This window comes from Balearica regulorum, chromosome 4 (assembly GCF_011004875.1).
Source record: "Balearica regulorum gibbericeps isolate bBalReg1 chromosome 4, bBalReg1.pri, whole genome shotgun sequence".
In the NCBI taxonomy this organism is placed as follows: domain Eukaryota; kingdom Metazoa; phylum Chordata; class Aves; order Gruiformes; family Gruidae; genus Balearica; species Balearica regulorum.
Window position 1 is genome coordinate 66,454,594 of NC_046187.1, and position 71,183 is coordinate 66,525,776.

At 39.2% G+C, this 71,183-nt stretch overlaps 1 protein-coding gene across 2 annotated transcripts; it reads left to right on the forward strand.

Annotated features, from left to right (window-relative positions):
- Window positions 1-21,229: 21,229 nt before the first annotated feature.
- Window positions 21,230-60,262, forward strand: BOD1L1 (biorientation of chromosomes in cell division 1 like 1). 2 transcript variants are annotated; one of them, XM_075752468.1, is made up of 25 exons: window positions 21,230-21,573; window positions 22,055-22,179; window positions 23,461-23,651; window positions 24,907-25,539; window positions 25,986-26,135; window positions 27,459-27,628; window positions 28,665-28,788; window positions 29,139-29,283; window positions 30,109-30,184; window positions 31,079-37,211; window positions 39,317-39,384; window positions 40,792-40,861; window positions 44,963-45,006; window positions 45,934-46,021; window positions 47,125-47,204; window positions 47,821-47,905; window positions 48,904-48,977; window positions 50,042-50,117; window positions 50,198-50,232; window positions 52,154-52,199; window positions 55,144-55,178; window positions 55,293-55,377; window positions 55,824-55,977; window positions 57,567-57,710; window positions 58,856-60,262. In XM_075752468.1, exons 1-25 carry the CDS (start codon window positions 21,367-21,369, stop codon window positions 58,965-58,967), a joined length of 9,150 nt encoding a protein of 3,049 aa, XP_075608583.1. In that variant the 5' UTR covers window positions 21,230-21,366; the 3' UTR covers window positions 58,968-60,262. The 2 variants fall into 2 exon arrangements, with proteins under 2 accessions (XP_075608583.1, XP_075608584.1); XM_075752469.1 differs by lacking the exons at window positions 57,567-57,710; window positions 58,856-60,262 and having other exon boundaries at window positions 55,778-55,977.
- Window positions 60,263-71,183: the final 10,921 nt, after the last annotated feature.

The following is a 71,183-nucleotide window of genomic DNA, read 5'->3' on the forward strand; positions in this document are numbered from 1 at the left end:
TCTTCAGTATAACAAGAAACATGCTTGCGAAGGAGATAGTGGAAGCTGCTAGCTCCCCTCTGTAAGGCTGCTAACACTTTGTAACCAATTCAACCAAAAATGTTCCTAGGAGAGTAGCAAGTCAGGGAAAATTTTATAAAATGGCCAATTATCACTGCATAACCCATTCTAAAATTAATTCAAGTTACAGATAAACCCCAGAAATGCTCTGGTCACAAAAGATGACACTTGCAATGCTTCTTAGCAATTTTACCCACAAAAACACTCAGAAAAAGTAAACCAAACAAACAAATATGAAAGCTAGGATAGCTCACTGGGATCTTCATAATCCATTTTCCTCTCTCCCCCATCTTAAATGCATTGTTTTCATGCTTAAAAACATCTGTTGAGGAGGCTGATCCACAGAGCTTCAGCCGCCATTCTCTCGAGAGGTCAGGGACAATGGCTCAGCCACACCTCTGATTATTGGCTATATATTTTAGCATTTAGATATTGGCTATGTATTTGAGACTAACTTTTAAAAGCAGAAATATCAGTATTATGATGGTAGCCATTTGAATGATTATAATCAGGCTGTTGGAGTTTCATTTTACGGTAATGGAAACACTAAGTTTCTGTTATGAAAATTCTGTGGAATTTAGAGAGAAAGGTCCATCCCCAAAGGACCTGTGTATTTCTCCACCGAATGTTAGAGCAGACCTCTGAACTCTGCAGGACAACCTGAAACCCACAAAGCCTTCACACTTACTTACGATGCCTTTAGCGGAATTTCACTGATGGAAGATAGCTCTTCAAAGCTTCTTGTTATAGGACTAGAGGATGACAAATGTATTTCTTTGCCTAAATTCCCAAGAAGCTGTACACAAAAATGTTCATGAGTCAGACTGGAATTTCTCAGCCCTTTCCCAGTCCCATTGCAAACAAAAAATAGATTGGAGGTCTCACTTTTTCTACTTGTAATAACCATTCTACTTAAAAACAGTGACACTAAAAAAATACACTTTGTATCAGATTTGGTGTATTTTAATGATTTCTAGTTCATTTGGACTCAGATGCAAAGTGCAACTTTGCTGATGGTACTGATGCATGTAGCTGATCACACAAACTAACAGAAATTCCTTTGGATTTGTAAGTTTTGGACAAAACTAACCATTGGAGTGCACTGCTAGACAGATATCATGAAGCCCTACCAAAAGATGAGATCTCTGAAGCTCTTCCCAAAGACAACATAATCAGATGTGCCATAGCACTGCACACTCAGTTCCTGTGCTCCTGTAATCCCAGTTTACTCGATATGTCATCTCACCTCCTACTTACAACCAAGTGCTCCCACTAAAAAGAATATACACATCCACAAGCACCCCCACCCTTCTGCAGGCACCTGCCTTGCCTTTTCTGCTTGCAGTTACAGCGCATTTTCTGGAGGGGGAAGAAAGGGTTAAAAGGAAAGCAGCCTAATCTCCACTCACACATTTGTCACCTTCCCCAAAATAGCCACAGAATTTGAGCGTAGTATGCCATTTTCCTCCCTGACAGGTTAATCCGTTTATTATTCATCCATTTAATGAAAATACTGTGTCTCCATGCTAAGAACAAAACAAAACCTCCAACAACACTTGTTGTCCTTAAATTATATTCATAATGTTGCACAATTTGATTTGTCTTTAAATTCAGGTTTATTTTTTAACTATAAATTAGTAGCAGGAAACCTATTTCTTCGGATTTTGCATTGTTGCCTCTAGCCACATTTATGGAATGTTTTGCAAAATTATCAGCATTTCATTACCCGCTTCTGCAATGGCCATGTATCTGCTGTGAAAAGGTCACCCAAAAGTTAATGAACCTCATGCTTAGCCAAACTGCTCTTCTCCTGTGGGACAGAAATTTTCATGAAACTCTGCAAGGCTTATCTTGCGAAGTTTCCTGAACATGCTCCAAAAAAAAGAATAGTTAGTAAAGTCGTGGAGCAAATCTGTCCCCTTTTCATAGACAAGTGAATCTATAAAGCTTTCTGCAAAAACATGGGGCTCAAGTTCTCAGCGGCATCCTTTCTAAAGGAAAATTACAGCAGTGTTTTGAACCAGTCACAGAAGTATTAACGACCATGTAGCTATACAGAACAATCATATTCCCTTCTAGGCTTTAATTCTTCTAGAGGATTCCCTATCTCCACTGGAAGCACCTCTTTTGAGGCACCACATATGGTGGGGTTTTTTCGCAGATTTGTCATATTAGAAGACTGGATCAATGATCCATTCAGGTAGTAGGCCTAGACCTTTCTCTTCCTCAGGCATTTCCTCATGATAACTACCTTGGGTACAGAAGAATTATATAATATTGCATTTTGAACTACTGAATTTCATCCCACTCCTCTTGCTCCAGACCTCATTTCCATCTTATATCCCAGCCTTTTTCTGGATGAACAATGTCTCCGAACTCCGGCAGGCCAGCACGCTCCCCTATGTTTCAAATAAAGTATTAATGAAGGTATGCAATAGGAAAAGCCCCACAAACAGTATTTGATTCTTTCATAGTTCCTTTCCCGGCACTGATGACTGTTGCCATGTTCTCTGCCTTCCAGTTCCCTCAGGTAGCCTCTACCCCACCAGCTTCCACTTTGGGACCATACCAAAAGTTTGCTCTTATCAAGGAGTGACATCAGAGAAGTCCAGTGGGATCTATTCTTCATGACCCTGTTTCACTATACCCCACTTTGCCTTTCTTAGGTCTGAGTATCAGAGAAAAATCTGTGGCCGTTTATTGCACATTTAGTTGAAGCTCACAAGCTTCTGAAACACCTTCATGGAACCTGACGCTGCCTCAAAAGTGAAACACTGGCGTCAGTCGATTTTGAGTCTGATCTACTACTTAGAATAACTGCATGAACAAATTGCTGGAAAAAAAAGATGACCGGATGATTATAGTTATTTTATTTAATTTTTGGAGAAAATGTTCTTACACCAAGGAGTACATTCAAAAAAAAATATTTTAAAAAAACCCAAACAACCAAACCAACCAAAAAAAAGCCCCACGTGTAAAAGACAAGGGCAGTTGTTTTGGGGTTGTTCTGCTTTGCATTACAAGCAAATCATTCCAACAAGAAAATGAATGTTTTGTCTTTTTCCTCTTAGAGGAAATTATTACAGCATTATATGTCTGTAGGCGAACTAGAAATAGAGCAAGACTTGAGTTTAAGGGATGTTAATTCAACTGAATGCAAACTCTGCTAGACTCTGTGGTGTCTGGATTTCATTCACTGATAACCAGAGTTGCTAGTTCAAGTGAACTGTGATTTCCACCCACATAAGCCACTCAGTTCAGACAATGCCATTCCCAAAAGAGAGACTATGTTGTCTAATGCTTTCAGTTCATGATTAGGAACTGGTGTTTCCTAACTAGATAAGGTTATGAAATTTACTAAAAGGCATATTCTGATAAAAATCCAGATTAACAACAAGGGGAAAATTTAATAGGACTAAATTGGTTTGGGGAGAGAAACGCAAAGAAGTTTGTAGAAGCTGTAAAAACCTCAGGTCACCACTAGAAAAAGACTAGGTAAACCCAGAATACCCAACAGTTAAAAGATCTGTGGTGTGCCTCATTGGTCCAGAGATGATAACCTTACCTCTTATACGTCTCATCAGTTAGTTATTGGTTATGATTGACTCTGAAAAAAAGGTCTTTATCTTCCATTTGAAATGTCCTGGTTTCACCCTAGTACAAAACAGGAGACTAATTTGGGGTGGGAAAACAGTTCCTTCTCCAGCTGCATTACCAAACCCTGATCTCAGCCCTCATGGAGGCCTTCCTGGGGCTTCAGCCAGGGTCACCTTTTCCATGGTTTCTCCAACAGTAATACGAGATAACAGCTCACGGAACTACTGAAGGTTAACTGTTGTTTGAAGCACACCATGGAAATGAATAGTACTTGCAGAGGTGTAACTCTTAGGGCCAGGACTTGTAGAGGCACAACAGGGCTTGACCAGGTTCAAGCGTCAAGGCAAGGCAGCAGTCCACATGCACGATCACAACCACTGAGGCTGGAAGGGACCTCCAAAGGGCTCCAGTCCAACCTCCTCATCAAAGCTGGGTCAGCTGTGAGATCAGACCAGGTTGCTCAGGGTTTTAGATGGTCTGAGGATGGAAACTGCAGAACCTCCCCAGCCAAAATGTGTATTTTAAAACATCTGTTGTTCAAGTGCTGCCTCAGAACAGCAGTTTTTCCAGCTCTGAATATCCCACTGGTTTTAAGTCAGCGACCGTTCCTACTTATCTGTCTTGACAGAAGTCGTCACCATGGCATCCAAGCACCTGGAACAATTACCTAAGGGACAATATGGAAATTGCAAGGCAGCTCCCAGCACAGCTAAGAGGACTCAAGGGCAACGCGATGCCCAGTGTGTCTGCAGGCTGCCAGGGGCTAACGACACGCTCTTATTTCACCCTAAACCTGGGTGACTCCGCTCCGGCGTGAAACCTCCAGCTGCCTGCCTGCGGTGAAAGCAGACGGCGCTTCCTAAGCTGTCAGCGGATGCTCGGGTATCGTCACGAGCAGCGCAGAAATACACCCGGGCATAGGCAGAGCGACCAGGCAGGTCATAAACAAAGTAGATGAGGTTCTTAAAAATAGCAACTCTCTTTGAGAGGTTACACTTGAAAATGTAATGACATGCACATTTTTCTTTATCTGTTACTGTAACTACACAAACTCCACAAAACCATCACTGTACTTCTTTAACTGAGCAAAACTAATGTTTCATACTCTGCTTTCGACCAACAGACATAATGAATCCGTGCAGGTTCATTTGTTCTGGTGGACTGCATACCCTTAGTGTAATTGTTTAACTTAGCTGTAACTTAACTTAATTTCCTAATAATCCTCATCAAATTTCCTCAAACTGTCAGAATACAGATCATAGTTAAGCAGCAGATTGTAGGTATTAATAGTGCAGAGCAAATGACAGTTAAACAATGAAAAACACCTTTTTTTTCTTGCCACTGCCAGTAGGCAAGCAATCAACAAGGTATTTTAGCTTGCTTGTGTCCCTCAGACAGCAAGGTTAAAATCAAATTACCAGTTGTGAAAAGACTTACATATGTCTGCACTGATTTCAAAGAGAAATTCAAATTTCCCACAAAACTTAGGTAAAAAAAAAAAAAAAAAATCAGTATTCATTCATTTTCCTATGAAACCATGCACTGCTGTACGTTTTGGTATGCAAAAGAGGTCTCAGAATGAGGCAGGGCGCAGGGATGTCAATACTGAAATAGCCTTCGGTAGGGCTGCTTTGCAAGACTGGCTGACACTTACACAGCAGAGAGCTCAAGGACTTGCTGACCTTGGGTATGTTACTGGCCAATTGTTCCACAAGGAAAGGACATTAGATTGCTTGGACCTAGTAAGTGAGGCAAACACTTACCAACAGGCATGGAGATACCTGCATTTTTTTCTCATTCTATCATCTGTTTACAAGATTCATTTGAAATATTAGTAAGTGACATTAAGTCCGGATGCTAGAACATGCAAGTTTATGAGGTCTGAGTACTGGCATATTAATTAATGTCTAGGGTTCAGAGTAAAAAAAATGTGATACACACAACTTAAATGGCTCAGTTTTGAGTTGTGGGAGTTTCTCTCTGAAAATGAGAGCCGGGAATGGGAAAGGAACAACTATGACTTGTAAAGCAATAGGCTTTCTAAGTTCTGCTTTTAAAAATACTTTGATGACTAAGTAAGCGCTTAAATGTTAAGAGAGATTTGGAATGGGATCTCGCCCAGCTCCCAGTCAGAATACCCAATGCAAAGCAGAAAGAGCTATTTGAGTAAAAAGACGAGTTTGTGTTGTGCACACAGAAGTTTTCCGAAGTTCAGACGAAAAGTAGATATTGCCACCTGCTGACAAAACGGAGGGTAGCAACGGGGATGAGAAAAAGCACTTGCAGGGAAATCCAGGCTCTGCCAAAATCAACGGGGATTTTGCCACTGACTTCAGCAGAGTCCAGATCCCACCCTTGCTCTTTATTAGCCTCACCGGCCCAATCAAGACTTGTACTCATAAAACCCCAAAGCTGTCTACTTTGTCTGGAGACGAAAATAGCTGACAGAACAAGAAATATACTTAGGCAGCAGGTCTCCTGTTCTGCTGGCTTCAGCTCATATTATCATACTCATAGTATCATAACATCATAGAATCATAGAATGGTTTGGGTTGGAAGGGACCTCAAAAATCATCTAGTTCCAACCCCCCTGCCATGGGCAGGGACACCCTCTACTAGACCAGGTTGCCCAAAGCCCCATCCAACCTGGCCTTGAACACTTCCAGGGAGGTGGCATCCACAGCTTCCCTGGGCAACCTCTTCCAGTGCCTCACCACCCTCACAGTAAAGAATTTCTTCCTAATATCTCATCTAAATCTACTCTCTTTCAGTTTAAGGCCATTACCCCTTGTCCTATCATTACATGTCCATGTAAACAGTCCCTCTCCAGCTTTCCTGTAGGCCCCTTCAGGTACTGGGAGGCTGCTATAATGTCTCCCTGGAGCCTTCTCTTCTCCAGGCTGAACAACCCCAACTCTCTCAGCCTGTCTTCATAGGAGAGGTGCTCCAGCCCTCTGATCATCTTTGTGGCCCTTCTCTGGACGTCTGTAACAGGTCTATGACTTTCTTATGCTAGGGACCCCAGAGCTGGACACAGTACTCCAGTTGGTGTCTCACAAGAGCAAAGTAGAGGGAGAGAACCTGCTCCCTCAGCCCGCTGCCCATGCTTCTTTTGATGCAGCCCAAGATACATGGCTTTCTGGGCTGCATGTGCACGTTGTCAGCTCATGTCCAATTTTTCATCCACCAACTGAAGTGTGGGGGAACATCTGATCAATGGGGTCCCGCAGCAGTGTGAAGACCCCATACAAGGTGGCTGGTGGAGACAGGAGGCAGCACTGGACCACAGCCGGGGGCACACCACTGATCCATCTAGCACAAGCACGGAGGCTCCCCTCCACACCAGCAAGAGGGCTGCAAATGCACTCAGCATGGCCACAGCCACCAGGAAACGCAAGACCTGGACTGCTCTGCGTTTCCCAAGGAATAGAGGACAAGAGAGGGGAGATTAATGCTCTTCATGCTCTGAGAGTGGCTGCAGCTTGTCACCCCTCATGAGCTACCAGAGGATCCACATAGAATGGGGACCTTAGAAATGCCTCAATCACAGAAGGAGCTTCAAACCAGAGTTCACATCTTCTTAAACACTAAAGCTAATCATTTCTGTTTAAATCTATAGGAAATCAGACCATTTCCGAGCAGTGTGTGAAAACCACCTCTTACTTTACCAGAGACATCAGGCATAATTATGTTATGCTGCTAATTCCTTTCCATACTGACAAGAGAGAAGAAATAATCAAGGAAATATTTGCTTTTGTTTTTTATGTGACTGCAGGTAAAACAATGATGCAGATGTAGGAATGAGCAACCTGCATTGGCAGGAACTCCTTAAATTCCTGAAGTCAGATTCAGTGCCAAAGTCAAAATACCATGGAACTACAGAATCAAAAAGTTATGGCTGGTGTCCAATAATCTGGAGCCACACCAACAGATTTGCCCTGCACTTCAATCAGGACTGCAGAGACAAAGAGGCTACTAACAAATTCGTTCAGCAAAATACTTTTAGACTACATATAAAGTAAATATAAAGTAAATTGGATGAAGTTTGTATCAGTTACATTAAAAGACACATCTCAAATCCAAAGGGAAGTGAGCTAGGCATTGCAATCCCATGAGCTTCACACACATGTTAAGCAAAACCAGGAGTTCTCAAATTGTTAGAAAACAATTTATCCTTGTGAAAAGAAAAAAAAATGTTGCTGCAATAATGCTGCAAGTGAACTTTTCTGTGCTGCAGGCGCAAGTGTGTGTACTGAACCTGCAGGTCTCCCACCGCCAACTTGTGTTCATGACTTTTAAGCAAGTTCTTTATTTTGGATAGATACCTATTAGTCATTCATTCATCTACTCTCTCGCTTCTTTCTGCCCCCCCCAGCCAATAGACTTACCACCCACTAAACAAGCTGTTGGTGCCTGTCTCGGAATTGCCAGTTTGCAGTAAGTGGCACACGAATCCCAAATTGGCTATTATCCGTGGGTTTGATGAGGGCCTAAAAATTCTGCCCACTTCAGAGAGTCTAGCCAAAACCTGTAAGGCACACCACAAACAGAGCGCTTTGTCGTGGAGGTGAATTTGGGGCTGAGGAAGGTTGGATGAGCTCTGTGAATTACTGTCTGCCTCTTGTTATAGGGAATGTGGGAACCCTACCCTCAACAACAAATTAAAGTTTTCTGGCTCAAATATTTCTGGCTATGGGAAGGAATGTGCCCTTTTATATAAATACTGGAGAGCTGCTTCTTCTGAAGACCTAAGAAATTAGGCTCAAATATACTTAGCTATTGAGTCACACAAGTGTCCCCAAGGGAAGACTTTGACACAGCATCTTGGAGAAGACATAAGGAGAAAAAGCATAAGGGAACTGTCATCCAGGGAAAAAAGTGAAGACCATTGCTATGGACAAGAAGAAAATTATATGGTCCCTGTTTAGAAAATTAAGATGTTAGATTGAAAAAATATATATACACATCAGATCTAAGCCTGTATGTTGGCAGAAGAAATAAATAGGTTTATAATAAATAGATACATAAATACTATCAGTATAGACAGTAATATCTAAACCGTTTAAAGTTTGTTACTTTATGTCAAACTGAAGGAACTGCAAAAGGAAGGTTAAATGAGAAAGTACAAGGAAACAAATAATTGCAAAGTTTTAATGAGTTCTGCAGTCCTTTAAAAAACATGAAAGACCACTGGAGATTTAACAACGAGCAAAGGCAAGATAGAAAAGGAAATCAGGTGCATGTTAGCGGAGATAAGAGCAGCATGCAGCCAAATAGCACATACTTAACGAAAATTTTCACTTCATTATATTTAAACCTTGAAGAGAAACTTTGCTCTTTTACACTATCACAATATGAAGCCTAAAAGTAAAATTGTGCTTTGAGACTTTAAATACATCACGTCTCCCTGGCAATTTTAATTAGCATGCTTCTGTTTATACAAATGTGTCTGTGGGGAGCTGGTTTGAAGAATGGAAGAATAAGCCTAGATGAGTATATGGAATAATTTTAGCATCCATAATTTAAGTTTCCTTTGTCTGCCTATGAGCAAAAGGATCCATAAAAGCATAAAATTAATATTTTAAAATTATTCAAAATCCTTGTCCATTCAATGCACTATTTACATTTTCCTAGCTTGCTCATATGCTAGTGCAAATAGCAGTCTCAAATAGCGTTGCAATTACACAGAGCACCATTTCCATCATATGTAATTGTGAGAGGCAAGTTCTAACTGCAGTTAAACTGGAGTTGAAAAATATAGAGGGAGGGAGAGAGAGGGAAAAAATGAGAGAAGGAGAGGAAGAGGAGGAGGAAGATAGGAAGATGGAAGGAAGGAAGGAAGGAAGGAAGGAAGGAAGGAAGGAAGGAAGGAAGGAAGGAAGGAAGGAAGGAAGGAAGGAAGGAAGGAAGTAAGGAAGTAAATATCTTTGAAATACTTAAAGGACTCTTTTCTATTTTGTTATTGTGCTGGGTTCAGCTGAGAGAGAGTTAATGTTCTTCATAGTAGCTGGTATGGGGCTGTGGTTTGGATTTGTGCTAGAAACAGTGTTGGTAACACAGGGATGTTTTAGCCATTGCTGAGCAGTGCTTACACAGAGCCAAGACCTTTTCTACTTCTCACCCCACCCCACCAGTGAGTAGCTGGGGGTGCACAAGGAGTTGGGAGGGGACACAGACAGGACAGCTGACTCCTACTGACCACAGGGATATTCCATACCATATGATGTCATGCTCAGCATGTAAAGCTGGGGGAAGAAGAAGGAAGTGGGGGACACACGTTTGGAGTGATGGCGTTTGTCTTCCCAAGTCACCATTATGCACAATGGAGCCCTGCTTTCCTGGGGATGGCTGAACGCCTGCCTGCCCGTGGGAAGTGGGGAATGAATTCCTTGGTTTGCTTTGCTTGCATGCATGGCTTTTGCTTTACCTGTTAAACTGTCTTTATCTCAGCCCACAAGTTTTCTCCCTTTTACTCCTCCGATTCTCTCCCCCATCCCATAGTGGGGGGACTGAGCGAGCGGCTGCGTGGGGCTGAGCCGCCGGCTGGGGTTAAACCACAACAGACAGCAAGAGAATTTAAGAACAGCTCTACAGAGGAAACAGATGTGGGAGGCCCCCCTCCCTCATTTACTCTCAGTATTTTAATATCAGAGGAGTAATCTATAATATACATCCCAGGAGAACCTAGAAATACTTTCACCTGCCCTGGAGGTTTGGATTAGTTGTCTAATAAGTTATTTTAATCCGTCCTCCAGGCAAAGTGAGAAATTTGGCATATGGTGACTCTGTCCTTCCCTCCTCTGCTATATATAAGGTAAAATACCAATTTACATGCAGTATTCCACCACTACAATTAATGGAACTGCAGCAGGAAAAGTCGGGGCATAATCTAGTGCTATAGATATTTTTCGGGGATGGTTGATTTCACAAACTTTCACTATTAACAGCCTATATTGAGTTCTGAAAGTTCATATATCTTTCTCCTGACTCCCTTGCTCTCTTGAGATATTTTATTGCAGGCTTGTAAAGAAAGTTCTGTTATGCTGTATAGGATTTTAGTTTATGGGGAGTATGTGTACATCGTATTTGTGATAATCTTGTCTCTTCAGGCTCTTTTCAACAAGCAGTAAATCATGAATTTGGCTGAAACAAGCAAGTACAGAAGGATATTTCAAATGACAAAAAAAATATTCCAGATCTTGCCAAGGAGATCTTTGTATTAGCTTTCAAATAAAGCTGATTTTAACAATCACTCAGAAATCAAATCTGAAAAAAATACCTCCCAAGCTCATGCCAGGAGAGACACACAGACCAGGATACAGAGTGGACAGACAGTGGGGCAGTCTAAGAGACAGGCTTGGAGGCAGGACTTTGTAGCACCAGTCCTGAGAAGCTCCTTTCCCCTTTAGCACTCTCAACAGCTACACTGCTTCATGGCCTCCCTCCTTTTCACTTTAGAAAGCAAGAAAAAGGAGACTAAAGTATCCTTGTCCAATGTGGGCAATTATTCATTCTGTCTCAGTGGAGGGAGAGTTGGAAGCTGGTGCTTTTTTCATTAATGGACAGGAGTAGATACAATCAAAACTCTGGAAAACTTCAGACTCAGTTTTCTCACAAGAGAAATCAAACAGTCCTGGGAAAGGACTTCACGCTTACGGAGAGTCAAAGAAATAAATTTCGATCTATACTTGATATTCAGACTGAAAAAACCATAACCAATTTAGATCACTTCCTTTGATGCCCGCAGCCTTGGCAGGACTGGAATTTTTGTTATCAGTAATAAACACTGCAAAACATCCCACTACATGTATCACTTGAGGGCAGCAGAGAGGTCCGAGGAGAGTTATCCTAGTTTCTCAGGCTAGGTGCCCCAGCTACCAGCCTCTGAACCTGACACACATGTTCTCAGCCGGCCAGAAAACAATTTGACCCCCTGTTGCATGCAGAAGCATTTCCTTCCCTCTACAAAAACATCTCCTGACACTAGCTGGAAACACTGGTGTCACTGCAATGGCAAAAGACAGAGGTGGAGAGCGGGTTCTTGCTCAAGAGTCCTTAGGACAGAAGAGCAAGTACAGCTTTGGCTGCAGAGGAGACCAGAGGGTTACTGGCATACAGTTCGTATTTTAATTCTCTAAGCCTTTCATTGTTTTTCTAAAACTGCCTTTCTTGACGTTTGAACTGCTAAGACATTTTGGGGAACCCTGAGCAAGCAGGTACTTTGGATGATCAGGTTTCCTTTCGCTGATCCGCCATCTCACAACAACATATGGGAGAGAGGGGCATTGCCCAAAATTTTCCCAGTACTTTACTGATAAAAGTGAAAAATATGCTTTTTAAGTCAGTGCATAAGGAGAAAGAAATTAAAACTGTCTTTATGTAAAGCATACCATACAGCTGGTTAAAAAAGCCTGCGGCAAATGGAGATAGCTTTAAGACATTTCTAACTACAAAATAAATCCGCTGAACTGCAACGCTGCTCTCTTAAGCATTACTGTTACAAAACAAGCTGTACGACATTAACAAAGCCAGTCAGGTGATGATCATTAATACACAGCAACAAAGACCATGGGGTAAAATAAAAAAAAGGGCAGGTTAGTGATACCTGAGGCAACGTCTGGAGGAGATGCTGCAGACAAAGCAGTCTTGTCCTCCATGCTTGGACAGGGCTGCAGACGAGCCCGCTGGATCCAGCAGCTGTGTGCCAGTGGTGCTGTGCTTCAGCCGCCCATCACCTTCCAGCCAGCATACTCTTAAAATAGGAGAAAAAGGCTCTTGCAAAGTTGTTTTCCTCTTTTACAGCTTCAATAGCTCCTTTTTACTGGGTACAAAAAATGTTCATTTTTTTTTTTTTTTTTAAGAAATCCCATTGCTGGAGTAAACATCACACTGCTCCATTTCAGGAAGGTTTCAAACCTTGCTAGGAGAACATAAAAGCTAAAATTACCAATACATTCAAATTTCTTATTCTTGTACACATTTTAAAATACTTTCTTCCTACTGTAGGATCAAATTCAAATGTTTGGGATTGGCATTGGTAATACTGTTAATATTTTTCCCTGACTTTCCATTTTCCTCTGGTTAAACAAATGAAATAGAAAACCTTGCATTTCTCATGCTCCCCAGCATGAGCAAGCGGGCGCACTAGTTTGGGATTGTTTCCCCTTGTCTGACTCCTACATCAGTTCCTATTCAGAAAGCAGCTGGTCTCTGAATATATTCAGAGCTGGTTATCTCCATATACAATATATCCTAGCGGATCCAGCCTTCTAATTCTCTTTTTTTCCCCAGGAAACAATTATTTCGCTATTTGTCAGTCTTTCTCCAACCCCTGCCCCATAACTTTTAAAAGAGTTGGCCAATTTGAATGAAATCTGGCAGAAACGCACAAATCTTAAAGACATTAAATTCCTATCATCTTTGTGCAAATCAATAGGTGAGGAGGAAAGATTTTGAACAAGCATTATTATTTCTGCTGTTTCACCAAAGATTTTTTTCCCCCATGTCCCACCTTCTTCCGAAGGAGTCCTGAGGGCTGCCCTTGGCCTTGAAGTGCAATAGTTTGGGGCACTCCTCTGGGTAAGTAGGAGATCTCCGGGCTCCCATTTAGACATGCCACCTGGATTTACAGTGGGACCAGCCTCAGGTGGGAAACACCGTCCTCCTCTCTCCCCACTTGATGGACAGCCAGGCAAGGATGCCAAGCACGCTGCTGGGGTATCCAGGGGGATCTGCAGTAGACTGGGAACAGGGGAGCACCCTTGACTGCACCCCACCCACAGCCTTGATTGGCAGCTGGACGCAGGAGGGCGGCGTGTTCCACCTACGCCTCCTTCACACCAGCCCTTCCTCTGCACAATCCCGCCTTACCAATGACTTCGGATGGAGCTCTCCTAATTGCCCAGCCGTACGGGGAACCAAGCACGGAAAGTAGGTCAACAGCAACAAAATGACCCATCTCGCTCCCTCCTTCCACCCCACCTCTCCTAATAGAACATTGTTGGAAGGTGACTCACTGTCCCTTTTCCTCTGAATGTGTGGCACCCCCAACACAAAAGAGCAAGTCAAAAGCCCAAAATAATTTTTTCCCCTTTTTTAAACTTTATTTTCCTAAACAACATTTTCAAATTTTTTCCATGGAAAATGCTAATTTTGTACTAGATACAATAACTCTAATTTTTACTTGAGATTTAAAACCAAGGTTGCAAAAATGACGGCATGAGCAATTTTGAACACCCTATTATTTAGCAGCAAAGTCCTGCTTTGATCCATCTCCCTGCTGACTTCAATGGAACTACAGTAGGTATAAATTAAAGCAAAACTCAGTCCATCAGCTCTACTTTAGGCTTCATGCATCCCATTTAAGCAATGCCTCCACCTTGATTTCACCTTGCTGCAGTCAGCAAAGAATGCTGATATAAAAGGTGTCGTGTTTTCGTGTATCCACTCGCTCTGCTTTCATGTTTAAGCTGTACCATTTTACCTTACCATTAAAAATACATTTAGGCAAAAGTGAAAGAGTGTATAATCTCTCGTGCTCTCTCTGGAAAACAAGCTTCCATTAGGTTTTTCTCCATCTGCCTGTACACGAATAGCAAACCCGTGTATTTTCCAGTCAAAAACAAACAGCAAAGTAAAAAGTCTATTAAAGGGAGTGCAATCATTGACTCTAACATTTTCATCTGAATGGAGAAATAAAGTGGTATTTCTCCAGCAGGCAAGAACCTACATTTCAAAAAAAAAAAGAAAAAAAATATTCTGAGATCATCAATCATGTTAACAGGAATTACATATCCAATCCATTAGATGCCAATGACAATCCCAACCATATTGCATCAATTAGTCATTGATTGCTTGTGAAGAGGCAAGAAAGCTTTAGTGCTTCTCTCCATTCCCTCATTACCATGGGAGAGTGCAGGACAAAGAGCCGTACCACGAGTCGAAGCCATGGCCACACGGATGGGCTTTCCTCTCACGGCAGGTCAAGTCTCCATCTGCCATTGAAGATTTCTTTCTGGTTACAGAAAAAAAAACCAAACACCAAATAAGTCTGTGTATTAAAGCTATTTGTGACAGTAATCTTCTTTTCCTCTCAAATGTCACCAGCTAAGCAGGCTCTACTCATCTTCTTGCAAAACTTGGTGGTCCAGGAACATCAAAATAATGTGCTTTAAAAGCATCATCTGCAAACTGGGTGTCACATTGAAGTTCTGAAACTGGAAAAAATAATCCTAACCTTTCAGATAAAGTTACACTCAGAAGTGTAACTTTAAATTGCTTTTATATGTTAAAGTTAGATAAATAAAGGTACGTTCATTTCTCTGCACATCAATGAAAAAGTATTAGAAAATGCAGTTTGCTGAAATGTGACTTAGAAGACTTTACAAGTGGGTGGGGTTTTTTTCAAACTTTAACCAGCCAGTCTTGCCAGCAAATAAAACCAAAAGCATTAGCCACTGAACATGAAAAACTTAGTATTTTTAAAGAACACTTTAGTCTGTCTATTTGACTAACCACTTTGAGGAGCCACCACATGCTGTCTCCATCGCACTAAAGCGTCACTGACAACCACCACCCTGCTCAGCTCCAGTGGGAGACCCAGGATCTCACAGTACTTCTATTTCGCTCAAGGAATCTCTTTAGAAGTGACCAATAAGTGTTAGAGGTGTCAGCACGAGGCCATGACAGGCTATTTTAAACAGCAGCTTTCCTTTCATCACTTTAAAATGTGTTGTCCAGTCACTGTTTTCATTCCTGCCAAGTCTTTTTCTTGTCAAAGGCTTGCCTGTGGAAAACACTCAGGACAGGCAGCCTCCTACTGAATCAAAATACATTTGCTGTTCCACTGGATAATACACTTAAACCATCGAGCATCACCTTTTACATACTTGCCACTGCAAAATGAAAAAAAAATACATGTATGTATATAGGTGCTTGAACAAGTAACACTAGTAACACCTGGAAAGAAACATGGTTGTAAAGCCAGAAAGAGCACTTCAAGCAGGCTTTATTAAACAGCAAACAGTTGATCCAAATGTTCTTCATTTATCCAGAACAGATTACAAAATCATATCCATCAGTCTTGGAAGTCCAAGAGCATTCACCCCCCAAGACTACTGCCATGTAAGGAGATGGGCATCGCTCTGAGCACATCACAGCTGAAGGTATAGTCTGTCTTGGCTACATTTTAGTTTGCAGCTAGAGCATTTCATGCTGCAGCTCAGCTGAAGCCACATTTGCCATTATCGACGAAGCATAAAACCTCAGCGATGCTGGCATCATTTCTCTGCTGTTTCAAAACAGGATGGACTAGATTGTGGCTACTGGTGTTGCTCCTAGGCATAATAATTTTGCCTTTTTGGGGGGGGGGGGGGGAATCTCATAGCAGCAAGCATCAGAAAATTTGAGACTTTATCTACAGATGATCCTAAAATATACTGTTTACGTGCAGGGAGAAGCAAATGGGAAATATGCATCAGGAGATGCACATTTACACAACAAATCAATTCATCACTGACGGTTCTGGGGTTTATTGTACCACAATAAACAATACATAAGATGCACACTGATAGAAAATAAGCCTCAGAGAACAGAGCAACAGCAGTAACACAGATGGTGCAAGGCACAGACATGTTACCACATATGTAGAGGAAGAAGTGAGCAATTCATCCGGGGCAGATCTCTATCTGGTGTCGGGCAGCTTTAGAGCTTTTACTATCCAAGAATCTGCTCAGGCATTTCAGTCATTCCTGGTGAAAAGAAGTCTTTACTTTTTCTAGAAAACTCGAATTGTTTCTAAACAGCTCCCTTTTCTGTATACCCTCGCTTGTAAAAGACTACAGAGATTTAAGAGGAATATTACCCTTGTAAGCTCAACGGTGCTGGCACCACTTTATCTTTAGAGAGCGCAGAACTTTGCAGCGCAGAGTTCATCATGGAGCAAGAGTGTCTCTTGTCAAAACCAAACTTGTTCAGATCAGTACTTCGCTCCTAGGCAAAGTGAAGGATTTTTTACCTTCTTGCCTTCTTTTTACCTTCTTAATCCAGCAGTTACCTGGATTTCACATACTTCATAAATTTAGATTCATTATCAGCATACACTGCATAAAGTTTTTGAGACAGAGGAACAAAATGTACACAAAAAAAATAGTTTTATTGAAAAGAAAAAGAAATAGAGGGGGGAAAAAAACCAAAACAAAACCAGAAAACATCAGATAGCCTGCCAAGTTCTGTTACCACTTTTCTCAGCTATGGTATGAACTAACTTCAAGAGAGTTTAATTTTATTAACACTCATGGAATCAGTTGGGGACGTTGGCTGCTGCATTTGACACTTGTAGCAAGCATTCAGAGAATGAGATTTCTGCAACATTGTCTAAAAAAGAAAGAGCTATTGCAGGTGCTTTATTTTGTCTTACAGTACTACCAGTATTTCCAAATTCAACATATTATTTTATTATTATTTAGGAGCAGATTTTCTGCTTCTGAAGTGGCATAATTATTCCATTTATGTCCCAAATTACTCCACCATAACCTCAGACAAAAGGATGTTAATCTGCCATCACAAGCTGCATGCCTTGCTGCCACAACAGCAATGACTGAAATGGGTCTGTCCAGCCTTACAGTCCGGCATCTGATTCAGAGACCAAAATCAAGCCTAGAGCTAGAAAGAGAATTAAATACTCTCCCAGCCCTGAGCAGCACACAGAGCAGGTACATTCTGAGCCAGAAGTATTTTCCCTGAATTTCAGGACTTGTCGCACTTTCATGTCCTTGTCCAGTCTCCTCTTGCAGCCACATAAACTTTTTGCTCCCACAATATCATATGCAACTCCTTTTTGCTTGTCTTGTGTCTTAGTATTTCTTCAGAAATGTAAATGTTGCCTGAACTTTAAGGACTGCAGCTGGAACTCAGAAATATCTGTCATCTACTTGATTAAGTAAGAAGATATTAAGAAATTTGCTGGAATTTTCATCTTAATATATGTCAGAAATATTTTAAACTGAGACTGTTCCCCTAAAAGAGAATGCAAAAGCAACTGTAGTCATTACCAGTTTGTAAATACCCATAGCAGGGGCTGCAGGTTGCAGGGTATGAAAAAATGAACAAACAACATTTGTTATGATATTTTTAAAAAACATGATATTTTTAAAACAAAAACATTTCACTAAAAGTTCCAGATAAAGTAAAATGCACTACAGAGTATAAAATGAAGATTCTCATACTGTGATTAGGGATCACAGATGTTAACACCAGAAATGTTCCAAATTACTTCACGAAAAGTGTCATTCAATGTACAGAAAAATTTGCAGTGTGAGACATAAGCCAAACAGACACTATATGTAATTCAACTGTTTATGTAAGTGAAAATGTAAAGAATGAGGTGAATATGGAAAAAGCAAAAGTTAAGGAGAGGTACTCTTAGGACAGTCCCAAAAAAGAACTGTTCCAAGCCTAAGCGAAGACATGAAGCATGTGCAAATTCAAGTGATAACAGAAATATAGATTAAGTAAATTAACTGGTACTACGAAGGTAAACAAGATTACTCAGAACGACAAAATACTAAAAAAACCAAATCCTTCGTATTCTGTTTCTATTAATTATCTGACAAGTCTTTTTCAATCTATTTTCTCACAAATAAAAACATTTTACTAGCACTGGGTATCAGGCACCACTAAGTGACTATACCAAATGACATAGTAATTACAGTAAACTGCAAGGATAAATACCAAGTACAAAATAAACAACCACAAGTACTGAACAGTACTAGAACAACTGAAACAGTTACACTTAAACATATTTAACTTCCTTTGTGAGCTCACTGAATACAGCAAAATGGCATAACATTTAGTTGTACATTCATAAGTCTTCGTATAGCCATATATTATTTTTGAGGTTGGACTAGGTGATCTTTAAAGGTCCCTTCCAACCAAAGCCATTCTATGATTCTATGATTATAGTGCAACCAACAAATAATGTACCTTTTTATTAGCATACAAGACTTCACGTAACCATATCTTAGCTAATATAAGACTGCAAAGCATCTTTAAAACGAGGAGACAACAAAAGGCTGACTTGAATTTAATTCAAATTCATGTTTGTTTATTTTCAGGAGGCTTACAGTTTCCTTTACAGCATCTTCCTGTAGGATAATGTACAGTTGGACCCAGACAACAGAAGGGCCATTTTCTGTCAGTATTTAGGATAAAGGTATTTTATTTGATAAATAAGATATCCGATGAGCCTGCAACACTCAGTAAGTTGCATGAAACATAGGTTAGTACATAATTCAGACCACAGAACAACCTTTCACTCAATTAGAGTATGGACTGCTTGTTGCAATACTTTCAGACCACTGGGTCTAAATGATCCCTGATAGCCCTTAAATTCCCCAATCTCATTAATGGATTCCTGCTCCTTAGTATGTTCCCTTCACAGCACATTCATTGGCATAGCCTGAGAGCAAGGCCACAGATATTCCAGGCTGTCCGTGGTATCTTGTGCGTGAATGGTATGCCATTCTGTGAGGCAGGCATCTTGCTTGTGGTGTTAAAGATTTTTTTTCTCATTTTCTGCATCACCCTTGTCTGGGGGAATGGGGTGTGTGGCAAAACAAACCAACCAAACAAAAAACACTAGAAAAAACAAACCAGGAAATTGCAGTGTCTTTTCCTAACACAAAATTCTGAAAATGTTAACTTCCTAGTAAAGTCTGAAATTTTAATTCACTGTCACAGTAAATCACACACTATTTGTAAAATTAGTAGATGCATTTACTAAAATGACCCTCTTCACCTCTGCCCTTTCTTGCTTACTGCTACATGATCTTTAGTCAGCAGTGAAGAAACCTTTCTTTATTGAGATGTTAACAGAGTCACGTATTTGGATATAGCAGCACGGGCTGTACTAAGCTCTGAGCCACAAGTTCCTCACTGCTCTGAAACTTGGGTGCTTTAATCCTTCTAGACATCTGCATAGAAAATACAAAACTACACAAACAGAGGCCAGATTTTTTAAATTACTCTGATATCCAGAGATAAAAATCTCACAATACTCTTAAATACTTGTCAGATTTGTTTCCTTCTGTGGAGTTCTAAATATTCTAGGAATACTTTGCTTACAGTAGGAAAACTAAAGGCAAGCTTTACACTTCTAACCTGCTTTTAAGTCTGCAATAACAATCTCAATGCTCATGCCTTTACAATCAAACCAATTTTTAATTATTACTGCAGAGGGCAATTTCTAACATTTGTAGCTGGACAAGATCTCCACTCATTACACCCCAAAATTTGTGTAACCAAAACACTATGATTGCCAAGTCCCATGTCTTTTTTGCTGCAAGTCAGTCACTGTTGATATTTTTAAGTACCTAGACAGGAAGAGACCGGAGAGCCAAACCATACCCAGTGAGACAGCACTCTCCCTCAGTAATTGTCCCACCTATAACAAAATTAGCTTATTTCCAAATCTTTTGTTCGCTTACTGCCTCTGGGGTCCTGTTTTAGTCATAACAGGAGAGCCTGGCAATTACCAGCCAGCAGTCTGCACTGAATTCAGCTTCAGAGACCAAGGAAACAGGAGATAGAGGAGTGACAAGTGCAGCAGAGCCGCTGACGAAGACCTACGGACAGCATGCTGAACAGTTGTGACCATCACACCGAACACATGTCGAAAGGTGTAACAAAGTAAGTTGCAAACAAGAAACACCTTGTTGAAAACACTTGTATTCAAAAAGCACGTGGGAATCTAAAGGAAACAAGCTGAAATTCAAGTATTGTAAATGTCATGCCCCCGTCACCTCACCCAGGCCTCCCGCGGCCCCGCAGAGCCTACGCAAAGGTAAGATGCAGGATCCCACGCAAAGCCTTCAGTTACCCTTGGGGTGCCGGCAGGAGCGTGCCCTGAAGCAGAGGGAGGACCGGGGGAAGGCTCCGTTAGCAGCCAGTAACAGCCGCCGAACACCCTGAGGGACGACCACCCGCCCCCGCCGCAGCGCGCCCCCCCCGCAGCGCCCTCACAGCCCGGGCCCCGCTGACAGGCCGCTGCCTCGGCCCCGCGCCCGGCCCCGCCCTCCGGCCAGAGGCCCCGCCCCGCCCTCCCGCCACCGACCGTCGCAGCGCCCCGGCCCCGCCCCGTGCCTCGGGGAGGAAGCGCGCGGCGTTGCCCCCACCATGATGGCGGCCAGCGCAGGAAGGGGCGGTGCGCGGGGCGGAGCTGCGGGGGCACCGCCGGGGAGGGCGGCAGCGGCGCGGCGCCGGGCGTCGGGCGGCCGGGGCAGCGGGTGCCCCGGCGCTGCCCGCAGCGCCCAGCCGCGGCCGCACGGCGCGGGGGGGGGGGGGGCTGCCGGCGAGGCGGGCGGGGGCTGAGGGCCGCCGCGGCCGCCTCCGCTTCTTCCTGCCCCCCCCCCGCCGCCGGATCGGGGCCACACTGGAGCGGGCCGCGAGCGGCTCCGCCCCCCTCCGTCCCCTTAAAGGGCCCGCGGCTCCTGCGCGCGGCTCCGCCAGTGCTCGCTTCGCGCCGATGGCGCCGCTCTTGGCGGCGTCGTCCCTGCTTCCCTTCTCGTCGCCCGCCGCTTCCTCCCTCCGTTCCCTTTCGCTTCCGGGGTCAGCGCTGCCGCGGCCGCTGCTCGGTAACAAGCCCCTTCCCGGGGTCCGGCCGGGAGAGCCGGCAGCCGCGCCTAGCGCAGGCCGCGCCGCCCCGCCGCCCCCATGGCCAGCAACTCCCAGCCGCAGCCCCCGCCGCCGCCGCCCCCGCCGCCGCCCCCTCAGCAGCCGCCGCCGCTGCCGGGGGCCGGAGCCGCCGTGGGGAGCGGCGCGGCCGAGCCCGAGCTGGTCTCCATGATCGTCAACCACCTCAAGAGCCAGGGGCTCTTCGACCAGTTCCGCCGCGACTGCCTGGCCGACGTGGACACCAAGGTGGGGGCGGGCGGGCCCGGCGGCCGGCGCCTCGGAGGAGCGTCCTTGCGCCACGCCGGTGGCTCTGCCCGGGCTCCGGCACGTCGGGGGCAGGCTGGGCCTGTCCGAGAGCGGCGGGGCCCGGCCCGGGGGTGGCGGGGGAGTGCGCCCCGCGCTCGGCGGTGGGGAGCGGCCGCCTGGGCCCGCGCGGGGCTCCGGCTCGGCCCCGGGGGCAATGCTGGAGCCCCTGTTGTCGGGGGGGGAGCGTGGGCTGGCCGGTGGAACAAACACGCCAGGTTTTGTGGGGTGTTTCTAGCGATACGGGCGTGTTCAACACGCTGCGAGTGCAGTAAAGGAGAGGGAGCGCCTGCACCTTCGGGGGGGGGGGGGGGGGGGGAGTGGGGGGGGAATCCGACAGGGCTGCCGGCTCTTCCAGCCCGGCCCCCAGGAGGATATCTGCTTATCAAACCCCTCCTGTCCAACCTCTGTTGTTGCTTTCTAGCCTGCCTACCAGAATTTGAGACAGCGTGTTGACAACTTTGTTTCCAATCATTTGGCAACTCATACCTGGAGTCCTCATCTCAACAAGAACCAGCTGAGAAATAACATTAGGCAGCAGGTTCTCAAGTAAGTGACAGCTCTGGACTTTCTGTGTTTGGACATGCTCATGTACCATGAGAGATGACAGAGGCTCTAGGTCAATTGTAAACTGTGTGCTTTCTTCAAAGAAACTTCTTAAGAAGTGGTTTTTTAGCGTTTAAAACGTGGTATTGTTCCAGATAGCAACTCACCATCAGCATTAGTCAGAGTTAGACTAACTAACTAACAAAATGTTATTTTGTTTGATCCAAGTTGATGCAGGGGTGGAAAGCATGTGTCTGACTTGGGATGTAACACCCTAGCTAGTCTATCTTTACCGTCTCTTTTAAGGAGATAATAGTAAAGTTGCGTTATCGAGTTTTGAGCTAAGGAAAATTAAAAGGATTTGACAAACCAAGCTCTGTGGACCACAAAGCTAAATTCACAAAACAAAAAAAAAATGGTTGTAAATCTAGCGAAGACAGAGAAGAGGTTTCTCAGAACTGTTGTTACATCAAAATTATGTCAGACACTTACCTGATGTCACGTTGTTTCATGGGGGGTCCTCTAGTTTTTCCTCTCAAAACTTAGAGTCATAAGAAATACTAGGAAATTTCTTAAAAGTAGCATGAGTTTGGTCACTAAACTGGGTCAAACAGGGTATTTGGGAGTGAACTTACTCATTTGTGCTGTAGTGGTAACATTGATAACTGGTACTGAGAAGCTGTTAAAGAAGCAGTGAGGACAAAAGGCAGTACATGTTCCACAAAAGATTACAAGGGTCTAGAGAGAACCCATAGATACAAAGCTCTCTATTCCCATTTATTGGATTTTACTGAAGATTAAGGATGTTCTGTAAAGCTGCAGAACTCTGAGGTGTCATACTGTGTTAGGCAGAACGTAATTTAGGGTGGCGATGACTGGTCTAGTAGTTGTTTGTCCCTTGTGCCTTTTGTAATTCATCTATTTTATGCCATGGGAATCAGTAACATCAGGTTTCTTCTCAATTTTTTCCACAAATGTCACTTTTACAGTTGGGTAAGATTTGTAGGCATAACCAGTAATGATATAACAGGCTGTTGTGTTAATTCCATGTGGTTGGATTGCTTTGTTTCTCTAGCATTTTTCTTCTTAGTTCATAAGGCATAGAGCGAGCTGTTGAAATACAGGCAGCTGGCTAAATACATAGCTGCAGTGATGCTCAGAAAATGTTAATGCTTCATTGGAGGTTCTTAAGAGTGTTTATGTCACATCTAAATGAGCATACTTCATTAAGATGTTCTTAAAAAGTCATTTTTCTTATTAAATATTCATGTAACTTTGTTCCAGGTCTGGAATGTTGGAATCTGGAATTGACAGAATTATTTCTCAGGTTGTGGACCCAAAGATCAACCACACGTTCAGACCTCAGGTGGAAAAAGCTGTCCATGAATTTTTAGCCACATTGAATCACAAAGAGGAGGCAGGCTCCAGTACAGCTCCAAGTGAGGAGAAAACAGATGCTTCTATTACAGTACAAGGTATTCTACCATTTCTCTGAGCAGTCTATTAACAAAAATTTGTTTTTTGAGAGAGAGCAGAAACATTGATTAGGTTTGCTGATGGCACATAATTGTTAGCATCGGTATTAACAAGCTGAGCTCCTGGCAGCGTACCATAATATTTGTCTCTTGCTGTATGTATAAAGATAGAAGGGAAGAGAGATGTCGCCATGTACCACCATGTCACTCCTGTCACTTCTGCTTGAGATTACAAGGCATCAATTTATCGTAAGGAAAAAAGTTGATCTCGGGGTTTGGCCCCCTTAAGTATTACAGGATCAGATAAGACATAGCTGTTAGAGAAGAATGATTCAATTTTTTATGTGTTGGTGGATCGGACAAAAACTACATGAGAGACAGTTACCTGTCTTAATGCAGTTGCTGTGTGCAGTAAGATTTGAACGGCTGAGGTCTTCTCAGGAGCTCAAGTTCTGCTGTAAATCAGCCAATCTTTAGTTTGTTTATAAACACAGCACTCTTTCTTTACGGTTTTCATATATGTTGCCTGGTATCAACTTCTAAACACTCCTGCAGGTAATTGTCCATTCTTTCCCTTCCTAAAAGACTCCACAGCAGTCCATCTATTTGTAACCAGACCCTTTATTTAAATCCTAGCCCTTTTCCTGTGAGGCCCACTTCCTTTAAAGTAAGTGGGTTAACAAGCCAGCTGCAGCTCTTAGTGCTAGTCCAGTTAACCCTTTCTCATCCATCAACAGAGTTGCTTCTAAGAGGATGGGAAGGTGATAAGGTATTTCTGATAATCCTATTGTTATACAATCACTATGCTGAGTCCATTTTCCATGTTGTTATGGAGATACCAGGGGTATGAAATACAGACTTTCTGCTGCAGTATTCTGTATTGTACTTCTCCAGAGTCATCATCCCACTTGGGATGATGGTGAAGTTGAGCAAGGATTGTGTTCAGAACATCCTTCCCACAGACAACCTCTGCTTTCTTTAGCTGATACGAGGAACAGTGGTATGTCACAGAGTAAATTGAGTGTCCGATAATCAGATCATAATTGCTACAAGAATGCAACTTCTTGGTCTCTGGTTTGTTTTTTTTTTCTTTTAACCCAAAATCTCTAAATATAAAATGAGCTAAACCTTTTACGTTAATTTTGTTTAATTTAAATAGAGTAATTATTCTTTATTTCACTTTCTTAACATTTTGTCTGAACAGAATTACAGAAACTAGGAAGAACTAAAACTATTTTCTTTCTTACTATTCAAGGTGTCTCTGCTACAGCTCCTAGTGGCAATGTAGCTAGTGATGCAATGTCCATTTTGGAAACAATAACTTCTCTTAACCAAGAAGCAAGTGCTGCCAGAGCTTCAACAGAGAACTCAACTGCCAAGAACAATGACAAAGTCGCAAAAAGACTCTCATCTCAGCAGAGTGTGGATGGTAGCACTGATAGAGAGAGAAATGCGGAGGACTTGCCAGACAGAGAGAAAGCAATTTGTGATCCTTCTGGAGAAGGGGCTGAAACGTTTGCAAAGTGTGAAGATTCAAATGAGCTTCCCTGCCAAAGTGAAGAAATTAAAAATTCAGCAAAGGATACTAATAATTTGACTTTTACAGGTAAAGATACAAGTAAAGAAATTCAACAGGAAAGTGAAGATCAAAAGAGTAAATTATTAGATAAGGGTGACAAGAAACCAGACAGCAGTGAAAAAGGTGAAAGAAGAAAAGAAAAGAAGGAAAAACTTGACAAGAAGTCTGACCATTCAAAGAAAAGTGATGATACTGTGAAGTCAAAAGAAGAAAAGCAAGCAAGAGAGTCGGAGCCAGTGAAACAGTTAGTTCCAGAAAAAAATAGCAATAAACATAAAACAACTGAAAGCACTAAAGAAAGTAAAGAAGGTATGGTGTGGGCAATGCTCTTCCTTAAAGGTATATTTGGAATGTAGGTTCTCTGCTAGTTCTGGCAAATTTGTCTCGGAAGCCACAGGTAGGGCATGGTTCATCTCCCTTAACCAAGGTACCCACGTTAGGAATCAGGTGAGCTTTGATTCCTCAAGTGTGTGATTGGTCATCTGCCTTACTTTGGCAAGTTCACTCAACAATTCCAGTCTACATTTAAAGTTTCTAGTTGTACCTCAGGGTGACTCTTGTTTTGAGTAAACCAATAGAGTTAGCCTAATAACGTTTCATTAAGATGGTACAGATTTTTATTTTTATTTTTTCCTATTTATTGTTCTTAAAATAATTTTGTTTTCAGTGGCAAAATCACTGTTTTGGTAAGAGAAATTTCTCAAATACTGTGTGCTGCATTACAGCCCTTTCTTTCTGTTTTTTTCCTTTGCAAGAAAATACGTCAGTAGATTCAGATATGGATGTACTCAGTGACATCACTGTCAGCTCTGTCCATACCAGTGACCTTTCTTCCTTTGAAGAGGAGAGTGAAGAGGAGACTGTAATTTCTGACAGTACTGAAGAGGGAGAGATCACATCAGATGGTAAAATAATTAGATTGTTAAGCAACGAGAAAGAATATGCAACACTTTCGCTGAGTGCATCATATCATAAATTTGAGGGTTTATAGTATGTTTTATTGTACTTATGAGAAAGAATTTGAATGTGGAATGGATAGTATTTGTGCTATTACGAAATACAAGTAGTGGACATGCTTTGAATATTTATTTTTAATTTATATTCTAAACATTGTAAATCTTATTTGTACCTCGGTATTTCATAGGTGACAAAAACACATAATGGTGATGGATATGTTGCTTTCCTGTGGGTTTTTTTCCCCCCCTCCCTTCTGCCATGAACTTAGTGTACATTAGAGTGCTTTGTTTGTGACCCCAGGGTAGCGGTTCCAGCTGACTTTGCAGATCAGGTTGGTTTTGGAGCTTTAGGATTGTAGGAATGTCCAAATTTTACCTTGACACAGTAGAAGGAACAGGAATGGATCTAGCTTTAATACCTTGGAAACACTAGATCTTTTCACTGACTGGTTGTGCTTTCCTTGTCTAGAGCAGACCTCAGGCTCCGATTTCTGCAGATAAGTGGCTTTTGCAGTTAATAAGACTTTCCACTTCATAATACAGAATGCCTTAGTATGTGAATGAGTTGTCTCTAGTATGGTATGAGCTTATCTTTTCTGCTCTAAGAATATTTATTTAGAAACACTGAATTACTTGCCTATTCTCTGACTGGTGTTACCTTTAAATGTGACAGATTGTTTTCAGTTATAAATAAATATTTGTGAAGTGAAAACAAGCCTTAAGTATATTTCAGGGATATAAATAATTTGTACAGTATGGAGCACAAGTGGTTTTGCTGTGTTTCTGATAATCCTGATAGAACTGAAATAGATTTATTTATTTTTACTTGAATAATACTTAATATTAAGCCCATCTAGTTTTTAACATTCAAATACTGTACAAATTTTTTTGTGTATGGAAGAAGCTTAATTTAATACATAGCAGAAATTATGTTCTGACTTCTTACACGGTGTTACCTACTAAATACTACATGTAAAAAGGCAGTGTGATTACAGGCAAGAGGGTAAGCCCAGTTGTTGTATCCCACTTTATTCTGGGGTTTGTATCTTGCAACTTTTTGGCTGAGTGATGTGCGCAAACGCGTGAATATACCTTTCAGGTTTTCATAATGTAGTGATACTTTGATGTTAAAGGATTTAATTTTTTAACTGTTTGTTTTTAGGATAAATAACTGTTAATAAATTTTGAGTAGCTTTGCCTCCTCAAAAGTGACATTGAAAGCCCTGTCCTAACTTACCAATCTCTCTCTACACTTCACTAATTTTTCTTCAGATGAAGAGGAGAAACACAGTCAAAGTAAGACAAAGCCTCATGCTAATGAGCTGAGTGATGGGAAAGCCAAGCCCGTCCGTCATGCTTATGTTCGCAAGCCATTCTTGTACTCCAAATACTTCAGCGATTCTGATGATGAACGAACTGTAGAACAACGCCGTCAGTCCGTTGTAAGTGTGGATTTTGTTACTGCTCGCATTCTGGCTCCTTAAACTTTTCAGCACAAAAATTGCACTTCTTATTTGGTGGTGGTTTGTGAGGAGGAGTCATCTGTTTGGTTTCATTTCATTATTATTTTTTTTTCCCCTCCTTTTGTTAAAACTGCTCCTCCTTCAGAATTCCACCAATACTGCATGATCTGCTCTCTAGTGAAGCACTCTGCTGGTTATAGTTTGAAAGTTTCAGGTGATGAAAGCAATGACACACTTTTCCATCTTTTTCCTCTTGCTTTAAAATGAATAGTCTTTTAGTGTTGACAAGAGGATTTACTATTTACATGCAGTGTTTTGCATTCTTTCTCAACTGAGTGATTTGATGGGGAGAGTAAGAACTGTTGCACATATGAAAAAGCTGGTGTTCAGTAGATTTAATGTATATAATGACAATTTGGGTGGGAAAAGTAGCTCATATCTACCTGCAGCCTGCATTCAGCGGGGTTTCGTGCTGTTTGGGCTTGTGTTGACTACTGCAGGTTACTTCATTACATCATCTCTTTACCAATGTAGTTCTTGCTGTCCATGAAATCAGTAGTTTGTGGCATGTCTGCAGCCATTGAGAATGGAAAGAGAAGTTTAAGCCTGTTCACTGTGTTCTGTGGAAGAAGGACCAGCACACAGAAGAAGGAGCAGCAGTTCTTTTAGATCTTTTTTCCTTTGGCTAAATATGTATTTTTTAATAGTTTTATATATATTTAATATATATATACACACACAGTATGTATATATTTTATGTACATATAAATAAAAAATAAGATAGATTCTTTGAGAAGGTCTCATAGCCTCAGTTTGCGGTGTTAAGCATCAGTGAAACTCTGGAACTCATAGGATTCCATTAACTTTCATATAGTGATTTCTAAGGACTATTTGTTTTGTTTTCTTCAAGCTACAATGTTCTGTTTTCTGTAGGTTTTAGACATACATTTGTAGTCAAAGAATACTCTTTGATTTAATGATAAATTAATTATTCTCCTTTGTTTTGTATCTCCAGGCCAAAGAAAAGGAAGAGAGACTCCTAAGACGACAAATTAACAGAGAGAGACTTGAAGAGAAACGTAAACAGAAGGCTGCAGAAAAAACAAAATCGCTAAAAACTGGAAATCAAAATGCTAAAGGTATGAGAAGTATAACATTAGCCCCTGCTGCCCTGCTTTTGCTCTCTCACTCACTCTGGAAAAAACCATTCAGGTTAAAATATTGGTAATAGGTCTGTAGTCATTTCCCTAAAAAACCCAACATTTCAACAGTGATGTAACAGAAAAATGTATAATGCAAATCATTAATACAAAATTCCATATCTTCACTTTTTCATATTTCCTTTCGTATATCATTACATTGCTTAAACACAATAAATTCCTATATACACCAGTATTATTAGTACTGTCGTGACTGAAAGCAGTACAGTTTATAGCTGAAACAGTAATATAATGGCATGCTTATGTATTTCACCATTTGTGTATTTTAGGAAAAAGTGGCTTGAACATAGAAGAACCTTCATCAAGAATTCTTGAGTCAAAAGCTACTGGTACCAGCATTAAGGATGTGCTTAAAGAACAGAAATTTTTAGAAAAAAAAGTAGCCTTGAGCAGAAAAAGAAAGAGAGATTCAAGGTATTAATGTATTTGCTAAAAAGGAATTAAGTTTTTGAATATTCATTTTTGCAGATTGAAAAGATTCTCTTCAGCTTTGCAGTTTAGCCTCACACATTTTAACAATTTCCTCTTAAAGTCATAGAATCATAGAATGGTTAGGGTTGGAAGGGACCTCAAAGATCATCTAGTTCCAACCCCTCTGCCATGGGCAGGGACACCCTCCACTAGACCAGGTTGCCCTTATTCACATTATCCACAATAATTCATGTAATTCACAATTATTCACATAATTTTGTTAGTAATAAGTATGAAGTTCTGGCAGAAAATCAAATTATGTGTGCTTAAATACATTGCAGCTCAAGACTGCAGTAGCAGCATTTATGTAGCATTTCACACACAGAATCGTAATAAAGGCATGCTGATGGAGAGTTTCTAAATGTTTGTGCATCTAATATGTCAGTCAGCTTGGCTTGGTCTTTAAATTGATGTTTTACATAGATATATCCATGTGTACGTATCTGTCTGCTTACGGGTATATATGGGACAAGGAGATCTCTTACCCATTTTACAGACAGCTGTAGTACTAATATTGTCATCCTAATATTCTCTGCTTTAAAGTACTGATGTCCAGAGGATATCTTTGAAGTTGGTACACAAAATTTTCCAAGAGGAAAAAAGCTTGGACAATTGACTAGTCAAAAATTTTGTGATCATGTTCTATTTCAGTATTTTTAGCGTGCATTTCTCTCTCTCCCTTTCATTTTTAAAAGCACAAAGTTTACAAACTAATGTTAGGCTGATACCGATTCTTCTGGTTTTTAATTGTCCAAATACTTGTTTCAGGCATGCTGAAGATGGCTGCAAAAAGAAATATGAGCCATCTGAAGAAGATTTTAAAGACATGCAAAAGACAAATGAGGTATGCATCTCTTAAATATAAACCTTATGATCTTCCTTTTTTACTGTAATAGTACTTGTTCATATGTCTGTACCAAACTGTGTAATATCGCATTCATTCTTATGCTAGCACTTCCTACTAGTTCTTTGAATCACATTAGTGATCTGACATTCCTGTAGTAATGTTTTCTGAATTCCAGTAGCCACTAGAATATACAGTCTATGTATTTGGTGCTGATGTTGTAAAACATGAGATACAGTTTAAGCCCTATTCTGTGAAACATGTTGGGTTTTTTAAAAAAGCAAAGTGGTCTTACATGCAAAAACTTTGAGCTTGATCTATTTAAACTTCTCACTGGGAAGTTAAGGCAAAACAATGTAGTCCAAATGCTAAAGGAAGGAGAATTCTTACGGTGAGAGTTTTTTACCAACAAAGTTATTAACAAAAAATAAGTGATAGTTGAAAGATCAAACGGGAGTCCCTAGATTTATCTTTTGTGGGTTTTGGGGTGTTGTTTGGTTTTGTTGTTGTTTGTTTGTTTGTTTTTTTAAAGAGACATCATAATGACTTTTTAAAGTAACTTAGGGAGTACTTGAAATTGTGATTGTCCATTTAAAAATCCATTAATTTTAGAAAGAAAAATCTTTTTATAAAGAAAAGATACTCAAATTCAAGCAGACTGCTTAAGTTTAACTTCTGTTTCTTTGAATTTTCCCTCAATGGCATAAAGTTGAAATTAAAATGGCAAGTTTCATTTTCTTGCTGACTGTATTTTAGGTGAATTTTCATTACAATGTTAAGTGTGTTCTCTGGTGTATTGTTTTAGGGAGAGTTTGCCCTTGACAATTCTGTTTGGTCATGTAGTGAAGGAATTGGGTAACATTTGCTTACATGTATAAAAACTTTCTTTTGTAGACTTGTGAAAAAAATTCTTCCAAAGAATTGAAGCATAATCATGGGAAAAGTGAAATCTCTAAACAGCTTAGAAGACTTTCAGAATCGGTGCATTCAACTGAGGAAAGCAAAAGTGATTCTAAAGCAGAAAAAGAACATAAAAGAAAAACCTCCACCTCTCTTCAGGTTGAAGGAGCCCAGCAGGAAAGCGAAACAAGGGATCCAAAAAGACAACTGGATAGAGCAGAAGTCAATACGGAAGAACTACAGAGGCAGAAATCCATATTTAAAAATGAAAAACACCCCAAAAAAGATAGTGACACAGAAATTCAACATATGAGAAATGCTGCCAAAAAAGAATCCAAGTCTTACAGAGATAAAAATGAAAAGGAAAAAACTACTTTAGAAGATAAACTTTCTTTAAAGCACAAATATAAAGGAGATGGTGTTCACAAATCGAGTGAAGATGTTGAGCTCCATTCATTTGAGAGAAGTTTGAAAGGAGAGGATGGTGGTCAGAAACATAATCAGCAAGTGAAGGTTTCCTCAGATGATAAATCTGAAAGAAAAAGTAAACACCGAAGTGAACGGAAAATATCGGTAACAGGAAAAGATGGAAAAAATATTTCTGAATCAGCCTTAAAAGCTGAAGAATTGCTGCGTAAGGAAAATAAAAAAGACAGACATCTCTCAACAGAAAAATCAAGAGCAGAATACAAGTCCAAAAGGTCCCTGAGTGATTCTAGGCCACAAAAGGATTCCCTAAGTGCCTCAAAGCAACTTGCTTCTGCATCACACAGAAGGAGCGAAAGCTACTCAGAAGATAAACATGACATAGAATCAACTAACTCTGATTGTAATTTGAAACAAGAAGATGGTGTTCATAAAGACAGACGAAGATCTAAGAGCCTTGTAGAAGACAAGATTTTGTTAAAATCTAAGTCAAAGAGTCATAGTAAGCAATTCAAAGCATCTGAAACAGAATTACAGGAAAATGTAGCAAAACAAGAGACTGGTCATAAACTAGACAAAGATAAGAGCATGGAAGAGAATGACTCAGATAAGCAACACAAATCCAAGAACGAAGACAAAGTTTTTGATGAAAGTGGTGCTGAGTTTGAGCTTGTAAGTGGCACACAGTCAACTCAGGTATCACAAAAAGACTTTAGTCACAGAGTTAAGTTACATTCTGGAGAAAAAGGATCTGTAAAAGAGAAGTACAGAGGTGATAAAGATTTAAGCAATTCCAAACTAGAAAGAAGATTCTCTGCTGAAGGTCACAAAAGCAGAAACTTAAAGCACAGCAACAAGGAAATAAAGAAGAAGGAAGAGAGTATCAAATTGGAAGATAAAGATATTAAAGAAATGGATAGCAGGCAAGAGAAAGTATTGAGCATCACAGTGGCAATGGATAAAAAACAAAGTAAGAAGATAGCCTGTGAAAATAGAAAAGGCAGTATATCAAACCAAGATTTACTCGGAGAGGAAAAGCAATCAGCTAGCACAACTGAAAGCAGCCATGCTCCAGCCCCTCAAAAGTCAAGTATGAATAATGATGACTTGCATTCTGGTCACGAGGAAGAGCTGATGGAACTTGATTTGAAACAAACAAAAGGACAGGAGGCATCTAACATCGAAGGAAAAAACATTCAAAACTCCCTCCAAGCCACAGATGCCAAGTATGCAGCAAAAGAAAAAATATCTCTCTCTATTTCAAATAAGGAATTAAAACACAACTTGGCAGATGCCAAAGCTTGTGAATTACAGTTTCTGCCTGCAGCTGAAAAACCTGTAAAACAAGAAGATATCCCTAATAAACAAGTTGGTGCCTTAGACACTTTGTCCAAACAAGATTCTGTGGATCAAGAACCCAATAAACAAGGGGCTTATAAAATGAGTGTTGTGTATGAAACAAGTGGTAGAATCTTACTGAATGTTCCCAGTAAGGATCAACCTTCAGAAGATAGCAAAAGACCAAAGAATTTAAAAACTGTGATAAATTCTAATTCAGATGATGTTCCTGTAGCAATTAATTCTTCCAGAGAAGATGCTGCTGATGCGAAGTCCATGGATATGGATATCCCAGATGTTACAGATTCTTTGGGTAGCATGTCTGAAGAATGCCATAATTCAGATAGGACTTCGTTATTTGAAGATACTTTCATTTTGAAGAACGATGCAGCACAAGTTGTATACATGGAACATCTTTCTGTCATGAAAGATGATGGTGACAACACAACTGTGACAAACAGTATAGAAAAAGATAATGAGGTTCACCGACCTGATGAACAGGCAATGGAAGACAGTACAGCTGGATTACCTAGTCAAGCAGACTCTGATGAAGCAGCAAAGTTAGAAAGCGCTCAGGGAAGTGAGTTAAAAATAACAGAGGAAGATTTGATGACTGACATAACTGAAGATTCTGGAGATGTAACAACAAAAGAACTTCTCCTAAAAAGAAGAGAAGGAGAGTGCTTGAATACAGATCCTTCTGTGAAGGGAGAAAGAAGCACAATGATGGATAATGTGGAAAAGAACAAGGTGCCTGATATTGATGATATGATACAATCTTCCTCTGTGCTAGTGCCTGAAAGAGTTCCTGATGAAACAATCAAAGGCTCTATTACAGCCAGTGAGCAAGAAGGGAATAGTGTGATTGGCAGGGAAGATAAAAATGAAAGCAATGCGGTAGGTACCAGTGCAGGAAGTAGTAAACTTAGTTTGTTGTACAGCAGCCTACAAACAACTCCAGCCACTGTGATAGGAACTAGCACAGAAAAGATCACTGAGAGTGCTGTAATGGCCACTAGTACAGGCGAAGAAGGACCTGAGGGTGCATCACATTCTGAAAAGGACAGTGATGCTACAACCACTTGCTCAGAAGAAGAAAGTGAGGTGACTGTAATCTGCACAAGCATAGAAGCTGATGAAGGTTTCACAACGGGCATATGGGTAAAAAGTAGTGAGGGTAGCAGTTTTATCACAGGAGCAGATATGGGTGAGTGTACTGTTGCAGCAGCTGAAGAAGGTGGTGGCAGTGTTGTCACTGAAGGATTAGCAGAAAGTGAAAGTTTCCTAACAAGTACAGAAGAAGAAAATGGTGACTGTACCATGGTTGATGCAGAAGAAAGTGGTAAGGATTCAGTCAATGCAAGCGGAGTAGAAATTGAAGACAGTGTGAACAGTGCTGGGGCAGAAGAAAAAGATGATGCTGTGACTAGTGCAGGCTCTGAAGAAAAGCGAAAGACCTCAACTTGTGTAGGTACAGACAAATTTGAAAGTTCTGTATCCTGCTTAGGTGAAGTAGAGAGCGATGGAGCTGTAACTAGTGCAGGGACAGAAACAGGTGAAGGGTCGATGAGTGGTGACAGTTCAGGTGAATTTAGGGGCAGTGTGAGAGCTGGCCCAGTAAAAGAACATGAAGGTACTGTGACTTGCACAGGTGCAGAAGAAAGAGGTCATAACTTCATCATCTGCTCGGTGACTGGTACAGATGCCCAAGGAGAAGGCACTGTAACTGGTGCTTGTATTGCAATGGTCACAAACAATAGTGCCACAACTGGAACTAGTGGTGACAAATCTGAGGATACTGTAAATGGTGAAAGCGCGGTGACCAGCACAGGCATAACTCCAGAAGATGATGCTGAAATTTCAGTAGTCTGCACGGGGCTAGAGGACAGCAATGAGGGGTTTGCAGTTTGTTTAGAAGCTGAAAAATGTGAAAGTCTAATGGACAGTACAAGGGCAAAGGAAGAAGCCAGCATCACTACAGTCAGTGTAGGTCCATGTGATGATGAAGGTTTTGTGACTAGTACGGGCTCAAAAGAAGAGGATGAAGAAGGTGAGGGCATTGTGACCAGTACAGGAAGAGGAAATGAAGAAAATGAGCATGCTTCTACTTGTACAGGAATGGAAAATGAAAATGCGCTAATTTGTATTGGTGCAGAAGAAGGTGAAAGTTCCGTTATCTGCATAGTTGCTGAACAAATGGAAGCTGAGTCAGGAGTGGCTGGCACAAATATAAATAAGCTTACTGTTGACAGTATGACAAGTGCAGAGAAAGAAGCTAATTGTGGCACACACTGCAAAAATGATAAAGGGATTGTTGAAAGCAGTGTAACCAGTGCAAGTGCTGCGGATGAGGGTGCCTTGACTGCACATATAGGAAAGCATGAAAGTAGCTTGATTCCCTTAGATGCCGAGGAATGTGAGGGTCCCATGACTAGTGCTATGGCAGCGCAAGATAAGAGTCAGTCTGGCGCTGAAGACGAACATGAGAATGCCATGACTTCCTTTGACAGCAGAGAACTCGATGCCTCTATAAGTAGTGCAGTTCCAAAGGAAGATGAGAATTCTCTTATTCCTACTGGCAGAGAAGAAAAAGTAAAAGGTGATATCATCTCTACTAGTACAGTGGAGGAAAGTGATGCTCCCTTACATTCAGCCATGGATGCTGAGGAAGGTCCACTTGCTGTTGCAAGAGCAGATGAAAGCGGGGAAAGCTCTGTGATCTTAGTAGATACTGAAGACACCGAAGTGCCTATGCCCAGTACAGCTACAGAGTTTAAAGAGTGTGTGCATACTTTTGGCAGTACACAGGAGAAAGATGAGTGCACTATGATTTCCACCAGTATTGTGGAAGAATTTGAGGCTCCTATGTCAAGTGCGGCTATTGAGTATGATGGTCAGCTCCCCTCCATGAAAACAGAAGAAATAAATGAAAATGCTGTGGTTTCTATAGATATGGAAATATATGAGGTTCCCATGCCTAGTGAATCCAGTGCAGGAGGAGATGATAACAATGATGATGAAAGTCACCCAACTGCTAGCGGTAAGGAAGAAAAAGATGAGTGTGCTATGATTTCCACAAGTGTTGTGGAAGAACAAGTAATCCTAATGTCAGGTGAAGTTACAGAAGAGGCAATTCAACATGTGTCAGACACGGAGTCAAAAAATGAAACTGTAATGATCTCTACGAGTACAGCAGAATGTTTTGAACCCCCTATGTCTAGTGTAGCTATGCAAGATGAAAACAAACTTGCTGCTTCAGAAACAGAAGGAAGATATGAAGCTGCTATGATCACTACAAGCATGACAGAAGAATGTGAGATAGTCTTGATCAGTGCAGCACCACAAGCTGAAAGTCAGCTCATTGTAGCAGAAGGCGATGAAGATGCCATTATCTCTCCAAATGCATCAGAGGAGTGTAAGATTGTGGAGACCACTGCAACTGTAGATGAACAATTTGAACTAGCTGCTTTCAATGCAGATGCAAAGAGCAAAGGTTCTGTGATTTTTGTGGGAGAATGTGGAGCTCCTGTGCTGAGGGTTGCCACGAACAGTGAAGATCAAGATGCTGCTTCAAGTATAGGAGATAAGGAAGAGGGGGCAGTGATCACTTTGAGCACAATGGAAGAATGTGATAGTCTCTTCACCTTTACAGTCATAGAAGAAAGTCAACTTGCTGCTGAGAGTACAGAAGTAAAAGACAAAAGCGAGGAAATGTTTAATACTGCTAACCAGATTGAATGCATCCTATCGACTACAGGCCCAGAAAAAAGCAGTAATTCTTTGCTTGTCATTGGTAGAGACAAGACCCATGAGAGTGATGTGAGGGGAGAATCAGCAGCATCTCAGACCACAGTAGACCGTGAAATCACAGAAACAGATGAAAATTCAGTGAACCTCATGAGTGTAGATGAAGCCCTTTGCGTGGAGATTAGTACGGAGACTGCTCTGAGTCCAGGTCCTTCCTCAGAGGCAAGCGAGGATGATCAGCAAGCTGAAGATGCTTTGCATGAGGATGTTACATCAGAACTCTCTTGTATGATTTCAGAAGCATCAGTAGAGAGTGAAACTGTAAGGAATGTAAACTATAAATTTAACTCAAACTTGCTTTTAGAAAGTGACTTTTCTGAAATAAGGACTCCCCTGCCTAGGGCACAGGCTCTTTCCTTAGTTTCTGCAAACGAAGTGACTGTAAATACCAATCCTGGTGAAGTGACAATAGAAGCAGAATTAGGTGAAAAAAGTGACTTCCCTGTGTTGCATGTAGAAGACCTATACAGTGGTGATGACAAAACGAACTTGGTCAAAATAGATGATATTGGAATTGAAGTTACTTTTCCAAAAAGTAATGCAACCTTTAATTCAGGTGAGGATTTCTTTTTTTTTTTTTTAACCTCTTAAGTTTATAAGCTGTCATAAATAGATGCATTTTTCCATTCTTAAAGTTAGAAGTAACTTACATTGCTCAAATATACCTGACTTCTTTGTTGGTTGTGAAATAAATAATAATATATTTAAGAATTGGTGACAAATATTTAAATAATGTGATTCTGGGAATATAGGAGTGACTGAACACAACTATCTGAGGTGTGTTGGAAAAGAATTAAATGTTTAATTAGACTGCAAAAATTTTTAAGACACATTGGCTTAAAATTGTGAGCTAATATACAAAGTGGTTTGCAGGGGGTGATTATCGTGGAGCTACAGATGGGTTTTGCTATTAACGTGTTTTGAAATTAAAAAATGTTTTTATAGAAAAGAGGATGCATTTCATTTAGACATATGTTCAACATTTTTAAAAGGTAACTTCTTAATTTTGAAGGTTAAGAGTGGCCATCCTTAATCATAACTGCAGATTTTGTCTGGATGGTTATTTAATGGTCATATTCAGGTTCACTCTCTTATGCTGAATTTTGTGTTGTCAACACACTTGAAATGGTCCTCCTTTGCGTTACAAACGAATCAGTCATCCTAAATAAATGAGTGTGTTAAGTGAGCAGTGATGATATGGATCGATTTTAAATAGAAGACACAAGTTATGATAATATATGATATTAAGAATATCATATTTTATTTCCAGATCCATTTTTCTGGAAGCTAACTTTGAAAGGAACTTGCATGGTTGTTAGTTCCTAAAATATTGTGTAATGAATATCCTGCTATTTTCAGCCTTTCTCCTCTTTGACCCTCCAGAGTGTTGAAGCACCAAGTTTATGAAAAATTAATAAATTCTGTAGATGCCATAATGAAGTCAAGATTATTACTTCATTATAAATTTTGGAGAAATTAAACTGTATAAAAATAGTAGAGAAATCCACTTATCTTTCTTTATACCAAAGGAAGTGAAATGATGCCGATCAAGTTCTACTTTTAAAACCTTTTCCTTCTCATGTCTTTGCTATTATTTCAGAAAACATTTTATAATACGAGTTTAGGTCCAGTTTCTCAAAGATTGCTTTATTCTCTAGTTTTATTGATATTTGGGGTGAGAAAGCTCACTCTGCAGATTTCGGGATCTTAGGAATTTGTCAAGGAAAGATGCTGATCTAGTAAACTTGAAAAATGTTATTCAGTATTTATACAAGAAACAAACATGAGCCATGAAAATGTAAACTGCTACACAGAGGTATTTCTGTCTTGGTGCTTTGCTGAATACTTGTTGTCCATTGATGTACCCTCTGTAAGTACCAGTGGTAATGGTAGTCTTATTCTGTGGACCACAACCACAATTTAATCACTTCACATGCATCATTACTGAATTATCATGTTATAACTATTTTTGTTTAGGAAAAGCTGTATAAACAGACTTCTGAAATAGGTATCCAAAAAGGCTGTAGAGATCATATGAAGATGCTGTCTGCATGGCCTGTTTTTCAGATATTATAAGCATACAGGTGTTCCCATGGGGAATGACATGTGTGGGGTTTTAAGATTTTCTGAAATTACATTGACACTAACAGCAGCTACTGAGCTTTCAGTTTCTATAGAAATTGGATAATTTCAGTGGTTGTTATGGTTCTAGAGCTTATGGATTTAGATCTAATTGTCACTAAAAGAAAAATATTATCCTTAGTATTAACTCTGAGCTCTGCATTCATTCATACAGAGGTAACTTGCTGTTTGGAACTTGGTCTGAAAATCTGTTGGTGTTGGGTTTTTTTTAAGTAAGAGAAAAAGCCAAAGTCAGAATTCATAAATAAGCTGTGGTAAATCCCAATAGTCCATATTTCCCAATCCTTTTGTATTTAAGGAAAACATAGAAGTACTTGTGTTCTTGCAGATGCCAAGTTGGGTTTTTTTGAGCTGGTTTGCTGCAGACAGACTTGCTATTGTTTCCGTTGCCTACAGGAAAGGATTAAATTGATGTGCTGTGTTCATTGAGGCAGTACTGAGAAATAGCATCCTACTATAGCATGAGATAAATACAGCATAATGTAATCTAATAATTCTAACATATTTGTATTTCATTAGGCAATAATGCAGCTTTACCAAAGTTGGCAGAAGAACTAGAATTTGAAAGTAACTTGAGAACTGACGAGGTATTTATGTTATTTTGAAAATTTTTTACTATACTGTTTCTTGTATAATTATACATCTTGCTAGGGTTTCTTACTATATCTTTTGATTTTTGTGCAGCAAAAATGGTATTTGAACTTCAAAACATTTGAAGGGTCTTTTTTCAGATTATTCAGCTGTACTTTTCTAAGCAGCTGGCATTTAAATTGTGGGCTGTCCACGTTATTCTGTGGTAGAACCAATTCCCTCCCTCAGCCACGCTCCTTCTGTGACCATGACATCAAAGTTTGCTTTTTTTAGAATTGGTCCTACTGCATGCATGTCGCTTGTGATAATACTTGCAAAATAGCCATACATGCCTTAGCACCTGCAGTTGGCAATTTTTAGTTTAGTGCTTTGAAATAGTAAACATACACTGCTCTTTGTTTCATTGTATCACTTCCTTGCCGGTCTTCAGACTCACCCGTTCTCTGTGTTTGAGGAACACTTGCTGCTGTTGTGTGTTTTGATAACTAAAGCCTGTTATCTGCCATAACAGAAGAGTAGGGCATCCTGGATAATCTGCGGTATTGGGGCTCACGGTCACCTGTAGCTTGTGTAAGACCAAAGTTGAGCCTGTCTGTCTGTGTGTCTGTGCTGTGATCCATACTAGCCAGGATTCCACATGGGTTAATTCTTCATTCAGATGCAGGACTGTATTCATATCTTGCCAAACTCTGATAACGAGCGTTTTGAGGGAGAACATGGTTCAAAGCCTTCCAAGCATCTGTGAAAGGGTGGATCTGCACAGGGCTGCTGGCTGCAGCTCCAGGGCAGACCAGTTGAGTTTCACCTGCAGACAGTTGTGCTGTTTGCCAGCAGAAGATAGTCCTAGAGTCAATATAGCCATGTTCATATGGCACTGTATCTGAGTTTACAGTGTCCAGATCTGACTTAGGTACACTTGGCTCCATAGGGCATTATCTATGCAACAGTAACATATAGCTGATCTGCAACTTGAATAAGAGAAAAACCAACCCCACACCAAAACACATGAGTTGAAAAGAGTTCACTGTACCTTATTATACATTGCAGATACGTATTTTTCTGTATATGTGACCATTTCTAGAATATTGTTTGTATCTGGAACTCAGAGTAAGTGTTGCACCTTGACTTCCTGAGATTTCTCTTGAGATCTCCTTTTTTTAAACTAATCTCTGGTACCAGTGTTAACTCTGAGGTCAAAGTTAGGCACTGTACCGTTCAACAGTAATGTGATCCAGCTCTGCAAGTGTTCCTTATTAATACTTATACTACTGTCTTAAGAAAGCTTTTGAAGACTTTTATAGATCATTGATAAGACAATGTTCATCATGATGTGAGGGAGGGGAGTGAGACATACTTGTTCTGGATGTCTTCAATACTTTTGTTTCTTTTGATTTTGCGTTTAGTCACAACAGCCTGAAAGTCCAAGAAGTGAAGAGGAATATGCGGATGTTCATACTAAAGAATTTCAAAAAGGTGATTTTTATACTGATAACAACTTTTCATACTGATTTGACTATTACTTAAGATGGGAGGCTTGTAGATTTGATATATACTATGTGTAAAGGGTTTGAAGCAAAGCCTGCAGAAATCTTCTTGAAATGTTTCTGAGAGCTCATGTGGCTTTGCATTTGGTTGGTGGGAAAGCAGGAGGGTCAGCCTTTTCTTCCAATGTGCTATACTGAAAGAAATGTGGAAAGCATTTAGGGTTTTAAAAAAGTAGACTGCTAACATTCTGTTTAAAATCAATAAATACAGAAAAACATTTGCCCAGGAAAGATACAGAAACTTCCCCAAAGAATAGCTTTCTTCCTTATAAACTTAGAACATCCTTGTTTTGGGTCTTGTGACAGGCCTGGTGAGGATATGACAAGAGCAAGCACTGTATGACTTAGGTCACACATACTTTACAGAAAGAAATTTTTTTTTTTTAATTCTTTCTTGCTCTCCAGAAGATTAAAATATTTCTGACTATCTACTGAAACTTGAAGAGCGCATATAAGTGGATAACCACCTAGCTAGAAATCTCAGTTAGTCAACTTGTATCTGTGCTCAATAATTCCTTTTCCATGTATTAAATTAATCTTCAATAGGACAAAAAAAATCCCTGTTTCCCAAAACCATGGTTTTTTTTAAAATGTGTTGCAATTGTTTGACTTTCCTATTAAAGCAGAAACAAACCACTACTTTGTTCCTGTCTTGTGGATTTTGTACTCCAGATGCATTACAGAGATGTTTACAACACTACCAGATGAGAGTTAATCCTCAGTTAATGGAGTAACAGGCAAAACTAAAGTGAATTCCAAGAGGTACCAGTGATACTGCTGCACATAGAGTCCAAAGAGGTTAAAGATGTATTTCTTCTTATAGAAAGTTGCAGCTGAAAGCCTAAATGTTATGAAAAGCCACCCTGCAAGCTCACTTCTAGATTTTTAGACATGCACACCAAAATAACCATTTACTGAATAGAAGACAAAAATATCAGTAAGGTGAGATACTAGCATTGGTATAAAACTTTGGATTCCTTTTTATTCTTGGAGTAGGTCAAATTCACATACCTGGTTTAGTACATTCATCTCTGTGATAAGAGACATGCTCTGCTCACAAGAAAGAAAATGTAAACCCTGAGAATGGATTAGGAGAATGTGGTCTTCAGAACAGGAGATCCAAAACTTGAACCAGTTTGTCTGTACTGTGAGGTTTCTTTGAAGCATCTGAAAAACTGTGCCTCTTCACTCAATCTTGCAGACAGACAGGACTTGAAAATGTGCAGATTGAACGAGCTGTGATAATCTTTTTCCATGTAAAATGTTTAATGAAAATCCATTTGTTGTGTAAATAATGTTGGATATGACACACATTGAAGAATAATGCTTTGTAGCTCTTGGTAGAGAGGTGTTGTGGTTTTTTTTTCTTTTTCTCCCCACTACACAATAATCTCTATATATATGTATATATACATGCATATATACATATAGCTCAACGTACGTAAAAGGAAGTTGTTTAAAAGACAAATGTGTGTCCTGTCATGAGTATGAATAGCAGACACAGTAGTTTAGTAGTCCAAGATTCCTTGGTATGTAAACAAATCATTGCTGTTTGAGTGGGTAGGATCTAGCTCTTCATTTGACACTGCTTTAAAAATTGAAATATGTTGTCCAACTAAACAGTGTAGCTGTGGAAGAATTGTTGCTAAAACATGTAGATTTAAGAAATTAGCTACAAATTATATAAAATTGTACGTAGAATTGAGTGCTTTTATTGGATCATAGGTTTATGTTCTTACTGTAGCTGGAGGGAAAACTGCTTGGAATGTTTTAGCAGCTTTTTTTTTTTAATTAAAATATTAATTGCCCTTATGAATGAAACTTTAAGTCTTTTGTAGAACGCTCAATGGAGCACCTTTTTTATGATTCTCTTTCTATGAAATGGCTTTGAAACTTAAGGATTTTTTTTTGAAAGTGCAGAGTGCTCATCCACTCCCATACTTCATAATTATTTTCCACATTTTTGTGATATGGAAGGCTAAGGCTCTACTTTTATCAGAGTTAGAGTACAGTAGAGTCTAGCAATTGGACAATTTCCTCATATGCACTGTATCAGCTACAGGTCTCACTAGTACAATTATGTAAACTTTAGTTCTCTGGAAGCATAATGTTACAGCATAGTTTCCTCATATTTTACTTCATCCCATGATCCAGAACCTTGGGTTGTGATGGGTAAAAATCTGATTCAGATGCTAGAACTATATTTGAAATGTCAAAGTTACCATATTTTTCAAAGGTGATAGCCCTGTGATTGCCTGTATTTTAGCCATAAAATGATTCTCAGTTATCCTATGCTTTAGAAATCCATATTTTTTTTCTTTTTTCTTTTTTCTTTTTTCTTTTTTCTTTTTTCTTTTTTCTTTTTTCTTTTTTCTTTTTTCTTTTTTCTTTTTTCTTTTTTCTTTTTTCTTTTTTCTTTTTTCTTTTTTCTTCTTTTTTCTTCTTTTTTCTTCTTTTTTCTTCTTTTTTCTTCTTTTTTCTTCTTTTTTCTTCTTTTTTCTTCTTTTTTCTTCTTTTTTCTTCTTTTTTCTTCTTTTTTCTTCTTTTTTTCTTCTTTTTTCTTCTTTTTTCTTCTTTTTTCTTCTTTTTTCTTCTTTTTTTCTTCTTTTTTCTTCTTTTTTCTTCTTTTTTCTTCTTTTTTCTTCTTTTTTCTTCTTTTTTCTTCTTTTTTCTTCTTTTTTCTTCTTTTTTCTTCTTTTTTCTTCTTTTTTTCTTCTTTTTTCTTCTTTTTTCTTCTTTTTTCTTCTTTTTTTCTTCTTTTTTCTTCTTTTTTCTTCTTTTTTCTTCTTTTTTCTTCTTTTTTTCTTCTTTTTTCTTCTTTTTTCTTCTTTTTTCTTCTTTTTTTCTTCTTTTTTCTTCTTTTTTTCTTCTTTTTTCTTCTTTTTCTTCTTTTTTCTTCTTTTTTCTTCTTTTTTCTTCTTTTTTCTTCTTTTTTCTTCTTTTTTCTTCTTTTTTTTCTTCTTTTTTCTTCTTTTTTCTTCTTTTTTTCTTCTTTTTTCTTCTTTTTTCTTCTTTTTTCTTCTTTTTTCTTCTTTTTTCTTCTTTTCTTCTTTTTTCTTCTTTTTTCTTCTTTTTTTCTTCTTTTTTCTTCCTTTTCTTCTTTTTCTTCTTTTTTCTTCTTTTTTCTTCTTTTTTCTTCTTTTTTCTTCTTTTTTCTTCTTTTTTCTTCTTTTTTCTTCTTTTTTCTTCTTTTTTCTTCTTTTTTCTTCTTTTTTCTTCTTTTTTCTTCTTTTTTCTTCTTTTTTCTTCTTTTTTCTTCTTTTTTCTTCTTTTTTTCTTCTTTTTTCTTCTTCTTTTTTCTTCTTTTTTTCTTCTTTTTTCTTCTTTTTTCTTCTTTTTTCTTCTTTTTTCTTCTTTTTTTCTTCTTTTTTCTTCTTTTTTCTTCTTTTTTCTTCTTTTTTCTTCTTTTTTCTTCTTTTTTCTTCTTTTTTTCTCTTTTTTCTCTTTTTTCTCTTTTTTCTCTTTTTTCTCTTTTTTCTCTTTTTTCTCTTTTTTCTCTTTTTTCTCTTTTTTCTCTATTTTCTCTTTTTTCTCTTTTTCTCTCTTTTTCTCTTTTTTCTCTTTTTTCTCTTTTTTTCTCTTTTTTCTCTTTTTTCTCTTTTTCTCTCTTTTTCTCTCTTTTTCTCTCTTTTTCTCTCTTTTTCTCTCTTTTTCTCTCTTTTTCTCTCTTTTTCTCTCTTTTTCTCTCTTTTTCTCTCTTTTTCTCTCTTTTCTCTCTCTTTTTTCTCTTTTTCTCTCTCTTTTTCTCTCTCCTTTTTTTTTCTTTTTTTTTCTTTTTTTTTCTTTTCTTTTCTTTTCTTTTCTTTTCTTTTCTTTTCTTTTCTTTTCTTTTCTTTTCTTTTCTTTTCTTTTCTTTTTTTCTAATATTGTTAAAGAGAACATCAGATGCCTCTTACTTCCAACACTGAAAGTAAGTTTTATATAGTTTCAGGTAATCTGGAATCCTTTCAGAGAGGTGAAGTAGAGGATACTATGGTACTTGACTCTTGCTTAGCTTTTCTAATTATTTTTGTAATTGTTTTTTTAATAGATGTGCTGCAGCAGAATATTGCTTTGGAAAGAGAAACTTTTCATGTAAGTTCTTGATTTTTAAATTTACTCTCTAAGTCTGTGCTGCCTTTTTTTTTTCCTTACTTGTATTTCCTTCTATTTACATTAAATATTCTCTAAAGGAAAATACTATTTTTGTATATGCAGAGTCTATGTATATTGAGACTGTGCAGCTGTGTAGGTTGATGTCTAATTATTCTTTCAAATTTGCCAGTAAATAAATCTTCTTGTGTTGTTGTTCCACAGTCAATGACTATTTCAAGACTGTTGTTAACTGGCAGAAAAGAGAAGCTTGATTGTCCTCCTTGAGAATAGAGGACAAAAATTGGGATTATTCTTGGAGCTTTTGATCAGGACTAGAAATGTGTTATTTAATGCATCTATTGTGATTTCACAAGAACTTGGAACTTAAAGGGATGACTGAGAAAGTTGCAACTGTAAAGTGTTTCTTGTGAAGCAGAAACAAGACACTTAACACAGATGACAAGCTAAAAATGTGTTTGTGGTTTCTTAAACTTGAGTAGTAAACTTATTTATTACTGTATTGTGATGCTGGTTGACAATATTTGTGGTGTTAGTGAGATACTTCTGTTCCTGCATGTAAGAGGGTGTCCTTTTAAATCCAAAACTATTTTGTGTGAACTGCCATGATAAACTGCTTTTAAAGCACATAGTGGGGTGCTTAATTAAAACTGAGACTTTTTTCATTAAAAATATAAATTAGAAATTCTGAAAAATACTACGAGTCAGAAGTTTTTTCATGGTGCTATCCTATAGTAGTAACATTACTTGAGCTCTAGGAACAAATTGCTTTTGTAATACTGTTACTTTCCATTTTAATGCATGCTGTACTTGAAAGTAGCAAGTAGGAAAACTTTCTTCCTTCTGTGTTTATGAACTTTATGGAAAAAAGAAGTTAAGGAGTTATCTTTCGTTGCGTTTTATGTGTAGGTGGAAAACTTGGAGACCCAGTCAACTGAAGAACATAGATCTAGAGGAATACAATGTAAATCTTCAGGAAAAATGGATAAAGAAAAATGTAAGTGATACAGAACTACATGAATTTGTGCAAAGCTTTTCTGCTGCAAAACAAAGTTCTACTAAATTAGGCCAGAAAACTGTATTTTGGAGGAGAGAATGCAATATGGAGAATTCCAAACTCCAAAGTAATTGTTTTTCCCAAAACACCTTTTAATATTATACTTAATATATTTGATAAAAATACAGTAACAAATTTAATACTGCACGGAAGAGTATTATGGTAACTGTTTCAATCATAAGTGAACAAAATTTTTTGTTTAGTCTTTAAAATAATTACTAAATTTATCCTTTTTAAAATAAAACACAGGGAAGGAATATAAAGCTGAGGAAAACTGATCATCAGAGGAACATCTAGCCATTCAATGAACTTTGTGAGGCTCGATGCTTCCCTCTCTTAGATTGGAAAGAATTAAGTTTTTAGTGTAGCCTTTTATCTCTCTAGAAGCAAAAAGTGAGAAGGAAGTCAGTCCATTGAATGGCATAAACATTTCTAGGTTAAAGTTAGATAAACTTAACTTACTTCTAAGTTAGACATTTGGTTGAGATTGTAATTGTGAGACCAACTATGTAATATCTATTCAAGCTTTGCCCTCAACTGCTTTTTGTCTTTTCAGCATCAGTGCAATTAAAAAGAAAAAACAACTATTAGGATAACCATTAATGTCATTTTTATAACAGTTTTTATTCTACTTCTAAGAATTTTGATTTGATGGAGTAATTAGAAATCATGCTGTATTCATTATACTGTCCCACACAGCATTAACTGCTTTCTCTGTATCTGGGTGTGTTCCAGTTAAGGTTGATGTTATATTTCTTGATCATGTAGTACCTGTAAATTTCAATTTTGAGCTTATCTTTAAAAACAAATAAACAAAAAACCAAACCCCACCTGTAACAATGTAAAAACCATGGAATTCTTTTTTGTAATTGTTTTGTCTTCCCTTTTCAGAGAGGGGTTAGCATTACTTTCTGTTCATATTTTTGTAAATAAGACGCTGCTTTTCAGAATCTTTTGAATTGCACTGATGATGAGCTGATATAAAAGTCACATCAAAATCTGACAAATGCAGAAGGCACTTTTTTAACAGTTTGTTTTTGCAGGTAACCAGCTGATTGCTCAGGATGTGAGAATAGATGATGAACAAAGTCATTGTTCCAAAACGAAACCTGATAACATCAAGGTATTTTCAAGAATACTTTTTTTTTAATGTTCTGTAATTGTAATGTAAATAAGATGGAAATCTTTATTTCTGTGGTAGTTTATTTTGGGAGGTGTTTTCATTATTAATTGTATTCTACTTTTGCATTGTCTTGAATACAAAATAACTGACTGTAGAATGTTACTTTTCAAGGGGGAGATCATTTAAAAAAAAAAAAAAAAAGGCAAGGGTCCGTGTTGTATAGTTAGGAGCTTGGGATCGCATGGAGCATTGCTGGATCCCAGCTGTCCAGTCAGTTCAGCTTCTTCATGGTCATACTGATCTGAGATCTGCAAGAGGGTATTGTACTTTACCCAAGTTCTGGGTTTGCACTGATCCCTTCTAAGTCAAAACAGGAATTCAGGACAAAATAGATGATCCTTTTAAGAGTACATGCAGAGTATTTGGGACTATCTCACCCACTGATTTTGGTGAAGCTTCTCAGACTCAAAGATTTTAAGAGATAATACAAAATCTTGATGAGTAAAATAACTACTCCTGTATTGGGGTGTGGTGGGTTTTTTTAGTATAAGTAACTGACAATGATCTTAATGGTTTAATTTGTGATCTTTAATTTTGTTGTTTCAACATAATGTAGGAAGTTATTGCAGGCGATACAGCAGAAATGTCCGAAGAAATTGATGTAAAGCATACATCTCCTAAAAGTACAGTGGAAGAAAAAGGTAATCAAACTGCCCATTCTGGGCAATTTTCTGAACCCATACTAAATGTTAGTTTCTTTTCATTTTTCTGAGAAAAATTAGGAACTTGATCCCAGTTTGATCCCAGCAAATAGTTGCATGTATTCTGTAGTTGCTGTCTGTTCTGTTACTGCTATCAAATAATGCATTAATCCTAGTTCCTTTAACAGTCAGAGTAGATTTGATGTTTGTGCCGTGCTATCACCCATTCACTCCGTTATTGCTTCAGTATGTACCTTGGGTAGGAAAACTAATTGCAAATAAACAAGTAGATGGGGAAATGGCATGATCACGGTATGTGACAAGAACTCCTCCTAACTCTGACCACAAATAAGAAGTGTCCTTCTATGAAAAAAACCCATGACATATTCACCATCAAAATCAGCCCAGTTTGTTTCTGTAGAGAAACCAACCAGGAAAGAGTGTGCAAGTTGCACTGTCACAGTTGACTTATTAATTGCACTAAAATAAATAATAAAAGAAGGTATGTTCACAGTGTTGATAGTGGCTTTAATATGACTTCAATCTGTCTATGTGTGAACAGTGTATCTTCCCTAATGTTACTTTGACCTATTAATAGTTGTCTCTCCAGTGAGCATGTTGACAAGTCTGAAACTGTTCTGCAATGAGCTTGTATCCTCAGCTTCCTGTTTCATGGAATGTGGGAGAAAATCGAATAGTGGCTTATATTTATCTTACCATTTTACAGCGGGTCATACTCTCGAGCTTTTGTTTTTACCTTAAATTAGAACACCTGTCTAACCCATCTAGTGTTATGGAAGCATTCTGGCAGACCAATATGTTGTTGCTACAAGGCAAATAGTGTTAAATTTCTGATGGGTGTTTTTAGGGAATTTTGGGCCACAGAGTGAAATAATGCTTTTAGTGCAGAAGTTGTCGCTTGTACCGTTTTCTTTGTCTTATAAAACAAAGGTGTACAATTTCTCTCTTTTTGGTTTTTTTTTTTTGTATGTGTGAAGATGAATTTACCATTGAACGGGATATGTCTGAAAAGGAAAAGCATGGTCCAGAATCAAATGAAAATTCTCCAGAGGTGAGTGGTCTTATTCATATAAACTAACTGAGATAATGTGGTTTCACACTGAAAATAAGTACTTCATCTTTGTCTTTTGTTGACAGCAATATTAAAACTTTTATTTCACTGACTCAGAAATAGCTGTGAAATTGTGTTTGATATTGTAAAGTACCAAAGACTCAGGTAGTTCTGTGTCACAAAGCAAAACTCACAGATCATAGGATGTTAATGGCGGGTAATTAAAGTAGAAGTAACTCCCTTCCTACACTTAATAGAATATGTTTAATAGAACTATATAGATAGCAACTCTGTAGAGTTGTATAGAAATCATATTTTCTGAAAACCTTGTAATTGAGATGTGGAGAGTTTAGTCACTAGCAAGTATGACTTGGTTTTACAAAAATATTGTCACTCAACAATTTTAAAACTCTTTATGTTATCTCTTAGACATATTCTACAGTGGTGGTTGTAAACAAATGTCTGAACCCTAGAGATTAAAATTGTTGCTAGCCCTTAGAAATAAACACAGTTCTCATGAAGATGTCAGGTTTTGTCATTCACTTTTTTTGTTTCTAATTTGGAATTGGAAGAAAATTTAAAGAATAAATTGTTGCATTTGTTCACTCAAGGCTTGAGTCACTACGATCCATTGTGGGGGGGAGACATTGCTAGACTTCGGTAAATGCTGAATGAGGCACTTACCCTTCTTTCCTTGTAAATAGGAGGAAGTCTATTATTGGGAATTTTGTGATCTGAACATCTGACCATATTCATTACTTGACAGTTGTCTTTCAAAGCTTAAACTTCGGAATAAGAGGCCTTTCTTACTAAAAGCCCTATTTATATAGAGAACATCACCAATCTGGATATTGGGATATTGTTTCTTTTCAGTTCTATAAATAGATATCATAACAGGCAGTGTCTCTTCCTATGAAGCCTGCCTCATCTGTATTTTTAAACCGATGACCGTAACGTCTGTCACTATCACATTATGAAGCTAGCAGCAGTCTTTGTATTATGTTGCTCAAATGCTAAATGTCAATTACAGGAACTAAAATATTTTTGTCCTTTACTTTTAATAGGGAAATCAGCCTGTAATAGTGAAAAGGAAAAGGGGAAGGCCTCGTAAATACCCTCTTGAAACTGTACAGCCTGGTGGTAAGTAGTTCATAATGTATATGTGGAAAAACAAGGAAAGTAGTGACATTCAAGTTCTGAATTCATATTTCTTCCCTCAGGTGGGGAGTCAAAAGCTGATATGAGCACTGGGAATGTAAGTGCCTTTATTTTGTTTGGGTGCATTTAAACACAGTAATTCAAGAGCCATTTATCCGTTTAACAGTTAATGGTATTTCAGAAACATCTTACGGAAAACTTGATAATTGAGTTCAGTCTATTAATAGTATCTCCTAATATACCTGAACGTTGTAAGCAAAATATAATACTAAGTCAGAACACAGCAAATAACCTAACAGGATCAAGTTAGTACAACATACTTAATACAAATCTAAGTGTTGCACTGGCTAGCAATTTACTTGTACACAGGATGAAATTCTGATTGTGTGCACATGTCTTAATTTATACTGAGAGTAATTTTGGCCTGAAGATCAAGGGTGACTTTATTTTGAAAATGTGAGATTTTTTTTTTCTCTATTGAACCTATCATAATAATAGCTCACAGTAACTCTTAATATCTGTAAAATAAAGTATTGTGTAATGCAGTTGTATTATCTATAGTACAGTGTGTGCAATTCATTTAAAAGATAGAGACATTCTGGTTAGTAACTTAAGAGCTCGTGAGACATATCTCTGTATTTTAAAGGTCAGCAATACCTTAATTTCTTTAACCCCCGTGAAGTACATTCACTGCTAAGAAAAGGATTCTATTGGGAGTTGTCTCTGCCACCCAGTTGGATTACAGCACAGGGTAGTAATGGATCAGGCATATTTGTGGGGTACAACTAGTTGGATTTATTCTGGTGGAAGGCTCTTCTCTTGGGAATTCCTGTATGTCATAATCAACATTATTGTTTAGAAAAGAGCTGATTTTAAAAATGAAGTTGTATTGAAACTCATGTTTTCTGCCTGCTTGCCTGGTGATGTGCCAGCTGGCATGGGTATCACATAGAGAGCAGGAGTTCCCATCCCTGCTTGTTCGGTCCGTGCAGTATTTCAGGCAGCCCTTTGAGTCCTGTCCCTTCTACAGGTCTAATTGAGTTTTGTTTCAGCGTTCCTAATCTTTTTTTCTAATCTTTTTTCTAATGTTTTGGTTTTTTTATTCCCCCTATATTAACCTAATGAAATGTAATTTGGACTGGTGTGGGTTTTGGTGTTTGTTTTTTTTCTTTTTTTTTTTTTTTTGGGGGGGGGGGGTGAGGTTATTTTGTTGTTGTTTCAAATAAGAATTAAATCTAACTTTAAAACCTCCCTCAAAATAGATATACCTTGGCACCCTCAGTACTGGAACAGAATCATCTTGTTCTAGTTCGACTGTTTTAAAGGTCTCGTACCTCTTAGTGATGACTGATTGGTGTGTCAGTCAGGAGGAGCGATATCTGCCCTCCATCTGAGATCAAGGTTCTATAAGGTGAGATGTTACCTTTGCATGACAGTGTCCCCTAGACTGCTTTGAGAACATGTTGTCCCTTCAAAGGAAGGGTAGACATCCTAGTGTAGTCATTCAGTAACAAAAGCAACTGGATTTTTTGGACAGTCGTCATAGGAGATTATGTAATTATACATAGCTCTTTCTGCATTCTGGGTAAATATAAAATTCTGGTGGTTTATAATTCTGCAAATCTGTACGTATGATTACATAAAGTGACTGCACTAAACTTTTTTGTACTGTTGATAATTAAGTTTTCAGAAATGTATTTGACTGAAACCGCTTTTGACTTTGTCTTTTATTGCAATGATTTTAGTGTTAGTTAAGTTACTAAAACTGGTATGAGTTCTTTTGTTTATGGGCTGATTTAACTCATTTCAAATTTTTATCACAAATGGAAAAATGCACGCTACTGCTAAGAAACTCAGGACAAACCTCCTGTATGCTCATTATTCTATTCATTTTTTCTAGATTGCAGATGTGTTCTATGAATGGGAGTGAGTTTCTGTGTTTATGTAATACAATCCTGGATTTTTCTGATTTTTTTTTAAGTTAAACTACCACCTTTTTTTTTTTTTTTTTATTTCAGCTGCAGTTTCCTATCTTTGTAAGTAGAGGAAAAACGCCTCAAATAGGTAAGCAATTGATATCTGCTTTAACAAATAAAACAAAAGATGGAAGAAATAGAGGAGAATTTTCCAGAAAATCACATGGGTCCTTCCTAAACGTTATGTCTGGCAGTCAGTATTATTAAAGTGTGAAAACATCTGAGTAAACAGAACAGTGAAGACTTGTCCCTAATTCCTACTGAGTTTTTAATTTAAAAAAGAGCAGCTTGATAAAAACTTATTTCAAAGATGCAGCAGCACTGTTAAGTGCTGAATAATGCATTGCAGACCATACAGAATAATTTATTTGTGTGGATAGGCACATGGCAGAGCTTCAGAGGCAGGTAGGTACTCCATCAAACTTAGTGACTGTTCTGCATTTCTGCTTATGTTCTTTCATACGGTGACTGTCAATCACACTTATTACATTAACTTTTAAAATTTCAAATTTTGTTCAGTTAATTGGATTATCTGTGGATTTGTGTCTAAAGAGCTGAGTGATAGCTTGAGGGGATAATTCTCCTTTCACAACTGGTGTAAGATCTTTAGAAGATGATCGTTTAACTTTACTCAGAAATGTACTTTTAGAGCTTCAAACTGAAGTCAAATAAAGTGAGATACTTCTCTATTTCTCTTTCCTATTCAAACGTCTGTCATTTGTAAGAGGTCAAACTTGGTGAATTTTAGATGGCATAGTTAATTTTTTGCATGTACGGAGTCTGAACTGCACTAGTGGTTTAAATGTGTCTTCTTAATTATGGCCATTCATAAAATAGACTTTAAAATCTATTGAGGAAGCAGACGAACCTGAAAGGCAGGTTAAAAAAGTGGTTTGTAACATTCATGCAACAAATCTGAGAAAACAAGTATGCAAAACAAATCTTGTGGAGGTTCCAAAAGTTTAGGTTTCTACAGAGGTATTAATCTGGTGGCTCTGCACATAGGCACTGTTTCCTATTTTCTCCACATCTGTTAAAATCCATATGCTTCAGAATTGTCTCTGAAGGGTTAGCTGGTTGTGTGGTACTTGTTCTCTATCAACTGTAAAGAGAATAGACAAGAATGTGTGAAAGGCGTAAAAGTGCATTCTGGTTTGCTTTTTATTCAAAAGGACAGACACCTGACTGTATTTAAAGCTTCATTTAATGTGTTAAGTAACATTTCATTTTCCAGGTAAGAAAAGGCTGTTGCTGTCACAGCAATATTAAGAAGAGTGTATAAAGTGGCTGAAATATCCTGTTAAACTTTTCATCATACATTAGCATTCATGTGAGAAAAGGGGTTGAAAACCCCTAGCAGTGGAAAAAAATCCAAAGTGGAATCCCTCTGTGCAGTTCACTTACTCTGGTAATTTCTGGGTGTTCCGCGTGAGGGTTTGCGATAGGGACAGGCTCGTATATGGAGTGGGAAGCCAAGAGTTTCTCTTCAGTCAGTACAACTCATGCAGTTAAGAGACATCTGTTTTTTGAAGGCAGCATCCTCACATAACACTGACACTGAACTTCAAACTAAAATTATTTTGGACTGATCAGCGGTTGCTGCTGTAAAGTTAGTAAGATTTTTACATACTATAGATGCTTATTTTTATACTTGAGGAAAAAGTACATTTTCACATCCTAGAGAGAGTTGTGCCGCTTAAGAAAGGTGCACCTCATACTGGCATGGAGTATTCTTCAGTCAAAAACCATTTTGCTTACAGATTTGTCAAAAATACCAGAATTTTGAAGTATCTGTTTTTTGAACACAACAGAACTAGTAAATGTTGGTTATATGTGTAAAACTTATACTTATACTTAGTGTTATACTTCGTGTAAAACACTTAATACAGTGGACAGGCCTATGTTTTATTGCATTTTCTTATTGAATAAACTTTTCCGTGTTTTATTTCATTTGCTTTTGTGTAAAACTTTTTCCCTGTAACCTTAACAAAAGAACTCCAGAAGACTTGTATGTGAATTTTAGAGTATGTTTCTGCTCTTTGAGATCTGTTTTTGATCCATTGCATTGACATTCTTCTGTCTGTTCTGTCAGTCTAATTGGTAATGGATTTAGACTTTGTGTCATCTTTTGCGTAGCTTTCAGAAAACAAAAATAGTTATGGCAGGGAAAAATGATATAAAAACTTGCTTTTGTTTAGATTGCTTCTCTCCTTTTATTGCTAAGGATTTTTTTCTTTGCAGTGTTGCAGATAATTCCATTTGACAAAGCTCAAAAGCTTGTCAAATAATCTCTTATCATGGAGTTAGTCAGGGTAGAAGTGCTAAGCATCTACCATGGAGAGAGGCTAGGTTGAGATGTGGATTGCAGGGCTATAAATGTATTTCAGTATGCACAGGCTAGTCTACAAGAAGTACTGAACTGGCAGTAAGAAGTACTTCAACAGAGGAGGTCAGGTAGTTTGCATACCAGCTATTAGACAGGTTTTAAATGTTGTCTTTTTGAGCTACAGCCATCTTTGTGCTTCACCATGGGCATAGTTAAGCACTAGGAGAGTTTGCCTGGAGGGACTCTTGGAGACTCAAAATTGGATTGAACAAGATCTAGAGCAGTGTGAACAGATCAATTCTTTTACCCATGCTTTGAACAGCATTAGATGACCTCTAGAGGCCCCTTCCAAGCTAAATTTTTCTGTGATTCTGTAATTCATTGACAGTAGTTAAAAGGGGTAAGTAACTTTTGCTTTTCCATTACAACACAGCGTCTGCAACAAAGCAATAAGTAATGTCATCATGTGAAAACTTGCTACTTAAAAAAAAAAAACCCACAACAAAAAACTAATCATTTTCCCAGTATCTGTATATAACAAAATACAACAATGCCATAATCTAAATTAGATAGGGACTTTAAATGTTTTCTGAGCTTCTGTACTGTTTATGCAAAGTTGACAGAGTTTGAAAGAACTCCTTTTTTAAACTGATTGGTGAAAGATTTGAAGTTCAGGATTAAGTTTTATTCTTTCCTTTCTTTTTAGGTACAGACATATCTAATAAGAAAGAAACAACAAATGTAAGTGCAACCATTTTAATTTGTAAGTTTATAAGCAGTATGTAATGAAAAACGTCTGTCTTCAATTTAAATTAAGTTGTTCTTGACTTACTTGCTTCCATTTTATTTTTTCAGGAAGATGAAGCTGAGAAAGCAGAAATGATTGTGCGGAAAAGGGGAAGAAAGCCCAGGCGTTCTCTGCTTCAATCGGAGGAAACTGGTAAAAACATGAAACTGTGCTGCTCCTAACAGAATGAGAAGATAGTTCTGTGCCTTTCTGTTTGCTAACAGCAACAAGATAAGCTTTATTCAATTTTCCTTTCATGAGAAAAAATCATTGAGTTACAGTAGTGTAAATATTATGTAAATATGTGTAAATTGCTGTAATCTCGTGTCAAAATTGCTACATTCCAGATGTTTCTATAAAGCCTCATGAATTTTCTATGAATTCTGGCTAGGAGCTGCATAAGTAAACTATGGTGAATGTGTTAGCAAGATTAAGTCAAACAAGTGTGAATTAAAAATGTTGAAGCATAAAGGAAATGGAAAATTACTTTCTTAAAATGGGATTTGTGAATAGAATACCTTTTCTAAACTAAGTGTCCATATCCCTTTTGGAGGGCTTTTGGAAAATTATAGCACATGTGTAAAATTTTACATGGACAGAAACACTGGAGCCAGAAAGAAAACGACGGAAATTAACATCATCTGAAGATGAACTAAAAGAGCAGGAAGAAGGTGAGGAAGATGATGATGAGGAAGATGATGAAGCACATTCTGGGGCCACAACTAGATCAGCCACAAGATTAGAGGCTCAAAGGTAACTGTGTGTAGAGATACCAATAGCAGGCTTTTTTCTACATTCTTCTCAGTTGTTGTGGGGTTTGTTTGGGGTTTTTTGTTGCTTGCTTTTTGTTCTTTGTTTTTAAATTGATGAGAATTATTCCCAAATAATTGTGGTTCTAACTTTAGTACCGCTCTTCTATGGATTGAGAAAAAAAAGGGGAGGTGGGGAAGCTGTTAAAAATGTCAAAAGACATTCTTAAATATGTCAGAAGGTAAGAATTGATCCTGTTGGCAGTCTTCATGCTAGTGATGTCTCAGAAGTTGAGTCTAAGGGCACTTAGTTCTGATAAATAGAAAGGGACCTCTGACTTGACTGTGCTTTTCACCATTTGATATTGGGAGTTTTAACAATGTGAAAATGTAATTATCTATGTCCATTTCTTTTTCCAAATATTATCCAAGTTAGATACATAAATTTGCAGTACCGAAGGATTTTAATTTCTAGTATGGTGATCTCAGACAGCAGTCTTAATGCAGAAAACTAGTGTGGTTCTGTTTTCAAGAAGCCATTCTTCACCTCCCTTAGCATAGGTCTGCCTTTTTGTAGGTAAACTGAATTATAGCAGAGTTCCTCCTCTTGACTTTTTTGTGGAAACAGATAGATACCAGCTTTGGGAAGTTTTAATTCATGTTGTTGCTGTCCAGAACAGAATTGGAGTCCAGGCTTTGGTTTTGTGTTCATAGTGAGATTTCTGTAAATTCACCGGATTTACTTCATTTCTAAGGATATCATATGTTATATGTTAGCCTTTGGGGCTTATTTGAAGTACACTCTTGCATTCACAATTTCAGAGCTGAATCAGAAAGTGGTTAAGTAGTCTTCATTTAAATACAAACTGTGAAGGTTTACCACTACCACTTAGGAAACAACAGTTTTGTTTTGGTAAAGGCAACGGGACTTCCTTTGGTCTCACATAATTGTTACCTCTAAAATTGTGATAAAAGGTTATATGTTTGTGTTTTCGTTCTGATTGCTTGTGGAAACATCTACCTTTTTATTTATATAGTTGTTTGGTTGGTTTTGTGTCTCAGACTTCCAGTACTTTCTTCATCTTCAGTATTGCTGGATTATCAGTTTTTCTGACTTAAGTAACCTGTATTCAAAACAGTGAAGTTATGATGGCCAGTAACCAGTTTTTCATGTTTTCACTAATACGAGTCCTTTGTTTACAATGGATAAGCAAATTCTCTTTTCTTCTACAGCCTGTTCACCTTTGCTTCTTTTGTTTTTCTGATGGTACTACAAGCTATTTTTTTAAACATGGACACTTATGTACCAGAATTACTGCAGATTTGGAACTAGGATTTTTATTTAGTTAATACTAAATATTGTCAATAAAGTAGCCTTTTGAGTCTACATTTGATATGAAAATGCATAGCTTGGCATTGCAGTTTGTGTCTCAAAGCATGCAAAGGTCTTTTTTCACTGTTTCTTTTGGCAACTTTGATTTAATTATTGCAAATACTGTGCAGTCTTAATTTTCTGCACTTGGATTGCAAGAAGAAAGTGACTTGGTAAAAGTATTTTGTTATATATACATTCATCATTCTTCTGTATTACAGAAAGCAGCCCAGCAAGCCAACCACACGTGCAACTTCAAAAGGCAGCAGTCCAAGTTCAGTTTCTCCTAGAAAACGACAGAACCTAGCAATGAAAAAAAGATCTCCAAGTGATACAAAAATTAATAAATCTCCTCCATTGACACAGTAAGTATTAAAGTTGAATCCACTTCTGTTATTTGTTTTGGAAGCCACTACATTATTTCTTTCCTTATATGTAATATACTGCTTCAGAATCTGAACAGCAGTCTAGCTTCACTCCGTTCTGTTCTCTTGTGATACATAAAAGCTTTTAAAGGATTTTCTTCTGTTTACGTCTTTTCTTTTTCTTCCTTTCTTTAACATTTGGAAGACTGGAATTTTTTTCCTTCTGTCCTCAGAAACCTCTTGGGAGAATCTAAAATGCTGTTACGCAGTATTTTAACTTGAGCTGTGATCTTTCCTGAATGGGAGGAAAGGCAGCTGTAGTTCAGGTTAAAGCAACATATGATGACATGGTTCTGATGCTTCAACAATCTTTCTAAGATCAGCTGATAAAAGAGGAGAAACTCTGAAAGTCCTTATATCAGGTTTTGAAAATATTTCCCTTTCCCTCCTTCCCTGGTACACTTTTTAATTTTTAAAGTTGAGATCACAGTGTAAAATCTTAGGGGAGTAATAAATGTGATGCACAGTTGCTATTCATCTTGTAGTTTATCTGTGCACTCTGAAATGTGGCAGTGTCTTCAAACTGAAGCTCGGGAACATGTGTATCACACACTGATCGGCTGTCACAGTTCACTTCATGTTAATTATTTTGCATGTTTATGAATGGCCAAGAGTTTAAGGTTGCAGCTGCAGTGTGGTGGGCTTATATATGGATGCTTAAATAGAGATAAGGGTACGTGATGTCTGCCCTTTACTCTCTCGTGCATGCAAGACTTAAGCCGCTATTGCTGTTCTTCTGTCTTTGTGAGACAGAGCGCAAGGTAATGTAGTTCATTATATTCTGTTACAATCCACAAGTCTTTCCAAGAGAAAGAGGAGGAAGGAGGAGAGCTCTAGCCCCAAATTCTACATCTGGAGCACTCTTCCAACATACAGAATTAGTATGCAGTATCCTGCTAAGATGTGACGGGAGTGTGCAAGGTCTCCCTATGGGCTGTGCTGGTATATAATGTTTATATCCTGTTAATTCATGAGAGATGGACAATTCAGTTCCATCCACTAAGCAGAATTGTGCCTGACCACCTCTTTTGCTTTACAGGTCATTACAGCACATTGTTAAAATAATTATTAATAATGCTTTTCAGGTTAAAGATGCAGTCTACCAAGCGTAAAAGGGAAGACAGCCCAACAGCAGTGGTACGGAGAAAAGCCCAGCAGAAAACAGAAGAGACACCAGTAAAGAAAGCAAAACGATAATCTTTACCAGCTAGCATTGTTCATGGAAGAGGCAAAAGAAAAACGAAAAAAAAAAAACCCAACCATCTGTGCTTCTGTTTCTTTTAAAGCAAAGGGATTTGCACGTGCTTGTTTCAGAGCTCTAAGTTAATCAATGCAGTACTTTTAAGTTAAACTTAAAACAGCTTTATAAACTATTGTTTATACAGAATATTATGTACATTTATTTCAGATGAAAAATAAGTTTACTTTGTATCTGAATGAAAAACAAAGTAGTTATATATTTTATCACTGACTTGGAAAGTTGGGGTTTCCCAATGTGACATGCTAATGCAGATGCTTCCAACCCATGAGGCACCTCTGGGCCTCCTAATACACTTTGTATATAAACTTGTAAAAATAGGTTGTATTTTACTCTGTGTATGAATCTAATCAATGATGGACATTTTATTTATTATATGGAAAGCATTGGTCTGTAAACTTTAGTATATACCTTAGGTTTTTTTAATTATATATTTTACATTCTATGCAGATGTCAGTAGGAAACTTCCCCTCTGCTCCCCCAGGGCTGTCTAAAACCTGAAGTTCTCTAAAATATGCTCAGACAGTTGGTAAAGTATTTTTCTCGCATGCATTAAAGTAGTTTAGCATAGTGAAAGGGACTTGGCTCCTTTCTGTTCACATTTGTGACAAAGTATAAAATTTAAAATGTAAATCTTACTAGATTATATTTTCACTTGTGAATTTACTACCAACCTCAAGAAATAAATAGTATTAGGTTAGGTTTATTCACAGTCAGCCAACAGTACCCTGAAATGACAAGTTTTATTTTGCAACTAAACACCTGTTCTTTCAGTATTTTGTTTTTTTCAACAAGAGGGACCCATTGAAGTCAAATGTCACTTCTCCTAACTATAGAGCTTCAGCATTTTATGTTACATTTTATACACAGGTATTAAAAATAGCACCTGGTATTATTGCCAGAATCTTTTTTTAATGTATATTAACTCTGGTAAGAGCAAATGTTCAAGTGAAGTTGTATATAAAGTTAAACTTTTCTTATGATCAAATGTGTCTCTTGTTATGATGTGATGAGTTGCCAAACAATCTGAGATTATTTTAAGTGTTTTGTTGATATTCTGGTTTATAATTAAAAAGGATTGGGGGGGGGGGGGGATTTTACTTTTCTTTTTTCTTTTTTTTTCTCTTTTGTGAGGTTTTTTTGAACTTGTTGTAAGGCGGACGTTTCCGTCAGATATTCTGCTTGGTTTCTTACTGAGATTTTTATATAAAAATTACAAAATGTTTGCCAAAAATCTGAGTTGCCTTTTTTTTTTAAATTACCCTTCAATCATATTGCTGTGGAACTTGTTGTTACAGATGTATTTGGTTGGAGCCCTATCTATAAGCTTTACCTGATTTGTGCCTTTAAATGCTTACAGGTGCTTATATTTTAGGTATATAAACAGTAAGGAAAGGACGTGGCCATTTACCAGGCTTAGTATGCTGTAAAAGCAGGTGCACACATAATTATTTTACGAAGTAAACTTGAGTCTAAAAAAACCCTCTTTGCTCTGAAAATTAGCTGCTTTTGATTTCTGTCTTAACTCTGCTGCCATATGCCAATACATACCTTGCTGCCACACTGCTGATAGATACATATGTATTACTAACACTTATGTTTATGCACTCCATACGCAGTTGTAGGATAAGTTGAATCTTTTCCATTTTTTCCCCCTTTTTTCCTTTTGCCTCCTGCAGTATGCATAGACCAAAATTGTAGATTTCTTCTCAGCCTTTGTTCTGTAAAGCTAAAACAAGCAGAACTGTTTGGTTTCAATTTGGTGCTTTCTAGACTGTTGATCATATGTGGAGCCCTTCCCTGCATCTGTTCTGGTTTTGTTTCCGTACACCTGAACGCAGTGGTGAGATTGCTCAGGACGTTCCAAAGGCAGTTCCCCACCGCGCTGTATGTTACTAGCATTTCTTCTTCTCTCTCTCTGTTGGTAGTACGGGTCCTATTTGCCTATTTCACAGGCACGTCTCTCCTGATGGATTGTAACGATGGACAAAGCTCCTGTTTGTGTCAGATCCTCTTGACTGACTGTTGTCTAATGATCTCAGTAGAGAAATACGGCCCTGAAGATCAATGGCAATCTCTGAGCTTAACCTCCTGGGAGGTCTTCTACTGTCCTTCCCCTTAGCCATAGGTAACATTTAGGTAAATCCTCTTGTCTATGGGATGTATCTTTGATCATTCATTAAATTATTCCATAATACAAAGGCATTAAAGAAATTATCTTTCAGCAAGAGAGACACTTTTACTTAAAGGACGTGCCAGTCCCACAAACTTAGCTTATGCACACTTCACTCACTGGCAGATGTCTGAATGCGTGATGTATGAGAACACCGGCTGCTTCTTCCTTCTCAACAAAACAGACATTTCTGCCAGGTGCCATCACTGTCAATCCAGGTTTGGAATTTTTTTTTCCTTTGTTTAGTGGTTTCAAGTCCCTGTCATCTAAATTACTGTTATGCTTTACAGGTACAGTAGTGGTCTGCTGTATTTAAGTGTAACTTGGGCATTGAATGTTTATAGTTTCCAAGTCTTCCACACAGTCTCTTCCTGAGCATGAGGAAGGGAGGGGGCAGAGGAGTCAGTTTTCCCTTGGGCATGGCAGGAGATGCATCCATCTTGTTCAGAACTTAGGCTTGTAGTCCAGCTGGAACCTTGATATACATGTAGAATAACTATACTTTCCTACCCCGTGCAAATTTAGAGAGTTCAGGAAAAAAAAATACTCTTCTGCACCAAGATGAAGTGTTTCATGAAGATACTTGCTCGAGGCAGTTTGTTGCACCTTTAGTGCAAGACCATGGCTACGCTGCAACCCAAATAAATTTCTAAACCACTTGGCTATTTTTTTATGTTATAGTGGCTGGTTTTTCTTCCAGTTCCTTCTCTTGGAACTGCTTCAGTTCTCCAAATATTAACAAATTGAGTGAACCAGAGATGTCCTGGTGTGGAAGATGGAGTTCAAGTACCCCTGCTGAGCTTTACAGAACAAGAACTTGAGTCCTGCTTACCATACCTCAGCTGCCTGTGTTAACCAGCTGACTGTTGGCTAGTTGACAGCATCTCTTTGTATTTTCTAGTGCATTCTACTTAAAGGTTACTTATCTGTTTAGTGTCTTCAGCCTAAAATACTATGGGGTTATCTACTGTAGTGAGTTTAAATCACACAAATGGATTTTGTTTGGTTGAGGTTTTTATGATGATGTTTTTTCAAACCAACTAAAGAGTCATCAGTAGAAGTTCATTTGCAGTTTTCATTTTTTGATGGGGTCTGGCAAGCTTGTAACTCTTGTGACTGGTGAAAGTTCCCTCTAGAACCCGATCCAAAGTCAGTAGGTGCACTCAGCAGCTGGGGCAAAGTTTTTGCTGATGCTGGCAGATGTCTGAATGCCTCAATTTTCTATTCCAACAGCTTCTCTAGTAACACATCTACTTCTCCGTAGGTTTGTGGTGGGTTTTTTTGAGTCTGTGACAGCTCTCTCCAATACACATGTTCACTGTTTCTTTTCTCTCAGCCTATATTCTGAGAGCATCATGTGTACAGACCAACCTCTGGCCCTGATCCCTCAGAGGCTGCATACTACCCTGAGCTGACTTCCTCCATCCAGAAACTCAGTAAAAATTGGTCCCGTAAAACTTGGCAACCAAAAGCAGCAAGTGCTCCTGGTCATAGCAACTATAGCAGATGTACACTGTGATGCAAGACCAACACAGGCTTAGGTGTCAACGCTAAAAGTGGTCAAAATCCGATACCTGTATCAAGTCATTTGCCACCATGGACTTTTGTCTCTCCTTGCTTTTGGAAGAGGTAGTGGGACCTCTGTGATGCTGAGAGTTGTTGGTCTGAAGAGAATTGCTGCCCTGAAGCTGGGTATACTGAGTGACTTCTACATGTCCTTCCAAAGCAGTGTTTGGTTTCCTTGGAGCTGTACCTGCTTACATTGTAAAGGGTGAATTTAACGGGTAGATTTTTGTTCTCATTAAAGTCATTCCATGTGAAATGAAATGCACATTCGTATAGCATACACTTACTCAAAGCTCTTGATAACTTGGTTATTCTCAACGTTGCCTGCTAGGTCATTTCATAGACCAGCTCAGAAGACTCTTACCTTCACGACTTCAACAGCCTTCCATCTATTTCATTTGATTGTAGCTTCAGTTCAGAGGAAATTGCCCATGTCAGCCTTCTGCAGGTTTTGGCAACTTCTTAAAGATAGTGTGCTCGCTTCTTCCAGTAGATTCCTTGTCCCAGCTATGTACGTCACAGTCCATTACTTCCATCAGCTTCTCAAAAATCCTGGGCCTGTTTCAAGCAGCGTGGTTTTTTCTACTAGAACATGAAAGCTTAAACACCAAGGAAATTCGATCTATATTCTAGTCTTTATTTCCAGATTCTGGTGTTTCACTAAAATTCCTTGAAAGTCTATTTCTGATTTAAACCCCCTTCCTCTTTCAAATATCAGCTTTTTAGCTCTTCTCCTTGCTGGCTTTGTGAATAAAGTCCAAAAGAAAAACATAATAAAAATAAATGTCTCTGTGGGAGTCCCTAGATAGCTGTATTTAAAGCTAGGAACATAACACTCTTGCCAAACAACTGGGGAAGAAAAATATGGTTTGAAATGGCCGTAACTTAGTAGGGCAGGAATAGATTTTTGGCATTGAGTGTGCAATTAATTAGCCTAGGGTGGGGGTTCATGGTCAGGGTAGTTCAAGCTGCTTCTGCAAGGCACCTTTCACCTTCCCTCTCCTTCTACCCTTTGTCCGGTGCCTTCCTCTGTGAGGGTGTTGAGTTGTACAGTCACAGACTGCTGGACCAGGAAGCCTGAAATTTCCTCAACAAAACAAAACTGCAGATTAGTTTTTAATGTGGCCAGTTTACTAAACCAGCTGTTGATGAGGCTGTGCAAATACTGCTGCCCGCACAAAGAAGATGGCCAAGTGGCAGAGAAGGGACGTGGAATCACCCTTGCATTGTACCATGGATTTGGGTACACTTCAGTTGATCATCCAGGTGCACCATTAGCTCTCACATGCATTTACGGTACCTCTGTAGCAAGTAATTGGTGTATAAATGGACAGTGAGCTATTTTGTGGGTTTTATTTTTTCCTAGTGACAAAACAATGAGAGTTCTTGCAAGAAGCATGGATTATCCAGCTAGGCAGGGATCCTTGCTGCCTACCATGTACCAAGAAGAGATCATGTAGTTTTTGAAAGCTGAAGCCAGACAAACTTAGACTAGCTATAACGTGCTGTGCCACTTCTCAGCAGTGCAGGCAGTTTAACAGTGAAATGACTTGCAGGGGTGCAATGGGTTCTCCCCTAGCGGGATGCTTTAAGTTCTGACATGGGACAAGATTTTTCAGGCTTCTTTAGGAACCGAAGTCCCATTTCTAAAACTGATGTAAAGGCTGCGGTTGTGCTCAAAGATTAAACTGGATGTAATGTTGAAACGTGAATTTAAACCAGCTGGATCACTGAAGAAGTTAGGAATCCAAATGAAGCATCAAAGCTTCTTGTGTTAGGAGACTTAGATCCTCAGAAGCAATCTACAAAGTTGAACAAGCTGGCCTGGATGCTGACAGCACTGGCCTGTAGGAAACATCTAGGATAGCTCCTCAAGGATGAGCATGTAGTGCTTGAAGATGATATCTACCCTCTGCTTAGGTTTCACCAAGGATGGACCTTTGTTGGCCTTTCTTCCAAAGACACAAGGAAAGAAGACTTTTTTCACACTGTGGTTAGAGCATGGGGGGACTTGAATCCACAACCTCTCAGGAAGACAAGGCAGTAGGGTATCCGAAGGTGGGTACTACTTTCTCTCTTGTTAAGGTATTTCACATCCCATGACATGTCCTACTTGCTGAAGCAGGAGCTAGGGACTGGGTCTCACTGTCCACATTCCAGATGACTGTCCCACTCCACAGCATGTTGAGGAAATGGGTGTTAGGGACATACATGTACCACCGTCTCATTCAGTGTTTGTCAAAAAGAAATGCTTAGGCTTTTAACTCCAAGGCAGGCTTCATGTCTGTGGCTCCTGAACAGAACAAGGCATCTCCTTCCACCCCAAGTTAGGTGTTAAAGCAGACTTTGAACCGTTGTTTGTCCAGCTCGGACATCTCACCAGGTACCTGGTTAGCCTGGCTGCTTCCCCGGGCACTGTGCAAGATTCCTGCTGAGGTGGTGTGACACCCAGTGGCTATCTAACCTCAAGGAAGATATCACAATATTAATTATTATTAATGTAAATCCTCTTATAATCACAGGCCCCTTGTTTTTCTGTGGCCTCAGCATTGTGGAAATTCTTCCTTTGCTGCTTTCTAGAGATACAGTCTAGGTCAGGGCAGCTTGGTTTTCCTGTATTGGAAACAGCTTATGTGAAGGTCATTAAAAAAAAAAAAAAAAAAAAGAAAGCAAGCATGACCAACAATGAGGGTTTATTGTTTATTTTGTGTATTTGTTTTGGGTTGGCAGCAAGATATTCTGGCACTTGAAAGGAAAAGTGGGAGCAGTGGGAGGAGATGTTACTGGCTTTTTGATGTACTGCTTTTTTGAACATCTCACAACCACTTGTGAAAATGGCAACCTCAGTGTGGATGTGATGTAGCAATGACAAGAGAGGCAACCAATGACCTAGACTATGCAGGAGGACAGATGGGGTTACTTTACTGATCCCTGCTAGCACTGACACCAAGATCTTTACTAGTACAAATGTAAAAATCTTATGGTATGCAGGATACGATGGGTAGAGCAGACACAGACTAGAAAGTAGAGGCGCAAAGCAAATACTGAAAAATTATTAGAAGTACTTTGTTGGGACTGATGGCTAGAATATTGCCCCTGTGCTTGCTCTTAGCTTAGCTTTTAGTAATTGAGCATTCACAGGCACTGACATAACTCTGCTGCGAGTTGACAGTGGAGGTAAGACGCAGGTGTCCTGCGGGTGCATCTCTGCCCTCACCATCAGCATCTCTTATCAGCAAGCTAAGGTACTCTGCAATGTAGAAAAGCTATCTGAGAGCCCTGATCTCTAATGTCAACAAATACGTTGAAAATAAATATGTTCTCCGCTGGGGAAATATAAACAATATTTATACGTGGCTTCAGCTAAGCCACACACAAAGTGCAGCTCTTACCTGGCTTAATCAGCCAGTGGGAGCAGAGCTAAAATATAAAAAAACTCTACCACATTTTTCAGTGTATTTTGGGTCCTCCCTCACTAGTGAACCACATGAATGGATCAAAATTGAGCTTTTTTTTTTTTTTTTTTCCTTTGCTCATCACACAGCCAGACAGCACAGGCACTGGCTGTGCCTCTGTGCATGTACTGAGGATGTCATTGAGAAAAACAGAGGAGTATCAAAGCTATCAGTTGTCTTGTTAGCTGGACAACTTGACCCTCTAATGATGTCCCTTCCTTTTCTAGATTTTATTGTGACATGTCACATGTGCTATGCAATGATTTATATAAATCAACGTATATTAAGATGAATGAATAAAGAGGAATACCATGATACTCCAGCACCAGTTCCAGTATATAAATTTAAAAATGTTAAAATTAAATAGTCATTCCTGTTTCAGTGCCCAAAGCAAGCAGAGATCTGGAATATGCCTCTCCTTTCAGACAATGATAGGTTCATTCTGCTCTTTTTATATAAACAAGAGCTAAGAATTGCTCAGTAATATACTGCTTATTTAACTCTATTCATCCAGGATTTTTCAGGCTAAGTAAACAGGCAATATAAGGCCACCTAGCAAAAAAAAAATTAAACTTACAATAAAACTTTTTTCAACTAATTTTGAACTTAGAACTCTATTTGGCCCTCAAACACAGGAGATACGCTTTTGAGGAAGCTTTAATCAAAGTAAAATGGGACTCCTGCACGCCTGGGCACGCTCCTTTTCTGGATCAGAGCAGGGCTGGGCGACAGAGACCGGGCATGACAGTGGAAGAGGGAACCCTCCAGGGATGTGCACGAAGGGCTGCCGGCCCCGGGAGGCGCGGGGAGGTTGTACCTTTCCCCTTCCGCGCTGCTGCAGCAGCAGGTGTGATGGGACTGCCAAAGAGGGGGCTGGACGGCGTAATTCTTGCTTTCCTCTGCGAAGGTCTGGCACCGGCAGCGCTGGGAGTCAGCTGCCTGGCAGCCACTCTCTTGGGAGGAGGCAAAGACTGGCTGATCCAGCGGGCAGGTTCTCCCAGGTTATTTCAAATATGTGAGATGATGTCTAACCAGACCCTACAGATCTCCAGCAATCCCCCCCCATGTCACCTAAGCCTTGCTGCTAATTAGATTTAAAACATTTTTTTCTAACCTTAAAATCTCTGTTGCAGTTTGTGCCTTTTATTTCCTAAATACCCATATCTCTTTACAGCAGGGTGCTACCCCCTGGAAGACTTTGATTTTGCTTAATCTAGTTTTGTTACTTTTCTGGTTTTGAAAGTTGAAATAATTTTTGTTCTCAACTTCCAATGTGTCATATTTTCTTTCCCTCTTTCCCCACTGAAAAAAAGAAAAACAGGAACAGCATGAAAGCCTCAATTTAGAAAGAAGCATAAAGCAAAATTTTCTTCTGTTTTGAAATAAACTTATAAAACAAGGAAGTGTTCTGCATTTAAAAAATGAGGAGGTTTTTTTCCACTATTAAGACACCTATGATTTTTTTTTTTTCCTGACTTTTTTTTTTCATACAAAGGCTTCAGATTTTTGCCCTGCAGTCAAGCTTTGCAGGTATACATTAGTTTGCCTTAGCCCAGAGCTAACAGACCAGGGAGCCTCTTCTAGTGTAGCCAAGAAAGGAGAAAGGCAGCTGTGCCATGTAACACATTCACAAAGCTTTACTGTTACAGACATATTGCTAGCTTCATTTTTCTTGCATGAACAAAACACTGTCCAGTTACCGTTATAACTTCGTAATAGATGTTCATACAATTTTATTGTATTTTCAGAATTGGGGAAGTTTTGCTTCTGAAAACAGCAATAAGATCAGGGTGTAAGTACTAAGTACTTAAAATACAATTGGATAATATTTGCTACTATGATTATATACCACAATGGCAATAATCCAAAATTGAATAATTCATCATAAGTGAGCACAAAGACAAGCAAACGCTACCACAGTACTGGATGTGGAGATGTGTTGTACTGAGGCACTCTATGAGACAGAGAAGGAAAATTCTTCCATTCCTTCATAGCTGTCTCCCTTTTAAGAAAGAAATAAAATGTTTTGGGTTTTTTTAATTTCACTTTTCTAAGTAGGTTCACCTAACTCTTCTCTTGGGATTTGTCCATTTGATTTCTTGAGATAATAGGATTGTTCAAAGACAACACGAGTGAACATAGCATCCTTCCCAGACCTCATTCCTTTCCTCCTCTCCCTCTTTTCACACCTTGCTCAATTTTTCTCTCAGCTTTTATCACCTCTTTTCTTCTGTAAGACAAGAAGGAATGGGAAAGTGACTGACAGCATTTGAAAAAGGGAAAGAAGTCCAATTACTTTCATTTTCACTCCAGGGCATCAGACTTGAAACAGTCCATCTGCACCAGCTCTTCAATTTTCATTGACCAGGGGAGAGAGATGGTGTGGAGCCAAAGTACAAGATATGCATTGGACCGACATTGGCCCTGTGCTTGCCCAACAGCTAGAATATTGTGTCTTGGTCTGGTTGGAATCTGGCAAGAGTGAATACACTAAAATATAATGAGAAAAACTTTCAGCATATTCCAATAATCCGTAAGGGGCCATAATTGTTACAGGCAAGAGGTGAAAATCCTGGTCCTGCTGAACTCCTGGAAGCGTTGCCATTTTGATGGTAAGGGAGCCAGCCTTTTCCCAGCAGGGCGGAGGTCTCACTCAGCTGGTTTTGAGACTTTCCCAGCCTTCTTCTCCTGCAAAATTCACACCTAGAAGGCAAGCAAGTAACTTGCCTGATTGCCAAGCAAGGCCAAACTCTGTGCCTGCTACAGCAAGGGAAGCCCATGCGTTCTCCCTCAGGTGCATCAGACCCTCTGTTTCGGTGCAAGTGGCTCAGTGAGCTTGGGGTGGTGGATCGTGCAAATCTTCTCTAGAAAAGCAATTGCTTGGTTGCAGGTAGGCTGGAAAAAAAATTGTTTTTCATGCACAGATAGTCCTAAAATAGCCACTAGATGGCAACTGGTGCCTGCCAGGTAGCACAGTGTGCACCGTGCACACACACGCACACACACATGCACACACGCGCGCACACACACACACGCACACGCACGACCCCTCTGCTGCAGCTGGCTGGACCCAGAGCCTGAGGGGAGTTTCGACCAGACCCATAAGGGTCAGGGGAGCAAGAAGGGGCTGGCATCCGAGGGTCCTGGGGCCACCGCTGCCTGGACATCCTGACCTGCCCATCCACCAGCTCCTCCTGAGCTGCTGCTTGGTGCAGATCAGCACAGGCAGGATGTCACCGGTTTCAGCAGAAATACCTTTCTCCATCTCTATATCCATGGATATACTGTATAGCATACCATGCACAGGTCTCAATCCATCTAGTGTGTGTTTATAGATACAATATATGCATACTCAATTCCATATAACATGGGTCTATGTTTCTAGGCACATCAAACTTCTTGAGGAACACTTAACTTTTTTTTCTCAAGTGTAACAAGTTAGATTTGGAGGTTTAATAGAAGCTACCCATTCCAGTCACAGGTACCTTGCCCAGACTTTCCCATTTCTCTCTTTTTCCAGCCCCTTGTTCCTAGCACTTTTCCAGTCTAATTCCCTCCATCCTCAGTTCTCATCCGACCTGTCTTTTTCTGGTCAATGTCCATTTGTGCCCGTCCCGTGTGCTCCAGTTCCCCCACAGGGTCCCTCTCGGCTCTCAATTCTCCCTTTTCTTTTCCTTTCCGTCATCAGTTTGTTGCATATTCTTGGATCAGGCAGATCTGACCTCTCTCTCTGCCCATGTCCTCCCTTCATTTCTTCAAAAGTCCTTCCTTCAGCTCCATTGTTCCCTCCTCTCAGTCTTCTTGCCATGACCAAGAACTTTTGTGGATGATGTACTGACATCCAAACAAGTTGGACACAGGCTAAGAGGCCTTTACATTTACTCTTAGTAGCAGCTGAGAGTAAAGATGATAAGAGAAGTTGTGAAAATATCAATTAGAGCAGTTATAATCCCCTTTTCATTAGCCATCCTTATTCTTCATTTTTCCAGTTAACTCTGATGTGACTGGAATCACATTTCGGGCTCCCAGGACCCAGCAAGCAAGAACTGGGACAGAGTCAACTTCCAACACCAGCTGAGCCAGCAGGTGGGAAAATAAAGCCTGTTCTTGAAGGAAATCATCAAACACTCTCTGCACCTTGGAGAAAATGCAGAAGGGATTTCTATACGTCAGCTGGGGCCCAGATGCTAGGGCACATGGTAAGGGATACCTATCAGAGCTAGCTACAGCAAATAACAGCCCAATATTCTCATAAGCTGGCCTTATCATGAGGCTCAGAATCAACACTTTTTGAAAAGGAGTTTATTAAATGCAAGAGTATGGCACTGTGATGTTCATAAGAAATACCGCTACCACATACCCTGTCCAAAAGGCTACAGCCATTGGAACAAAGCAACACAGATTCCTGACATGACATTGATTTGTAGATGACAGGCTACTTTTCAGCTCCACAGCAGGTAGTTTTGTCTTCTCCTCACTGAAAGGATCTCACTATCTCGTTATCCAGGTGTTCTGACACTTAATATGCCCTCTGTAAAAGCAGCTGCTACTTTATACCAAAGCCGTTACATGACTTGCCCAGGCCTGCTTCTGAAGTCACCACGTGTTAGAAAGTAGCTCTGGGAGCTGTAATAGTGTGCCTGGCCAAATGCAGACCGAGGAGCAAGGCTTTTGGAGTTGGAAGGTGGAAGTTCTTCCATGCCAGGTACTGCCATAGCCCCTATAGACAGCAGGGATGTCAGCTCTTCTCTCCAGGCGTGCTGCTGCTCTTCCAGAGTCTGCCAGCAGTTCTCAGGGCTTCAAAGTCAACACACCTTACGGCTGCAGAGATTTCCTACAGGTACCTCTTGAGAAGCCACTAAAGTAGCTAAATTAAACCCTGTGAATGAAATATTATTGTATGCGAAGGTGCTTTGCCTTTGGACAATTTTTGTCCCCTCCACAATAACTGTGGTCAGAGA

What these genes read in the sequence shown, in the direction of transcription:
- BOD1L1 (XM_075752468.1), top strand. Translation starts at nt 21,367, where the DNA reads ATGGCCAGCAACTCCCAGCCGCAGCCCCCGCCGCCGCCGCCCCCGCCG. An exon ending in ACATGCAAAAGACAAATGAG is followed by an intron (nt 30,185 to 31,078) that starts GTATGCATCTCT and finishes TTTCTTTTGTAG; the next exon opens with ACTTGTGAAAAAAATTCTTC. An exon ending in TAATGCAACCTTTAATTCAG is followed by an intron (nt 37,212 to 39,316) that starts GTGAGGATTTCT and finishes GTATTTCATTAG; the next exon opens with GCAATAATGCAGCTTTACCA.